At 38.1% G+C, this 64,427-nt stretch overlaps 2 protein-coding genes across 2 annotated transcripts; both read right to left on the bottom strand.

Moving 5' to 3' along the window:
* Nucleotides 1-21,323: 21,323 nt before the first annotated feature.
* LOC109406040 (alpha-N-acetylgalactosamine-specific lectin) lies at nucleotides 21,324-21,989 on the bottom strand. Its single transcript, XM_019679108.3, has one exon. The coding sequence runs from the start codon at nucleotides 21,962-21,964 to the stop codon at nucleotides 21,512-21,514; it is 453 nt and encodes a 150-aa protein (XP_019534653.2). The 5' UTR covers nucleotides 21,965-21,989; the 3' UTR covers nucleotides 21,324-21,511.
* A 15,550-nt stretch (nucleotides 21,990-37,539) lies between these two features.
* LOC109406055 (E3 ubiquitin-protein ligase Topors) lies at nucleotides 37,540-60,373 on the bottom strand. Its single transcript, XM_019679130.3, has 4 exons — nucleotides 59,641-60,373; nucleotides 58,957-59,411; nucleotides 46,200-48,490; nucleotides 37,540-38,142 (listed from the first exon to the last, which is right to left on the bottom strand). Exons 1-3 carry the CDS (start codon nucleotides 59,920-59,922, stop codon nucleotides 46,267-46,269), a joined length of 2,961 nt encoding a protein of 986 aa, XP_019534675.2. The 5' UTR covers nucleotides 59,923-60,373; the 3' UTR covers nucleotides 37,540-38,142; nucleotides 46,200-46,266.
* Between the last annotated feature and the right edge of the window lie 4,054 nt (nucleotides 60,374-64,427).

Below are 64,427 nucleotides of genomic sequence, written 5' to 3' on the forward strand. Positions count from 1 at the left end.
GTAGGGTGAACCCGATCAAAAAAAATATTTTTTCAAAATATTTTTTTAGAGGGTAGATGTCTTCAGCAAAGTTGTAGAACAAGTAATTTCAAGTATCTTTGCTGAAGACACCATATAGCTTGGACTTCATTTTTTGGGAGAAAATATGAAAGTTTTAAAAAGCAACCTCAAAATCAGTTTTTTTGAACTTTTCCATGATTATATTGTAAAATTCAACGTGATATGTTCTACAAGTTTGTAGATACTACTGGAATACACTATCTTGCCGAAGACACTAACTCTGTAAAATGAAAAACTGCTCCAGTAAACTAATTTTTTTGAAAATTTTTCACTATTTTCACTATTGAATATTTTTTGAATAGGCACTTTTTGGCAGCCGTGCTATCAAAACTTCAATGCTTTATCATGTCCAGAATAGACCAAAAATGACTTAACAATCGGGTCTGATAAGGCACTTTGATTTCTGATGCTATTTTAATAGACATTTTTCAAAGGAAATATTTACTAATTTCATACAAATAATTTAATACAAACTGAAAACTCACGAAAACTTTTCGTCATTAATATTTGTTAATCCAAATAGTATTCTTGTTGAAATAGTCTACATTTCTAACACTGTGGTTGACTTTACATTGAATACACGACAAAAAATATCGCTTTTTAAATTTTTAGATGAATTTTTAACACTATTTAAAAACTGTGTTTTTTATCTATTTTTTTATTGTAATTCCCAATGCATTTGTTTATGTTAAAATACAAACATTAATCAATTAACTAAAACAATGATAACATTTCTGTTCATTTGCTATGTTAACATTATAACTTCGGTTAAAAAACTAAAAAGGCGAAAATATAATGAATGCCTCTACAAGTTTTGCGTTGAAAATAGAAAAATAATAATAAAACGAGTGAAACATTATATCACATTGAAACAGCCAGTATCTGTTAGAGATATTCTAGGTTGTAAATCTTACGCCATGATGAAAATTCTTCACAGATATTTTATTGAAATTGGTTATGCTGTTTGATACTCTTTAAAATTTATTTTTTGCGGTATTCAAAAACTGCGTCCGTTAGGTCGATTCCTGTCCATGATTTTCAAAATTCTTTCGTCGTAGACATATTACCTAGGTTCATCCCTTGACAAATCCGCATCACGATCACGGCTCGATTATGGATACTTTTCCGGAGGAGCCTTTAGTTTTAACTTTATATTATAACGATTTTTTGAAAAGATAAAAAGGTTTTGTGCCTTTTTGAGAAAGATTTCATAGATGAGGAAATCACTCAAAGAGGCTTTTCCTTCTTTCAAAATTTGTAGTTCAAAATAAATGACAGTTGAAATAGTTTACATTTATTTAACTTGTTTTTTTTTTTATTCAGAATTACTACTCGGATGAGCTAAAAATAATATCGAAAGATTGTATGAGATTTGTGAATATTTTCTTTGAAAATTACTATTAAAATAGCTTCAGATATCAAAGTGCCTTAACAGACCCGATTGTTAAGCCAATTTTGGTCTATTCTGGACATAATGAACCATAGAAATTTTGACAGCACGGCTGCCAAAAAGTGCCCACTCAAAAAATATTCAATAGTGAGTTTTTAACTCATCTAAACATTTAAAAAGCGATATTTTTTGTCGGGTATTCAATGCAAAGTCAACCACAGTGTTAGAAATGTGGACTATTTCAACAAGAATACTATTTTGATTAACTAATATTAATGTCGAAAAGTTTTCGTGAATTTTCAGTTTGTATTAAATGATTTGTATGAAATTAGTGAATATTTCCTTTGAAAAATGACTAAAAAAATAGCATCAGAAATCAAAGTGCCTTATCAGACCCGATTGTTAAGTAGCTTTTGGTCTATTCTGGACATGTTGAGCCAGTGAAATTTTGATAGCCCGGCTGCCAAAAAGTGCCTATTCAAAAAATATTCAATAGTGAAAATAGTGAAATTTTTTCAAAAAAATTGGTTTACTGGAGCAATTTTCAATTTTACAGAGTTGGTGTCTTCGGCAAGATAATGTATTCCAGTAGTACCTACAAACTTGTAGAACATATCACGTTGAAATTTTACGATACAATCATGAAAAAGTTCAAAAAAACTGATTTTGAGGTTGTTTTTTAAAACTTTCATATTTTCTCCCAAAAAATTAAGTCCAAGCTATATGGTGTCTTCAGCAAAGTTACTTGAAATTACTTGTTCTACAACTTTGCTGAAGACATCTACCCTCTAAAAAAATATTTTGAAAAAATATTTTTTTGCTCGGGTTCACCCTACAGTTTTACCATACAGTGAATATGCATAAAAATAGAGAAGATTTTTCTGAACATATCTTCCAAAGACACCTATATGCTAAAATGTCATCTAACGGCTCTTAGAGGTTTTGATCGTCTTTTTTTAGAATGATCCCACTGTGCGCCGTCTGCCTCACTACCCACTGCCTACTGCGTGGTGTGGTGACAAAGACGTTAATGATTATGACTGGATGGAAAGCTTAGATATGACTCGAGGGTACTTAGTCTGCAGTTTTGAAACCGGTGGCCTTCACCGGAGGTCACGCTTCCACGCGATGTTTTTTTTTATATTTCGAGGTTCCCAAACTTAAAACTACGGTACAAGTCTTGTTGGAACAATGACAATTTGCTAAATAAATGGTATGACAGATCGGATGGATCATAGGCAAAGTACATGATTAAGGACAAACGTCATGAAATCCCGTTTCAACAGTGCATCAGCACTTCAAGCGCACAAATCTCTCGAACCAAGTTTCAAACATGCAATGCAACCGTAAAAATTGTAGGAGGAATTTCTGAAAAAGGCTTGGAGCCATTGCTGAAGCATGTTTTTAACAAAGAAAATATGAAATCAATTTTAAAAACATCTGTTAAGACAGTTTCCAAAGGAATTTCTAGGGAAATTTAAAAATAATGCTGAAAGTATCGAGAAATAAATTGCCTAAGGAATTCCCAAACCACTTTTCAGAGTAATTGGCGAATTGATTCTCACATTTTTTAAGATATTCCCAAAGGAATTGGTGTTCGGATTTCTAAAATAAATACTAAAAAAACTCCAAAATAAATTGGCAAAGTAGCTACAGAGAAGATATATGACGTTAAGATCAAACTGATATCTATAAAGAACACAAGCGCCTCGTTGTGACCAAATGGAGATTTGAATTCGGCACCAACATTTCAAAACGGCGTAACTGCATTTTGAAACAAATCCCTCTTTCACAGTTTGTTGTTTTTTATTTCGTTGCTCCCATGCAATCCACCGCCACCAGTATAGGAAAGCGAAATTATATGAGAAATATAAAATACAATCCACAACTGATCCTGGATCCTGATCGTAGAGCTTCTCCAGGAAGTACGCTTGAAGTTTTTTCAGAGATTTCATCAGCAATTTTTCCAATGATTTCTACATAAATTTCTACAATGGGAACCGGAAGTCCTCCAAGGATTTGTTTTGGAAGTCCTCCTATTACGCCTTCAGGAAAGCCACCGATGAAAAATGCTCCATAGATTTCTTCGGTAATTACACAGCTAATCGCGTTCGGTAATTTTTACCGAAATCTCAACCGCTGAGCGTTCGGTAATGGATTTTAAACGAAATGCTGTAAAAAATTAACAAATTTCGGTAAAATTTTATCGTTTATCTGTCAAACTCTAACGAACTTCGGTAAAAGTTGCTACCTTTACCGATTTTTTTCTGTAAAACAAACTTAACGGTTGAGATATCGGTAAAACATTACCGAAGTCGGTGATTTTTTCTAACTGTGTAGGCCTAGGATTTTTTTTTTACAAATTTTTGCGAGGATTCTTTGAGAAATTTCTAGGTTTATTTCTGGAATTTTCGCTAAAAATCCTTCAGAAATTAATCCACCTCAAAAGAATTCTTCAGTAATTCTCCTAAGAATTGGTTTACGAATTTCTCCCAGTACTCCTCCAGATACTCATCCGTGATTTTTTTTAGAAATAATGAACCTAAAATTTTCTTTGTATTCCACTACTGTGTTTTGCTTCGGACAGATAGGCTTGTTTCATCTGCAACTTACAGACTCCTTCATTGTCGAGTGCTCGACTGCAGAATTCTGTAGGTGGCTGACAGAGCAGGCCAATCTGTCTATAGATAAGCACAGTAGTAGAGTAGACTTAAACGGAATTTACTTGTTCTTCCTAGCTTTTCCTTTGAAAGTTTTTTTTAACTAACTGTCCCGGCAAACGTCGTACTACTTGCCTACTATGTTTTTGACATGCAGTTTTTCTGTTTTTCTTGCTTTCCCGGTCGATTTTCTCAATTATTTTTCCAAACACGTTGGGCCCTGCACAAATACAATAATGACAAAAAAAGTAAATATGATACATAGCCCGTTCTCACGGAAAATCGTGACATACAAACACCATTTTATGTTTATTAATATCGATATTTCTTCTGCAAAAGTGAAGTATTAGTAGAGAGTTTTTAAATCCTAACTAGTGTTTCAAATGAAAAAGCTCCACTTAAAGCTCAAAAGTGATAGTGAAGCCCCATGTTCAAAATGTAAGGTACCCCGGGGCAAGTGGGACCATAAAAATGCTAGTTTGGTTTTGCCATGCCAAAACATTCTAAACAAAAATAATTTCAAAATTCCAGTGGTTCTAAAAGACAATGTTGGTATATTTCTTGATATTAACGGGCATTAAAATTGTTTTAAAATGTTAACATTCTATATATTATGCATATAATGAAAAGTGGAACAGATCTTCTTTTCCATATCACGGGGCAAGTGGGACCTATTCGGAATTTTTGCACAACTGGCTTAATATAGTTGCTGCATACAGGGTGTTAGCAAAGAATAAGAATATCAAGAATGCCCACTCCGCTGATGCTCGGGGGGACACTACCGCAGCGCTATCTGCGGATGAAAGTTCAACCTTCATGCGGTAGTGTGCGTTACGGATTGTATGCGGATACCAAAACATACGCACACCACCTTCTCTTATGACAAATCACGAACACTGATACGGAGAGCTTCTACCTTGATACGCTTAGAGAGCGCTACTTGTCTTGTCGCTTGACGTTTACATAGAAAAAGGCAAGAGGGGGCATTCTTTCTATTTTTATTCTTTGGTGTTAGGTTCCTGAGTGCAAACTTTTTGAAGGGTGGTAGAGAACCATTAATAGTAAAAAAAATGTTCTACGCATATGGTCAAATCTCAACCGTTACGTAGTTTTTGAACTTCCCATGTTTTTGACTGTTATGGCCTTAACTGGCTATAACTTGAAATTGGTCAAACTTATCACAGTTTTTTAACCCTTATTCGATAGATTATTGAGTTTTCTATCAAATGACATCTTTGAATCGATTGGTTTAGTTAATTAACTAGGTTTTCTAGAGCAAATAGCTCAAAAATAGTGTGTTCTAATTTGTATTTGTCAATTATCTTTAAAAAATTCGTAATTAATAAACATTTCTTCTTAGGCAAAGTTGTGGCCCCTGTTTCACTCTACAATTCGTTCTTTGACATCAAACTTCTATCTCTTATCGTTTTCTTGCAATTTCGATTTAAACATCGCATTTCAAATAATAAATTTGCAACTATCAAGGAAAAGCTCTTTTTTGCGCACTGTGCCGCACAGGGGCCTCAACTTTGCCGAAGAAAGAATTATAATTTATTACGCATTTTTCAAAGATAATTGACAAAAACAAATTAAAACATACTACTTTTGAGCTATTTGCTCTAGAAAACTCAGTTATTTAACTCAACCAATCGATTCAAAGAAGTCATTTGATAGAAAATTCCATAATCTTTCGAATAAGGGTAAAAAAACTGCGATAAGTTTGACCATTTCAAAGTTATAACCAGTTAAGGCAATAATCAAAACATGGAAAGTTCAATAACTACGTAACGGTTGAGGTTTGACCATATGCGTAGAACTTTTTTTTTCACCATTTCTGGTCCTCTATCACCCTTTAAAAAGTTTGCACTCACGAAGCTAACACCCTGTATATGTAAGGTAGCATCTATATATATATATATATATATATATATATATATATATATATATATATATATATATATATATATATATATATATATATATATATATATATATATATATATATATATATATATATATATATATATATATATATATATATATATATACATATATATATATATATATATATATATAAATGCAGTGGCATACGTGGGACCGTGCATAACTTGCAAACGGAAGATCCGATTCTGGTCGTCTTAGTTTTGTTCTGTTAGTTTTCACCCAAGGAAGGTTTATGAGGCAAAAAAGTGGAGAAATTGAGAGTTTTTGAAAATTTCCGGGTACAGCTAGTAAATTATAAATATCTTATACGAATAACTATGTTTAGCGATTAATGCTGAAAGAGTTTTGTGGTATCGTGTATAAATTACGTAACACATATAATAACTAATCACTGAGAAAAAACTGATTTACCTCTAGCAGCTCTTGTTAAACTAATTGATTTGTTTTGTACAAAAAGTGCCATAAAGATAAATGCCGGAAGATTTCCAAACTTGCTTTTCATATTACGTAGTTAATGAATTTCACCAAAGATTTTTCAAGATTTACAGATGTTATGTTTTCCCTTACATAATTCTTCTTCATACTTAATGGCTGGTTCCTTAACACTCAGAAAAAACTCATTATGCAGCGAAAAATGAAAAAATAATAGTATTTGCTTAGACAAAAATATGAAAAATAGGACGAATTTCGCACCAACTCGTCTTCGGGGTTGGCAGCACCCCCTCAGAATGTTATGAAATTTTGTAGGTTTCAAGACTTTACCTTTTCAAGCAACTTTGCAGTGGAGCGGACCTGGTGTGATGGTTAGAACACTTGACTATCACGCCGAGGACCTGGGATCGAATCCCACTCCCAACAAACTCGCAAAATGTGAGTTCTTCCTTCGGAAGGGAAGTAAAGCGTGGGTCCCGAGATGAACTAGCCAAGGGCTAAAAATCTCGTTAATACAGATGTTTTTTTAAAATTAACCTGGACTAACATTTAAAAAGAGTCAAAGTTCTTTAACCGTTTTTTTTTCACAAAAAATAACTCGAATATGATAAGATGTACAAAAAAGTGATGTATGGGTGACATTTAGAGAATTGTCCAAGCTTTTATGAAAAAATATTTTAAAAATTCTAAATACATTTTTACACGCTAAAAATATATTTTTAAAATTAAAAGTCAATTTACAGAAAATGCCCACTTTTTTATGTTTTGAAATTTTTTTCCAAGAAAGTCAATATTGTTGCCTAACTTTCCTCCATACATCACAAGATGGGCACTTTTAAGGAAAAAAAGTTTTTCTAACAAAAACTTTTTCATGTTAGTTTTTTTAGCGTGTTGCGCATTAGCCGTTTTTTTCACAAAAAATATAACTCGAATATGATAAGTTGTACAAAAAAGTGATGTATGGGGGACTTTTAGGGAATTGTCCAAGCTTTCAAGAAAACATATTTAATATTGAAAAAATATAAAAAAATGTTTTACACGCTAAAAAATATCTTTTCAAAATTAAAAGTCAATTTACAGAAAAAGCCCACTTTTTTATGTTTTGAATTTTTTTCCCAAGAAAGACAATATAGTTGCCTAACTTTCCTCCAAACATCACAAGATGGGCACTTTTAAGGAAAAAAAATTTTTCTAAAAAAACTTTTTCATTTTATTATTTTTTTTGCGTGTTGTGCATTAACTCGTACAGTAATGTATCCAGAATCCTAATGACAATCCATTAAAACTTAATGGGCTCAACTACTTTTTTAATATCTTAACGTGCTTGACATTGAAAACGTGCTTGATATTGGAAAGGGCTCAAGACAAATTTGCTTTTAGAGTTTTATATCAATGAAAACGCTTGTGTATTGATGAAATATGTACATATGTATATGTGTATTCAATTATTTTCTTTTCTACAATATATACATCCTTCTTTTATACATTCTATTGTAACGTTTTTTGAATATTAGATCTTTAGTCTATCTGAAACAAAGTAAACTTTTTTGGATTATCTTTTGAATTCGAAAACTTCTTCGCTTCAATTTGATTTTCAGAAATTGGCACAAATGAATGACATTTTTGTGTACCAGGTATTGTTTTTACGTGACTGTATGTGTATAGTTCTTCAAGTTCATCCGTCATTTTTGCATATTGTTCATTTGAAATAAAGCAGAAATTCAATTTTGTTATATGTATATCTGACTGTTTAACTGCCCAGTCATACAGTTCTCGAGGAGTTGTGATTGTGTTTCCATAATCTCGAGCAAGACTTGCTCGTTTTGCCATTCGCTTGAGAGTACCTCCAACAGCGTCACATGGACCTTTGCCATGTGAAGTTGCGAAGAAGTGCCATTCTGCTTCCAATCCATAATTGGACCGAAAACTGCACAAACTGGCAATTTTTTTTTGTTCTTATAATGAGCTGCTGCTCCATCTGACATGAAAGTAATTTTTGAGAAATCAATCGATTGTTTAATGAAATCCAGCAGTTTTGATATAAATAACTGAACTGCTGTTGTGTCGTGTGTAAGTACTTCAGATATTATTATAAAGCTCAAGTTTTCCAACTTATTTTCTTTTCTGTAGTACACTTCAAAGGGATGAATGGTAGCTTGAGAATTATTCTAATGGTAACCTTGAGCTGAATTTTGAATGATAAATGAATAATTTTCTGAAAAGTCACAAATTGTTAATACTTCACCCTGTTTAAGAGATTCTATTTTATCCCGCAAAAATGAGGATTGTTCTTTATAAATGAAATCATGAGTTATAAGCTTATCAACTTTTTGTACAAAATACGGAACAAACTCGTCTATAGTCTTAGTAATAGTTTCCAAATTGCATCGATCAGTGGTTAGCCATTGTTGAAATAAAACCGATTCTTTATCATTCGCTTCTAATAATGATGTTAGTTCACTGGTTCTAGGCACACAATAATACAATTTCAGCAAACAGAATGCTGTTTTAAGCATTCAGATATCAAAACAAGCTGAGAAACAGGTTCTATTCCAGTTGGGATGTAACGCCAAGAAAAAGAAGGCACCCAATCAAACAAAGTTGTAATGCCCATTGAGTGTTATTAAATGGGTATAAGGATTCTTGATACATCCTGTACGAGTTAATGCGCAACACGCTAAAAAATAACATGAAAAAGTTTTTGTTAGAAAAACTTTTTTTCCTTAAAAGTGCCCATCTTGTGATGTATGGAGGAAAGTTAGGCAACAATATTGACTTTCTTGGAAAAAAAAATTCAAAACATAAAAAAGTTGGCATTTACTGTAAATTGACTTTTAATTTTAAAAATATATTTTTAGCGTGTAAAAATGTATTTAGAGTTTTTGAAATATTTTTTCATGAAAGCTTGGACAATTCTCTAAAAGTCCCCCATACAACACTTTTCTATAGGTCTTGTCATTTTTGAGTTACATCGATTTTAAAAAAATCTTCGAAAAAAAAGTTAGGCCCTCTTCAAATGTTACTCTTGAAAATTTTCGAAAATTTAAGTATGCAAAGTTGCTTATAAAAACCTAGTCTTTATGCCCACCAAGTTTCATTCGATTCTGAGAGGGTGTTCCCAACCACTGGTCGAGTTGGCGCGAAATTCGTCAATTCCTGAAGGTATCCGTATCACAATCCCTGGACCAATCATCGATGGAATTATTGGGGACCATTTTGTAGAACTCCTGATGCAATTACTGGAACATTATGAAGGCATCCTGCGAGAATCTCTGAGAAATACCCGGATCCCTAAAGGAATTTATAGAAAAATACCTGAAGAAATCTTCGGAGGAATCAAGTGAGGTGTTTTCGAACATTGTATGTTTTCACTGGGTCAAAATTATCAGTAAAATATACCCCATTGCCACCCGGTAGAAGTATTAATCACTAACAACTACATCAACGGGTAACGCTTAGTCAGTCGAACATCCTTACATAAAATACCAAAATTATATCTTTTTGTTGGACTGAGATATCGGCGAAATAAATTGACTGTGCAAGAGAGCCATCTAGTCAGATGATTTCAAATCAGAGATTATTGAATTTTAAAAATTACATTCATATCAATAAATCTGCCGAAGTCATCAACTTAGAATATTTTCTCTCGATCGAGATATCATGTACCTAACAAATGTATATTACATTTTTGAAATGTTGTTTGTGGTTATCCATATGTAATCTTTGAAGCTATGCTTTCGCCACTTGGTGAGTCAATTCTGAAGTACATTATCCATCAAATAAGAAGCACTGGTATTGTTTGTCATTATATTACATTCACCTCAAAAGAAGTTTACTTTTTGAGGACGTTTGTCGGGTGTCCAGGATGATGAGCGAATATGTATCTATTAGCGCCAGCTTCCAGAAAAAACATAAGCATAATTTTTATTATCAAATAGATTTTGATGTATTAAACAATTTTGCCGAAGACACGAAAATTCTATTTATATAGAATATCAAGATATTCAAGCTTACAATCCCTAATTAGAATACACACTAGCGCCATCTACTGGGCTAATTTTGATTCAATTCATTTATCATAAGATTGCCCTTGGTTTGCAGAACAATTTTGTCGAAGACAGCATTATTCTAGGAAGTCATGATCAAAAGATACAATCATTTGTTCCGTGGGATCCAATGGACCCCAGGGGTACAAAATCGCCCGCTTCAACTTTGATATCGAAAATAATCCATAGTGCGCCATGAAACTATTGGTATTTTTGCACAAATAACTCATCGCGGTGTAGTTTAAAGGTACTGTAAAAATGGGGCTGATATGTCAATCCAAACTTGTTTGCGATAACTTCAAAGTGTCTCTGGGGTCCAATGGACCCCAGGTATCCATTTGAGGGTTAAGTAAAACTATCTGGAATTACAAGAAAACTCAGCTGAGCAGTCAATCAAAATTTAACCTGTATTTGTTACGACAATCCACCCAATGCGACATAAGTTTGTCCCAACTTAAAAATATTAGGAAAAACATCGTACACCACGAGTTTAGAGATTTTTAAGCCTTGCATTGCGATTTTCGAACGGTAACTTCGAGTCGGTAAACACTGCAACTCTGCTGAAGATCTGTCATCAAACAGTTTCGACTTTGGGTTAGTAATAATTGGTTATTCACGAGTTGAAAAGTACGCAAACATATTCAGCTTCCGTGTTGTATGCAACAAAAATTTTCGAGATCATTTGAGCAAAATTAACTATTTTCCCTTCACGTTATCTAGTTCTTCAATATGGCGACGACCATAATTAGCGAAAATAAAACGAAAGTAAGTTTACTTTTATGATGACCGTAATAAACCTAGAAACTATGACACTGTTTGTGCTTTTCCACCAACAGATGTCGTTACTAATCGAACGGATCGCCATCTGTTGAGAGTTTGAACAGTTTTATTGTGGTAGTAATGAATGCCAGAAGGATTACATATCGGGGAGTTTTGTTTACTCTTAAAATCTGGCTTTATGGATATCTTCAAGTATACTATGAAATATTTACGAATCCTACTGTAAGTAAAATTGAATCCGATTTGTTCCTAAAAATGTAAACCTATTTTTTTACAGCTAATAGTACGGAAACCAGAATTGTAGTACGGCATAGACAATTTTCATTTGCATTTGAAGCACTTATACGAATTTGTAAGGTAGCTGATGATATCGCAAAATGCAATTAGTAAATAATAGGACGCAATCAGTGAAGTACTAGACTCAAAGTAGTGAACTGGATTTTTGTATGCTGTTTGAGCAAAAGTTTGAGTAATTGTGTTGTCGAGATGCAAGAAATAAATTATACAACAATACAGTTACCCAAAGTTTTACTCAAACAGTATCAAATTAGTCTATAAATTATAATACCCACGCTGTTTGCACCTTTTTTTGCAGACTCGCTTTGATCATCTCACAATACAAAAATCCAGCTCGGTACTTCCAATCTAATACTTCACTGATTTCACTTTTCAAAAAATGTTCAATAAGCTGTAACTTTTCGAAAAGGTCATCAAATATTCTCTAGTTTTCAAAGTAACTAGTTTTGTATCAGTGGTCCAAATTTGGAAAAGATCGAGCTATTCTACACGAAGTTCCTAGAAAAAGGTATATATATCCGATAGCCAACTTTGAGATGTTATATTTAAAGAAATTTTGATCATTTATGACTAATATAATGAACTTTGAAAAACGTTTGACTTAATTTGAAATTACACAGCATAACAAAAATTAACTTTTGGTCTGTCTCAAGAGCAAACTTATGTGTCTCTGACAGATTTTGAGCCGCTGAATCCGAATCCTCAGATTTGCTCTAGCACGTCACAATTTTGTGCTATACCTCAATTTATAGGACAAAATATGCGATTTTGGGCTTTTTTGGCTGCAAGCGTTTAAGCATGGAAATATATTTTTTAAGTAATCAAAGGATAAATTGGTCAAATAACATCTAAATTAACGACTAATACAAAATATTTCATTTTACCAAATCGAATTTCATAGTTTTAAGCGATTTATGTTAGGTACGATATTTCCCATACAAGTAACCCTAGAAAAGTTGCATGCAAGTTTTCATACTAACATAAAATGCTTAAATCTATCAAATTTGATTAGGTAAAACGAAATATTTTGCATGAGTCGTTAACTTAGATGTTAATTGACAAATTAACCTTGTGATTGCTTAAAAATATATTTTCATGCTTAATGGCTTGCAGTCAAAAAAGCCCAAAATCGCATATTTTGCCCTATAAATTGAGGTATAGCTCGAAATTGTGACGTGTTAGAGCAAATTCGGATTCGGATTCAGCGACCCAAAATCTGTCAAAGACACATAAGTTTGCTCTTGAGACAAAAAAAATGTTGCGCTGTGTTATCAATAAGAAAAAAAGGTATAGCGATTTCATTTATTCTAAGGTTTTTTAGTAATTTTTCCAATTTTTCATATGCATCGCATTTCTTTTTCAATTTAATGCCGGCGATTTGATTGTTTTCCTTTGGCACTATGCTGAGAGGCAGGCTTTGTCTCAGTGAGGACGTTACGCCAAGAAGAGAAGAGGAGGAGAGGGAATTAAAATGAACTATAAATACAATCTCGAATTTTAAAACGATGATGAAGTTTTGAATAAATTGGTGTTATATTAGGAAAATAATCTAAAAGTCATAAATTTCTTTCGTGTTAAGAATTTTCAATTTAGTCAAAAGTTTTCAATAGCTCATAATATTAGTCATTAATGATCAAAATTTCATTGCATTCAATTCATTGAATCTGGAGATATAGCATCTCAAATTTGGCTCTCGGATAATTATACCTTTTTCCAGAATCTTTCTAACTTCGTGTAGAATAGCCCGATCTTTTTATGTGATGCCTTTTTCGAAAAGCTACAGCCAGTTGAACATTTTTTGAAAAGTGGAAGTTTTACCTGTCCCAACTTTTTTGACTATCCCCTGTAGTTTATATAATAATAATAATTTTGACGCTTGAGCAGCCAACAACTGAGGAAATCTTAAGGAAACTTCATTTGACATGAAAAACTCACAGAAACTCTAAAAAAAGGAATTTTGCTATTGAAAAATCAGAAGAAGAAGAAGAAGAAACACGAAGATGCTGTATGCCTAGGGAAATCAATTCAAAACCAAAACTTTATATACACTTTTTTACCCTCTACGTCCTATGGTTGCTTTAGAGTACTATCGATTTTCGATGAACTCCAGACAAATGGGATTAGATGAATATGATGCAATAGTTTTTTATTGGTTCGCGCGAGAATAAGGAACCACCCTACCAACTTCGATCGAAAGCGATCCAATTATATTAAACCTGTAAGTTCTTTTTCTTTCTCCTTATATTCAACCCATGTAAATTTGTTATAAAATCCTTTCCTATGAACTATGAATACAGTCAGGGAATGTTGAATTAGCAACAAGCGCGTGTTACATAAATCGTAATCCGAAATTCCTCGCTCGCTTATTCCTGTGTTTACCACTACGGCATCGAAGTTTTTCCGGACCTCGCTATCAATATTATTGTAATCGCATTAGGTAAACCCAACTGCCAACTACAAACAGTAAAAAAACTTTTGATTTACAACTAAAACTTTTTTCGTTGATTTCGAAATTTGTAATTTGCCAATTTTTCCAATTTGAAATAATCTTTGTTCAAGCAGTTTTTTGGAAACGCTTCTTGGCATAGAAATAATCATTCAAAGTCGTGGGAAGAATAGGGTTTAAACCTTTCAAGATGATACAAAAGACCATGATATTTCAGATATCTTCCACCTTTTTCATCATCAGTCGTCTCGAAACTTTGGAGAAACAAGTCTCAACTTCACCTGAAAAAGGGAAAAGTTGGTTAATTGATAGGTTCACGCAGGCATACAAAAGATAAATATTCCAATACATTTCATGCAGTAGAACCTGAAATTTCCGCCTTCAAAGTTTGAAGACAATGATGATGTCCGGCTATATGGCCAAATTAAAATCAATAGAATTTAGAAGAACTTTTAGACATGCTAGCTGCCAATATAATCATAAGAAATTTTCCCTTCTTTTGTTCATATTCCTTATAGTTTCACCATTCAGAGTTTAGTTGGCGCTGTAATTGACATTATTTTATCAGAGATGTACCACTTTGAAACATAGGCTGTTCTTCGAGCTTCGAGCTATACTGATGTAATGATTACGCAAAATTTGGCCCTTTAAACCGCTTTATGTCTATATACAATAAACATTGTCAAACCATAGACTTTACAATGACAAAAACAGAACTGAAAAAACAATTTATGTTAAATCGTAATATAAATTAGTTTAAGTAAAAACAATATTTAATAAGCTTAGGTTTAAAATGTAACAAAACGGTCTACTTCTGATTGACGTCAATAAATAAATAAATAAATAAATAAATAATAGGTAGCAGATCTACTCCGATCACATAAGCAAATACATGAGCATGAGCATAGATGACCGCACAATTCGTAGTTGCTACTCCGTGATTGACCAGAGCAATCGAAATTGCACAAGGAACCAATGAATAGGGCTTGGGACTAGCTTACTATTCTCAATGTACGCAGTTCGAGAACTCTCAACTTAAACAAGGTCAATAACGGCGCCGGCCACGTCCTTACGGTCATCGAGGATGGGAGGGAATGTTAGTAAGACAAACGTTGTTATAAAGACCGCGACTCGCTGCATCTCCACGTTTGTCTCAGGAAGGAATTTTTTGTTAGTAGGGTAAGGTACATTGTCAGTCCGGGAGTCACCTATGGTTGGTGATATGATTTGACAATGGATCAATATACACAAACCGCCGTTAACAACCGACCACTTTTCGACGCAAAAACTAGCCAAAAAGAAAATTCTATCGCGCGTCTCCACCCCACTAGGGAGCAGAAACCTTTAGTCTATTCCACACAGAAATACACTGAACGCGACTCACTTGTCGGCGCCCGGATTTTTTTCTCGACCGGCGAACCCGAACTAACATTTTTCACTCTTTTGTGTAAATGCAAAAAATGAAAGAAAATATTTATTATCAACTAAAAATGTATTGGGAACTAGCGCCGACGGGAAGCGAAAAATTCGGAACCGACTCGAGCCACGACGCGTCCACCGCACATTGAATTCCGAAAATGCGGCCTGTACACTTTGCCTCCAAAAACTCACTAAATCGCCCCGTACGAAGATGAGCAGTCAAAAAGACGACGACGACGACGACGCGCACGCGGATGATCCGAATGAAAAAGCGGGCCTGTACACTTTCTACTCCGATCACATAAGCAAATACAGACGAAAAAGTTGGATTTGAGGAGATGCGGGACATCATCATAATCGACTAAAATATTAACGCGCACTGAAACGGCAAAAACTAGCAATAACCAATTAGGTACAACTAAACATATTTAAAAAAAAATCTCCCGTAACGTGGGTAGATCACCTTAGAATGGTGCGTTGCGGTGTAAGATCTACCAAATCAAATTTTGATCTTGATATTTACCGTATTTTTAAATATTCCAAGATCAAAGTTTGATGCTCTTTTCCTGGTGTTTTGTAGTATTTGTGTTTCAATGTACTGCTAATTAACATTTTATTTCAGCAGGATTCAGGTAAATGTATCGTACGATATAAATAATATTTTAAAAATATGGCGAGCGTATCATTAATATGTAGCTTATTTGACGTACGATGTTAATATTATTTTATATTTCAGATTATCAACCGCAGAATCTAGTAATTCAACCAAATGCCAACAAGATGACTAGGAAACTTGGATGAATTGGGCAGACAACTGATTCGAAGCAGTCTAACAATGGTGTGCCTGAACGTTAACCAAGCGTATCCTTTGGAGTTTACCCTTCCACTAACAATACCCAAATTCCCGTGACACCTAGGCCTGAGGGATCGTAGAGTTGTCTACATTTTTCATAGGTGTCCAAAACTAACCATCCTTTCCCATTCCTCAGCAGTCGCAAGGACGTGGCCAGGACAGTGCTCGACCATTGGAGGATTGCGTCAGTCCAGAGCGTTCATGATTAACGGAAAATTTAATCATGATTAATCATTGATGATTAAAATTTCAATTTCTGTGATTAATGATTAAGATTAATGATTAATTTTATTTCAAGGGTGATTATTGATTAGGATTAATGATTAAATTTGCCTTAACCTGTGATTAGTGATTATGATTAATGATTAAATATGGCTAATTGATTAAAAATCATGATTAGTCATGATTAATCAATCACAAAAATCTGTAAATGATTAATGATATATTAAATCTGGGTTATCTATATCTATCTATCTATATATCTATCTATCTATCTATCTATCTATATATATAAAAATGAGTTTGAAGTTCCTTTGAGGCAACAAAACTCAAGAACGGATGAACCGATCGACATGACTCTTGCACGGTTCGGTCCGTATTCGTGGTGGCTGTGTTTATATGTACAAAAAGCTACGAAAATCATTTAAAAAAGCATGAAAATAGTGAGAATACTGATTTTTTTTGAGCTGGGAAGAAAATCAGCGTGATCGAAATTAAATCAATCTAGAGTGCGTTGCTACAATGACCTCAACAGTTGTCAAACCGCCACAGCTTGGCAAGACAACGTTTGCCGGGACAGCTAGTCTATATATATAAAAATAAGTTTCAAATCCCTTTTGAGGCAACAAAACTCACGAACGGATGAACCGATCAGCTTGACTCTTGCTCGGTTCGGTTCGTATTCGTGTTGGCTGTGTTTATATGTACAAAAAAGTTACGACAATCACCTTAAAAAGTAAGAAAAATTAGAAAATACTGATTTTTTATGACCGGGGAAGAAAATCAACATGATCAAAATGAAACCAATCTAGAGTGCGGTGCTGTTATGAGCTCAACAATTGTCAAACCACCTCAGCTTGGCAAGACAACGTTTACCGGGACAGCTAGTTTAAAATATATGTGAAATATCAAATATATAGTTTCCTGTTCTCAAGTAGAGCGCTCAAGTAAAATTCCTCCTTTTCCGCAAGTATTTTTGACAACTGAAGCATTACTTTTCCTTACGGAATAATGGACTATTTTCCGCAAAGAAAAGTGACAGCTCCAGTTGAATTGCATGGGAGATATTACCGATATTACACTTTGCTTGCCACCTGGGAACTGCTCAAGTAATTTTGAATGTAATTTTGATGTAATGATTCCAACATACTTGACCATTACTTGTTCTATCTTTTTGTTCAGTACGTACAAAGTGGAAACTAGCCTTAGAAATGTATCTCTGTATTGGCTGGGGGTGGTCAAATTAAAACGGGCATAAAAAAGAGGTTATTTATGCATAACTTAAGTCAGGGCTTTAATGAGCGAATGAAGTTCGCCATAACAGATTTTGCTCCTGAAAATTTGAGATGGGGCCAAGGGGATTTCCAGGAAGTTCCAAGGGTCTTCAGGGGTGTTTCATTGGGTTGTTTTAGGCGATTTCAGGAGTATTTTAAGGGCGAGTATGGGCATTTCAATAGTATAAAGAACATTTGAGAGTTTCATATGCGTTCAAAGGGGTTTAAGGGTTTATTCAAATTGCTTATGATCATTTCAAGGGCGTTTCAATGGGATTACAGAGGTTTCAAGGGCGCTTCGAAGCATTTCAGATAGGGTCATTGGCGGAGCCAGCATTTTCTTTTCTCTTACTCACTCTTCTAAACATGCACGAGAAAGAGAAAGATAGAAGAGGGGGCAGCTTGCCTCCTCTTTCATCCCGCTCTTTCTCATATATGTTTAGAAGAGTGAGTGAGAAATAAGAAAAAGCTGGCTCCGCCAATGGATAGGGTCATATCAGGGGAGTTTCAGGAACATTTTGGGGTTTCAGGGGCACTTGAAACTTAATTAAGGGAATTTCAAGGGCTTTTCAATGAGATTATGTAAGTTATAGGGGTGTTTCAAGGGTTTTCGTTAAGAGGAAAATCCTCTGAAATTTTATGAAACGCCTCTCAAAACCGCTTGAAACCCCCACGGACCCCACGTAATTCACCTGAGACCGTCCGGAAGCACCGAAAACGCCTACGTAACTACTCTAAAACCTGTCAAAAATAATCAGAAATACCATGAAATCCCCTCGGGCTCCATGTAATGCATCAGAGACACCCCCTGAAAGCCCCTAGAACCTCCTGAAATGACCTTTACCTCAAGGTACTCCCAAAAACCCCTGAGTCCTTCGAAACACCCATGAGACACCTTGAGTCCCCCTTAAAATGCCCCTAAGACCTACTGGTGCGCCCTGGTTCCCCATGGAATGCCCCAGAAACGGCCCTGAGATCCAATAGAACTCCCCTAGATCCCTCTAAGGTCACTTGAAGCACTCTTGAGACCTTCTAGAATTCCTGAAGCCCCCTGAGGGGACTCTCAAACCTCCTTAAACGCTCCTGAGATCTCCTGGTACCTCTTTGAAACACTCCTGCTATCTCCTGTTACCCCGCTGAAACCCCTTTTTAACCCCCTACAATCAACCTTCGCTCGTCCCTATAAACGCCCCCTAGCCGCCTTTGCCATAGTTACCGTCATTATTACATTTTTTATTCACAACTAGCAGTCGCGGCAAACGTCGTACTGCCTGCCTACTCTTTTTTTTTTGACATCCGCTTCCATGAAGAAATGCCCCTCAAAATGGAATATCTGATTTTCCCGTTTTTCTTGCCTTCCCGGTCACTTTTCCTAATTATTTTTTTTCGTACGAACACGTCGGAGCATTGGCGGAATGCAACAGTGAAAGAATCATGTCGATCTGTTGACCCGTTCCCGAGCCTATTCGTGACATACAAACACCATTCCATTTTTATTTATATAGATATTGCAGGGCATAAAAAAGATGCATAATTTGCATAGAAATAACCTGCATGACGTTGTAGTATTTAGAACAGCATTTAAAATAATTCAAATTGGGTGATATATATTGTATGATGAATCATTTTTTATGATGAATGATTAATGATTGATTAATAAAATTTCTTATGATTATGATTACTGATTAATGATTAAATTGCGAAAGCAACGTGATTAAGATTAATGATTAATGATTAAACGATATTTTTCTGTGATTATGATTGATGATTTTTGATTAATCTTATTCATTAATCATTAATCATGATTAAATTTATGATTAATCATTAACGCTCTGCGTCAGTCTTGTCTAAGAGTCAGAGATTAGTCCCAAACAGGGTCGTGCAATTTCGAAAGGAAAACATGACGTACGACGACTGTAGCAAATCGTTTCCCATGCGAACGGACTGCTGTGATGCTTCATCTCTCACCCAGCAACACACTCGTTCGTTGCTGCTACAGAAACAAGTGTGTATGAAACATGGGATGATACACTTGGATTTTCGTTTCATTTATGAGTCATTGAAATACTTCAACATGCTAAAAACACTATTTAAACCACATTTTTAAATAGTGGTGCACGCCAATAGAATGATAATTATGTTTTATGAAAGAGGATAACAAATTCGACCACTTAAATCCAATTAAGCGGCGCCCGTAACCATTGAGAGACTAGCGCGCACCAGTGAGACACTAATGCTCTAACGGGTGAAGCACAAGCAATGCGACCGGGTGGGAGACTACCGAGTGCTACGATGAGAGGAAAAGTTTTTTTTTAACGACCGAGTCATTAGAAAAATTTATGAAACACTTGAAGTGACTCATTCAAATGTTGCATGAAAGTGTATCATTGAAACGAAATTCTACGCCCCTGGTCCCAAATCTTTGTGCCTTGGGTCGGTCGGGAAGGAGGCAACCCTCATAACAGCGGTCTAGGACTGTACCACCTACGAATTTGTGCGACTCGCTTAATGCTAATGCTAATGCTAATGCTAACTAAACATATTTAAAAAAAATGCATAAATAATGAGGAAAATAGGGGATCTTAAGTATTTTGACCGTTTTGTTCTCTTCGTCATGAAGGGAACTCAAGGTTGGCCTCAAATCTTTCCCAACCAAGCTGAATTATATGACTAAGTTTCAGGCGATTGGGCCGAAAAAAGCTTCTCATAAGGAAAAGAACAAACCTGCCGATAATACCCAAAGTCATTCTATTCAACATAATTAACCAATTTTACGATTAGGTGATCGCAATAAGCCGAAACCATAAGTTCCCCCAAAATCAGTCATCCAATAAACTAAACCGTTTTGTTTAGTTCAATTAGTGTATAAAAACCGGTAATACTTTTATTCTTACTGCTTCACATAGAAGTTGTTGGTGTTGAACTGAACCAGCATCATACTAAAAATATTTCAATTGAAGAGACGAACCAGCCAAACATCGCAACAAAAAGTTTTATTCAATTAAATGAGTGAATGAACAACCAATAATACTTACAGAACTCTACAATTGGTACCCCAACCCTATGCGAATGGGAAGAATGAGGAAGACCATCGCATCGATATGGTGGTGTGGCACTTAAGAACTCTTAAGAAGTCGCAAATCTCATCGCCCGTCGGTTTTTTTCCCTGCTGTCACAGAACAGTGCGCCTTATGAATAAACATGCGGAGAAAGAACTGCATCTCACTGTTTATGGAACTTACCGGTCGCGGTGGACTCTACGGGTCGAGGTACAAACGCACGGCGACAACGCGCACCGCAGATAGGTAGCGTTCGTCATCTTCGCAAACAACAAGAACTACCGGCACTGACAGACAGACGATGACGATAGGGATGTGGGATTTCTTGGGAAGAACAAACTTGTCCCTATTCTTTGTCACAAGCTGTTAACGTTAAACTTTTCGTCATTGAAATCATCGTCATCATCAAACATTTGAAAGCAGTTTTTTCGTTCAAAACAAAAGTTTTTGCTATGAAAATATATTTACTGTACTTACTGCTTTTTATTTTCCGAAAAATAATGACGGATGCTTGAGCCTTAACCCATGAGCAAACAATAATTGATGGCGATAGACATAGAGAAAACGAGTTTTCAAACACCTCTTAAGCCAAATTTATGTCTCAAAGCATTACCTATTTAATTGCAACGGTTTCAAACTTTTTGACAAACGTACTTGTGAGCCTCGCTGCAAGGAATGTCATCCCACAACGTTCTGTCTTCCGTGAACGATCCGATCGCCATGCAGTCATTCACCTCGGCAAACAGTGGACTAATACTGCCCCAGTTACTGAAATGTAGCACCAGTTTGTTCGTGGTAATCCAGACCCATTTGCCTTCCCGGCCGACATCGGTCCCTGCCAGCCAGAAGGTGTCATTGCCACGGGCAGACCTGTTCATCAACTTGCTCAGCTGCTGATTGTCCTCCGAGGATGTTACAGAAGCCAGTTGAAGTCCGTAGTACTGACAGGAGCGCCACGCTTCAAAAAACGTCACTTTGTCATCCATGATGACGTACTTGTTGAACGGCAGCTTGGCGGAGTCCACCACCAACGATGCTAGCAGGAGCTGAGCGATGACTGCACTTACTATAGCCTGGGACTGCATGTTGAGAGTACGGTTCGGGCTTGTTCGCGTACAGTCCGTTTTATAAGATAGCTACGGTTGGTTATCGTTGGATATGGAAGCCTGACAAATGCATTTTACAGCCGTTTACGAGAGCAGAACGAAAACCGGACCTTTAATGTACCGAATCTCCAACCAATCGAGAGGTTTTGTACAGAAAAACCGAGATATAAACTACACAACAATGCCTAAACGATGCTGCGGTAATTACTTAAATAAGAACCTTTTCTTGCATAGAACTAGAATAACTATTCTTGTCTTGAGAACCCATTGTGGTGCAGAAGGTCGAATGGAATGATCTCCATCCTGGGTGATTGCCCGCCATCGCCTTGACCTTGCCTTGAGGTCAAATTTTTGTCGACTTTATTTCTTTGTTAACCCGTATCGTCCTAAGTCAGCGAAAACGAACTAAAATATCTCCTCGTTCAGCGAATATGTACTTAAATAACGGATTTCAATATTTTTAGACAGAATACGATTTCGCACGCAAGCTCCGAGCGACAAACATGTGCTGCATGCAACAACTAAGAGTAACCGTACTTTCGTTGGCTTAACCCAAGCAGAGGGGAATATCAAACTAATAACTATCAAATCACATAATCTGTTTTTATATCTTATTTTGTTATTATTATTGCAGACTACATCCCAAATTGGACTATCACACTTTTTTTAGTACGCCTAAAAAGTGTGATAAAAGTGCACATTTGCCTCGACGTCTTCGGTGCACTTATTCCTCCATTTATAAGGAATAAGTGCACCGAAGACCTCAACACGATCCGACGTGTCCCTGCGCTGCAATCACACTTTGAAGGTGTGTGCACACTATTGTGACGGTCCAATTTGGGGTGCAGTCAGCAATAACTTATCAAGGTATTAGTTTTCCATAACATGCTTTGTTTGACAATCTTATTTTGTTATGATGAAGCTATTGATATACACCCATAAAATAATATTTTAATCATATGTTTTGTTATGGAACAAAATTTGTTATTATACTATTGAGATGATGATGATGATTGTGTACCCACCATCAGCGCAAGGATTACCTATGGCTGCAGAGTCATACCGGAAGGGAATGATCTACCTGATGGTTTGTTGTAGCAGAGTAAGCTAAATTTACTGGAAACCTTCGGAAGACAACACGATAGGGTGCGGGCACCGGTTTTGGCCAGTCTAAGGGAAATCATTTTTAAAAAAATAACCAATAATCCAATGAAAACTACCAATGTGTTAAATGAAAGGTGCATATCTATACTTTATAGGAAAAATGCAGAAATCAAGCTAATACTTGATTTTTGTATTAAAAGTGGCACTGGCCAAAATAGAAGTCTTGCCGCAGTTTTGGCCATATTCTCAGCATTGGTTTCTATTTTGGCCAATCACGTGTATTTCTTATGGGAGTGGCCAAATTAGAAGCACCCTGGCCAAAATAGATATATGGGAGCTGATTTTTCAAGGAAATTAATTTTTTTGTTCCAGTTTTTAATCAAAATGTATGGTTTTAACAGCTGCAATCATATAATTATATTAGAATCTACTAGTAAAAAATAAATTTATGCCAATTTAGATCGTTACAGGCTGAATACCGCACTATGGCCAAAACTCCGGGCTGGCCAAAACTGAAGCTTCTACCCTAGTTGTTATTATACTATTGAGAATGTACAAATATGTAATATACAATAGCACAACAATAGCAAGTTTTGAAATTGAAACTACATAATTTGAGATTTTGTTTACAGCATACCGTGTGTATGATCTAATTAGTTCCTCTAATTGGGACTGAATGAGCTTTTCAGTACAATATTTTATAAACACTTCTATAATTATGACCTGTTTTATGTTCCTTTTTTAGTATTTAGTTACGTATATTCGTAGCTATTCCTTAGAAATTCGAAATAGTGGACCTCGGAATGTTGTTTTACTTGATGAGTTTGTAGTTCACAACGAATGCGTGGACTCATATTTATTTTTTAATTCACACAATGCATACATAGAGTGTGGAACAAAATTGGCAAGTTTTTAAGGTGTGTAATAATTGGCGATAGTGGAGCGGACCTGGTGTGATGGTTAAATTGGAACACTTGACTATCACGCCGAGGACCTGGGATCGAATCCCACTCCCGATGCGCTTTTTAGGATTTTTCCTTGTGTAATTTTTAATTGATTTTTATATAATAACTAGCAATGATTATTGATATGCTCTAAACGCGTGTTTTGTTATTCATATAGGGCCTTGTATCATTTGGGCAGGTGTACCTATTTTGGGCACTTGATGCTATATAGTCAATTTCAAACCAATTGATTTGAATTTTTGTATGTATAGGGTTAGATACTGCACGTTACTCATCGTGTGCCAATTAGCATAGCATAGCATAGCATAGCCGACCGTACACATCCTGGGGTGGCTGTCGATAGAGACGTTTAATGCGCCAGAAAAGTTGCCTGGGACTTGACAAACCTTTCATTTAACGAACTCTCGACACCTGGCCAGGTCCTTACGATCAGCGAGGATGGGAAGGAAATGTTGATTAGATATCTACTCAGAATATGTCCAAGAACTTGGCCCACTTCATAGATATCTGGAGTTGGAAATTGGATAGGGTTTAATGGGGTGCTTTCCTTGGCGAAAAAGCAGAAATTTGGCATAATTACAAATATAGTAAGATATTGAAATGGGCATTCCCGGGTAGAGGCTAATGGCAAACAAAGGATAAAATAATAACTGGTTTTGCCATCATATCTCGTTTTGCCATTCTTCTGTTATTATGAAAAATTTAAAATGGCAAATCAATTGCAAAATATACAATCATAGCAAATCTTGTCATTGATATGTTATTCATGAATAATGCTAAATAACACATCAATAACAAACATTACTGTCATGGTAAAACTTGCAATTTAGCACCTTTTATAATGAATTGTATAAAATATCAAAACAATAACATAATTTACATTCCTAGCTAAGTTTGCCATTATTTTGATATTGTGAGAAATTATTTATAAACATTAGGCCCCATAACATATTTTACTCTTAATATACCATTAACTATTATATTGTATATGTCAAGCATAAATGTTTAATTCGATGTATCTCGCAAAAGTAAACAAATCCGGATTCTCAGCTGTGTGTTTGATTCGCAATGGATTCTATTTGATGCACATCAATTTATGTTAATATAGAACTCCTACCCTAACAACCCTACGCTGCGCAAACGTTCCTAAATAGGAGAAGCCAGAGTAGATCGTGGGGCAACGGTGGCTACGCTCATCAAAGTGGATTTGATTTTTAAGTTCGTTTCGTTTCGAGTTTTTAATTTCCACAAAATAAAACTGTTTTTACATTGATTGATGAACTTAAATTTTATTGAAGAAAAAAAAAGAAATAGCTCATTTTACCTTTCTTCTGCTACTTTGAAATAATAACTGAATCTACCATTATTTTAAAATTGAATTTGAACAACTAAACCTATCATTATTCTGATCGCCACATAAACAGCTAAATTTGTTCTTATTCTGTTATCAATAACTCAAGAATGTCATATTTTGTTATTCACCGATAACAGTTAATTTGGTTCTTATTTTGTTATCAATATCTCAATAATAACTTATTTTGTTCTTCAATTTTATCCGCATGCTTTACCATTACTTTGTTATTACAATGGCAAAATAAGTTATTTTGAGGTTTTTCTGCTACCAAAATTTTGTTATTATTTTTGTTATTTTAACTCTTATTTCAAACAAACAAATAACACATTTTGCCATTCAAACATTCTGTTTTAATGGTAAAATTTGCCATTCTTTTGCCATTAAGCTCTACCCGGGTTTACCTACATTGACCTGAAAACAATAATTATTAAATCAAAATGGTTAGGTCTTACCAAACTGGAATATTTTCTTATGACTTGGAGAGATCTTCTGCTGTCGATCTTGCACAAGAATAGATTTTAAGTCCTCAACTGGCCATGTCGTCTCAGCAGGGTATTCCGGTCTCAATCAGAAAATTTCCTCCTGGAAATCGGGCAGCTTGCTGTTGACGTCGATCCACAGCAGAACGTGTGGAAGGAAATCCATCCAACTTCTTCAAACGCATATGCTTCTGCGGGCTCCTCTTCTTACTGACGTCGAATCGCTTCCTTTGTGTTAAAACTTTGGCTAGATGCTGTTTGTTGTGACGAATTTTTCAGACGTCTTTCGATAGGCTTATGTTAAAAAATTTAAAACTTTTATTATACGAATCAAAATAAAATCTACTTTCGCGACTACTTTTACCCGCAGTCAGAGATACACGCGAGACAGTCGCCTAAGAAAACAGACCTGTTTTCAAATTTCCCATCATAGCGCTTTTTGATAATTCTTGAAAAAAGGTCGCCACATGGCTGGGTGATGTGATGACTGCTGCGACTGCACGTGGCATTTGCACTGCGATTAAATTTTGTCCATCATTGAAGGCCTTGGAAAGTAGTCACCATAATTGTGTTTTGCTTGCAACGCACAATATATAAATCGAGTTGAAAATCACGAACGCGAAAATACTGACCACGTTACTCATCGTGTGCCAATTAGGTATAAAATTGATTTAGTTACAGCGGCAAGTGCCAAAGAAAGGTACAACTGCCCAAATGGTACAAGACCCTAGCATTATTACTTACTTTGTTATTAGTTTGATATCATAACTAATTTTGCTTTCGGATTGTTATCAATAACTTTGAAATAACAACATTTGTTATTGAAATATTTCCCAAATTCATTGTTATTATGTTGTTATCGAACTAACAAAACATGTTATTAAATTGGTCCTCCAGGGACATTTTTTTGTTATGAATTTCGTTATTTTGCCGCTTATGACAGCCAAGTTTATAACATAATTTGTTATGTTAATAACATGAAAATAACTTATTTCATTACTCAGTTATTTTGTCAAAATAACACATTTTCTTATGCTGTTGTTATTCCCTTCTGCTCGGGTAACCATTTGGAGCCAGAGGGGTCATATATGACCCCAACTTAGAAACGGCTGTATAATTTCATACATTCAATAAAACAGAATACTGCTTTCGGCAAAGTTGATGCAAATTGAGTCCTCTATTGAGAGGGAAATGGGAATATTTGTATTTGAGACTTCACTGACAACCTAGAACATCCTGAACACCATAAAGTTTGGAGAAACAAACTAATTGACATACCAGTTGTTCTAAAAACTGAACTTGGACATGGATAACGTTCATTTGTATTCATTTAACCTTCGGCAAGGATTTCAAAAGGTGTTTCATATTCTGGGATGATCTAGGTGTTCCAAGCTGTCCTATAATGAAGTCCTTCAAATCTACAAGAATAACTTTATGAGTTTTCACCATAAATAATAGCATTGCACAATCTGCTGGGATCCGTAAAGCTCTAGAAATCTCAGATGTCATTTAGAGACACTATAAGGATTTTCCAGGTCAGCCAGACAACCTTGGAGTTCAGAACTTCAGGTCTACACCTGCCATATCTGCTATACTGAGTAAAGTTTCATAATTAATCGCCTGAAGTCTTTGGGCATCAAGAGAAGTGCAAACACTGCAAACAGTATTGAAGTTTAGCTCTTGACAGCAACAGTAGTAATTCTCACAATGAACTGTAACATTACAGATCCAACTGTCATCTGTAATTCCCCTGGCATTGTATGAGTCATTTCAAGATAATTTTGATATATTCCAGATCAACCAAACTACACTTCAGAGACCATAGCTTCAGGTCTACACTTGTGATTATAGCTTTTGCCAGTACGTTAAGTAGTGTTACATCCACTGTATTTACCAAAGTAGTTTACGGAACAATAGGCGTTGTTATATATTTTTGGAATATAATGGGCCATCGTTACTGTTATGGAGCTGAGTTGATAAAAAAAAACAATGTAACATGAGGTGATTTCGTTTTGAATAGTAACGTTACACTACCAAATAGGATCCATGAACCTCTTAACTCTCGAAGGGTCACTTCATGATAGATTTGTGATAATTAAGGTCATCCAATCTTCCATGAAGCACACAGCTTTATATCTACACTTGCAATGCTAGCCTGCTACACTAAATAATGATACTTAACGAACCATATTTCTTAAGATTCTACAAAGACTAATAGGCATTGTTCTGTGCCTTTGAAAAGTTTATGGTTGTTCAAACTATTATGAACCTCATTTTTTGACATATGCATTCGTTAAACGCTAAATAAATAAAATAGTGATTCTATCTATTTCAACATAAACTTCAATTGCTGGAGATGCTAGATTTTTAACAACATAATAGTTTGGATGACCCAAGCCGATCTGATGTCCATTTACCATTCAGAAGATATACTGGACATGATGGATTACTTATCGTAGCTTTGTATAATGAAAGAAGTAACCCTTACACTGTAGACTTTTGGGATCTAAACTCAAGATTAATTTGGATGACCTAGGATATCCAGACGGATCTGATGCTTGCTGTCTATTGAACATTCAGAAGACATACTGGACATGGTAGAATACAAATCGTAGCTTTGTATAATGAGAGAAGTTACCTTACACCCGTAGACTTCAGGATCTGAACTAAAGAACAGTTTGGATGACCTATTCAGGTATCAGGTATCAGAAGGCCGGCTCCAGAGGCACGTTATCCTCCATTTGGGACATTTGTGCTATCGCCAAAATAACAGCCTATTTCATCATCTACCTGAGGGAAAAGGAAGGAAAAAGGATTTGGATGGGGATAGGGACAGGTAGGGAAATAGGAAAAATACCCTGGAAGAGGGTACTAACGCACAAGCGTACCACAATGGGTTCAAACAGCGCCCTGAAAAGGGCACTGTAATAACGCATAAAGCGAAAGAGAGCCTATAGCTCTTTACCACAGCGGGTTAAGAACAACAGAATATCCTGAAGATTCAGGTTTCTGAAGTCAGTTTCACTTAATAAGTGTTTACCGAATACTCGGAAACGCAGTTGCGCGAAAACTGGACAGTTACATATCAAATGATACGAAGTTCCATAATCGGATTCACAGCTATCACAGGCAAATGAATCAGCTTGCTGAATATTCGCCATGTGATAGCTGAGTCGGCAGTGGCCAGTCAATGCTTTGACCAGCATGCTGCAATTCTGCTTAGACAGATTAGTTAGATACTTCGCCACCCGTAGAGATGGCTCAGCACTATACAATTTGGTTTGACGACATGACTCCAAACTATTCCAATATTGTCTGTGTTGAGTGACAGCCCAGGTGTGAATCTGAAGCTTAATCCAACACTTCGATATCGGAATAGCTGGCTCAGGGCCAATGAAGTCATGTGATACTCCAGAGCGAGCTAACTCATCAGCCAATTCATTTCCAGCGATGGAAGAATGACCAGGTACCCATAGAAGGTGAACAGCGTTTGCTGAATTCAGCTCCTCGATTTGAGTTCGACAAGCGATAACTATCTTCGACCTGGAGTTGGCCGAAGCAAGTGCTTTAATAGCAGCCTGGCTATCTGAACAGAAGTATATTACTTTGCCCATTACGTGCTGCTGAAGTGCTGATTGCACTCCGCACATAAGAGCAAAGATTTCGGCCTGAAAAACGGTACAGTGTCTACCAAGTGAATAAGACTGATACAGCCTTAGCTCACGAAAATAAACACCAGCACCTGCTCGACCTTCGAGAAGGGAGCCATCAGTGTAACATACGATGCCGTCTGAAATACTTCTTTCCAGATAACCAGATGTCCACTCTTCCCGGGAAGGGAATTTCGTGGAAAATGTCCTATATGGAAAATTACAAGCAATTGTAAGATCACTTGGAGCAAGGACAATTTTGTCCCAATTCACCAAAAGTGGAAACAACGAGGTGTGTGTTGAACTGCGGTTCACAGGAGTTTCCTCTAGTAGACCGAGTACCCGTAACCGGTAAGTGCAAGAAAGGGCTTCTTGTTTGAGATGAATGTGTAGTGGGGCAACGTCAAAGAGAACTTCTAGCGCTGCCGTAGGAGTTGAAGAGAACGCTCCAGACATCGCCATTAAGCACATCCTTTGGAGATGGCCTAATTTTGATTGGACCGTTCTCACTTCACCCTTTTGCCACCACACAAGACATCCATAAGCCAATATTGGCCGAACCACAGTTGTGTAAATCCATTTGATATACTTGGGTTTTAGACCCCAAGTTGTACCAAAAGTACGCCGGCATTGCCCGAAGGCCATACAAGCTTTCTTGATTCTGAACTCAATGTGAGGTGGAAAGCTTGGAATCAAGAATGACTCCAACGTACTTTACCTGTTCAGTCACATCGATTTCAGAATCAAAGAGACGCAAAGGTCGAACGCCATTACGGTTTCGCCTTTCCGTGAAAAGAACAATAGATGTTTTACTCGGATTAACCGAAAGGCCATATTGGCGACACCAACCCTCAACTACCTGAAGGGCGTTTTGCATCAGGTCGAAAAGGGTGCTGATGCACATACCAACTAACAATGTTAGGTAGTCGTCGGCAAAACCATAAGTAGGAAAACCGCTATTATTGAGTTGCCTCAATAGCGTATCTGCTACGAGATTCCACAAAAGCGGTGATAAGACTCCCCCTGGGGGGCATCCACAAACACTCAATTTCCTAATCCCTGCTAGACGCAATGTCGAGAAGAGATATCGGTTTTTGAGCATTTGGTGAATCCAATTGGAAATCATTGGAGATATACCATGACTCCGTGCGGCTTCCAATATGGCATCGAAAGGCACGTTGTCAAAGGCACCCTCGATATCTAAGAAAACACCCAAACAAGATTGCTTTTGAGCGAATGCTTTCTCGATATCGTAAACAACCTTGTGTAAAAGAGTCACAGTGGACTTACCAGACTGGTAGGCATGTTGGTTCACATGAAGAGGCACGTTGGCCAGATGAACATCACGGATATGATGATCCACAATGCGTTCTAAGCATTTCAGAAGAAAAGAGGTCAAACTGATAGGTCTGAAACTCTTTGCTTCTTCATACGACGCACGACCCACTTTCGGAATAAACTTTACAGTAATATCCCTCCAGGATTTGGGAATATACCCTGTAGCAAAACTGCAAACAAGTAGTTTTTTCAAAACATGTTTGAAATAATCAAATCCCTTCTGAAGCAAAATAGGATAAATCCCATCTGCCCCAGGAGATTTGAAAGGAGCAAAGCTATTAAGAGCCCACTCAATCGATTCTATAGTTACAATACTCCGAGCCGAAGCTAAAGAATCATAACTACAAGAAAAGACATCAGGATCATCCGAAGATGTAATATCCACACATCCAGGGAAGTGTGTGCTGAATAAGCATTCCAGAACTTCCTCATCAGAGGAAGTCAGATCGCCATTTGGCAAACGAAGTTCGTTCACCCGGAAATCCTTAGATTTCGCAAGGATTTTGTTTAACCGACTGACTTCACTCAAGCTGGAAACATTTGTACAAAGGTTTTTCCAGCCGGATCGTTCAGCAGACCGGAGAGCTTTCCTGTAGGCCTTGCGAGCCGACCTGAAAGCCTCCGAACCAGCCGAACGTCGTCTGTTCCAACTCTTTCTACATTGTTTCCTGAGTTTCGCCAGATCAGACTTCCACCAAGGGGTTCCTCTTGTGATCTTCACAGACCGTAGAGGGCATGCTTCTTCAAAAGCTTCCATGATGAAGGTCATTGTAGTATCAACGGCATCATCTAAATCACTTGGAGTGTCAATGGATGGTGAATATCCATGAAATTTGGCTGCAACCAAATCAGTATAAAGATCCCAGTTTGTTGACCGAGGATTCCTGAAACGCAATGTTTGCGAAGTAACATTTAAATGTTCAAAAAAGATATAGCGATGGTCAGATAAAGATTCTTCATCTGACACATGCCAATTGGTCAGCTCGTGACTAATTCTGCTAGAGCAAAGCGTTATATCTAACACTTCCACTCTAGCAGATACCATGAAGGTTGGGCGGTTGCCTATGTTAAGTAATGCAAGATCTGTACTACTTAAGTACTCCATCAAACTGGAGCCTCTCAAGTTAATGTCTGAGCTGCCCCAGATGATATGGTGAGCATTAGCATCACTGCCAACAATTAGCGGAAGGCCTTTTGAAGTGCAGTATGCGATGACTTGTTTGAAAGCATCCGTAGGGGATGGTTCATCATGTGGTAAATACACAGAACAATAGACGTATATCCTGTTGAGGTTTCCAACAGATACATCAATTGTGATAGCACATACATCTCTGGTGGTTAGTTCAGAGATGAGTGTAGCAACTATTGCGTTGTTGACAAGCACACAGGCTCGAGGCATGACACGCGAGTTTGCCATTTCATGTTTACTGAAAGTGGCAAACACCGGGTTCACAAGGTTTCCTAGATAGAAATTTCCCTTACGAAAGTAAGGTTCTTGTACCAAGGCCACTTGGGCTGTACCATTTTGCATAAGTCTGCAAAGATTGATCGTTGCTGTTCTTTTATGCTGAAGATTGATCTGAGCTATCCTAACCGTAGTCACTACCCAAACTAGGTAAGATTAAACTCTTCGCAACAGCAGCACAACAAAGAACAGCAACAATAAAACCAAATCGGTATCGATTGGAAAACGCCAAAGGCGAGGATACACAGAATACACTGTGTAAATCGCATAATGCGAAACCATATAGGTGAAAATTTAAACTAATTAACAACATCTTCATAATCCCGCCCTTATTTAGCCTCAAGTGAGACTAAAGAAGGGCAGCTAAAGAACAGTTTGGATGACCTAGGATACCCCGACTGATTTGACACTGTGTGACATGTGCTTCACACATGTCATCGAACGATGTCCAATTTCAATTCCTTCTTGGCGTCATGCTGAGTCAACGCTAGACATCGGCAGTCATCAACCCATAAGGCTGATGGCTGTTACATTGCGTTTCCCAAGTAAGTGTCAACTTACGGGGTTATTGTTTTATGGCTGTTCCCAGGCAGGGCTGTTGCCAAGGCGCCATGCTGGGCGACTGCGCTGACTCGATGGTCTCTCTTTCAATATATTCTCTCTCTACCGATCAGTGCATCGATCAATGATTGGTTAACTCGTAAATAAGGACTTCAGATACCTCCAGTACATTGGAGTTAGCTTAAGTTAAGATTTTGAATAAAGATTCATTCGGGTGACAACCTTCAACAAAGTGTGTCTTCTAAAGTGAGATATTACGACCTGCTCTACAACTGTCTATTGAACATTCAGTAGACTTACTGGACATGATAGATTACAAGTCGTAGCTTTGTATAATGAAAGAAGTTACCGTAACACGCGTAGAATTTAGGATCTAAACTCAAGAACAATTTGGATGAAAAAATATTCTGCATCATATTCAACCCTTTATATGCTCATGAGCACCAAAACCATAGAAATACGTAGAAAAAACTTTATAATAAGGCTTGGAAAAATTCCGGCTTAAAAGGGTTAAGGCGAAACTGGAAGCATTTTCTCATTTTTTTGGTTTTTGATTTTTTATTAAATAACGAAGCAATGGGCCTTATTATGAGTGTCACTTCACGGTGAAAATCTATCACGGTGACACATTGCGAATCCACGGTGAAAAAGTTGTGGGTTAATCAAATGGGAATCACTTTCACCGTCCTAATTACCGGTGTCACTTTTTTGTTTTCACCGTGAAGTGACACTCGTAATCAGGCCCAATATTTTCAAAATAGGTTTTCGTACACATGTAGAGCATGGATCAAGGTATCTTCTGGATTTTTTCCTGGTGGAAAATGTTTTTCGTTTTTGCAGAAACCATTTTTTTGTGAAATTTTGTTTAAAAATGGTTTCTGCAAAAACGAAAAACATTTTCCACCAGGAAAAAAAATTAGGAGATACCTTGATGCATACTCTACATGTGTACGTAAACCGATTATGAAAATATTGCTTCGCTATTTTATTAAAAATCAAAAACCAAAAAGTGAGGAAATGAATCCAGTTTCGCCTTAAGCCGCAATTGAATTAGGCTGAAACTTAAACTACAAACTTAAACTTATTTGCGCCAGCTCAGTTTTTCCGATTGAGTTGAACCTTTCACAGGGTGGAATTTCTACATGGATTGCTAGGGGACTTCTATCTAGTACGTCACTCTGAAGCAATCGCAACAAGTTTTTTTAGAGGAATCCAATCAGGCATTTGTGGAGGAATTTCGAAAGAGTTTCTCCAAAGATTTCTCCAGGAATGTCTGATGGGATTTAATAGAAATTCCTACTGGAAATGTTGACTTCAAGGATTCCTCCACGAATTTCTCCTGGTATTCCTCCAGGGAATTCCTTGAAGTTCCTCCAGGAATTCCTCCTGTGATTTGTCCAGAGATTTTTCCAAGAATTTCTTCATGGATCACTACAGGATTTTTTTTTTCCAAAAAAAATCGTCATAATTCCTTTAATGATTTAAGGATTCCCGGTCCAAGGATACCTGGTGGAAATCCTCCAGGAATACCCGCTGTCCCTTTATTTATGGATTTTCAAAATATTGGGTATTCCTACTGGTAATCCATTTGAGATTATCTTAGGAGCTACTGCTGTTTTTTTTTCAGGACTGCTAATGAGATTCCTCTCAACATTTCTGATAAGAATCCTCCAGGGTTGTTCCTGGGTTTCCCTTGTAGTACCTGCAGGGAATCCACTAGGAATACCTGGAAGACTCACAAGAGTAATAAGTGGAGATATTCCTGCTGAATATGCTTGGGAAAACCCAGCAAGAATTCCAGAAGAAATGCAAGTAAGAATTCCTGAAGGCTGTATTCCAAGGGAAATTCCTAGAGAAACCCTTGCAGAAACCTCCGAAAGGATCATAGTAGGAACTTGTTGAAGAACTTCAAGAGGACTTCCTTGAGGAATACCAGGAGAAAATCCTGGAAGAATCCTAGGAGGAATTTCCAAAGGAATCCCAGAAGGCATACCTAGAGGAATTCGAAGAGAAATTTTTTTGAGAAGTTCTCTTGAATTTCCTCCAGGAATGCCTGATGAGTTTCTGCTACAAATTGTTCCGCTACAATTGTTTCTCCACAAATTTTTCCAATGATTTCGATGGATTACTGCAAGGATCGCTCTTGGAATTCCTCTAGGAATACCTACAGAAATTCTTGACGGGATTCCTTCAGGATCTCATACCAGTGTTTCTGCAAACATTCTTGCTGGGATTTCTCAAGCATTCACAGATGGTGTTTTTGCAGTAATTGCTCTCAGTAATCGCAGAAATATTTCCGGCAGGAATTGCTTGAGTAATCTCTGCAAGACTTTTTGGAGGATTCCAACCACAAATTCCTGGAGAAATTCCATCAGCACTCAAGGAGCATCTTCAATATAAAGGAAACTCAAAGAAATCTGAAGAGGATTTCCAGTAAGACTATGAAGAGGAGGAATTCCGAATGAATCCTTGGGGAAATCTTTGAAGGAACCACATGTGGAATTCCTGGACCACCCATGTTCGCATAGTCTATAAGGGCTACCGTATGCTGGATCTAGCGACGAACAAGCTTGTCGTGTTACGTGATGAAATTTGCGAAACCGAAAATCGCGAAGATACTGTCGTGTATTATCCGTTCAAAACCGTTAGTCAGTAGTCTGTAGTAGTCAACGATGATCCAATTGAGGCGCCAAAGGAGGAGAAGTTCGCACCGAAGGGCGATGGTGAATCTTTTGAGGAAAGCGATTTCAAAGGGTTAGACGAGACACCGGGTTGTGGTGAGGACAACTACGGTACTGCGTTTGAAGACGAAGTCGAGGATGTACGAGAAGCCCGCGAATTTGAAGTCAATCGGAAACAAATGGACTACGGCGTCGAATACGACGAGGTTTTTGTGCCTGTTGCAAAACATACTACGCTTCGCACCCTATTATTCATTGGTGCTCGTCGAACCATGCACATCGATGTTAAGTAGACCCCATGGAGACCAACTATTCTATATGAAGCAACCGAAGAAAACAGTAGTGCGTCAACGGAAGCGTAGTACGTGGCATTATCCGAGGCTAGCCAGGAACTTCTCTGGTTGACGAAGGTGATGTCGGCGAGGATATCGCCAAACCCGCGATGGAAGTTCCCCATACAACCAGCAGTCGCAAAAGGATGTAAGCAGTACATCGTATGAAGTACTATTTTAAGTTACTATCGCATAAATGTACGACTGAGGGACAAGTTCCATCACATATGGTGTTTTTTTAAACTTATTGTGATATGTTTGGTGAAGTCATATAAGAATACAAACCAACGGGTATCACTACATAGCAGTAAACGATATTCTGATGTTTTATATCGATGAACTATACTTATTCGCAAAAGCGTGCGAACAAACTCGCAAAATTGCGTACTGCGATGATTATACGACTTCGGTACTTGGTACTTTTCTAATTATGACAGTTTAACTCGCATTGGTGTACGAATGAAATCGCGTAAAGGTAAAAATAAACTCGCTAAAGTGTGCATACAAACTCACGTAAGCTAGAATCGTTTCTGTTGACATGATGCGATTTGATATGTGATTACAGTGAAAGAGGTGCTCTGTTGGACCACGAATGCAGTGCCAAAAGATACAAGAAAATGAACAGCCAACAACATTTTGATTACAAAGCCAGTTACAGTCATAATTTTTGTTTTGTAATCGTGCTAATCAACAATAGCCAGCAAGTTTGTTTCGTAAGTAGTGTTTGGTATTAAGTGTTAAGTGTGGCTCGATAATCCGCAGGCCATAAGCTCAACACTGTGGCAAGAATTGTTTTTTTGTGTATTTTAAGTCGCATAAGATGCTATATTACACCACAATATTGCTCATCGTACATCGCATAAGGTATTGCTTCTAATCATATAGAGTTATTATTGTCCCGAAAATGCACCTATAGCACCTCCAGTGGGAAGAAGCTTTTTTGAAAATTTGACAGGGCTCTAGTTTTGCACTAAGGATTGTAATGCACATATGGGAGCTTTGAATTTTCAACATGTTTGAAATCTGAACTGCCCTAACCTCCACTTTTGTACGCAAAAGGCACCTTTGCTGCATCTTGTGCGATGTAACTTTACCGCATAAATGAACGATGAAATTTAATACCGTAGTATATTTTAGAGGTTTGATCCTATTGCTCTGAATAGCTTCTAATTAATTCGGATTTTTTTTACTATTGTAAGTTATCATGCATTAGTGAAGCCCTATTAATAAACCTAATTGATAACGAAGGTTGAATAAACAAAATTTTCATGCACCGTCAACCACAAATAGAAGGCGTCTGTACCTTCAACACCGGTGCCACCCACTTCCTCATCTTGGTATCGTGATCAAAAATTCATCATCTACAAAAAAAAACGAAAAAGCCTAAAAGCTTCGATTTGAAATCTGCACACCCTCTTGGATACGCATCAAGGTTTGATGGTAAATAGCGAACCTTCCGCATCCGGCATGGATGGTGCGTCCGAAATGGCCTCTACCTTGACCGACGTCTTCGCCCAGCACGGTTCACTGCCGAAATCAGAAGCATGACGAACGATGTCGATCCAGTAGTAGATCGACGAACTATGGACATTTTCGGACATGACTAACAAATTAAAACAGGCATCCAATTTTCACTTCCTCAAATTTACGGATGGTTTTTATTTAAAAGTATTTAACTGCAGAAGACTATATTACGCCGTCACAGTAGTGTTGCGACGACAGGGGAATTTGCTTACAAATGTAAATGAGTTTTCTATGTGTTGTAGGTAGGCAGCGACTGCTGTCCTTAGTTTGCCTACGATATTTACAATAGACGGAGATGACAGAGTACTCTTAAGATTGATCACTTTCTGTGTTTTTATGTCTTATGCTGAGTTTGTAGTATTTTTTGCTATTTTTTGTTCTGCGTACAACTCGGATTAGTAATTCTATTGCAGAATTTTCCATGCTAATCAAATAAAAAAAAACAAGTGAAGGTTGTTTTATTTTTAATGTGTTTGATGGGAGTTGTACGAGTTTTTTGTTTGCAATAAATTTAGTCCTAATTAACAGATAGGAGAAGCTTACATTCTAGATCGAAATGGGTCTATAAATTATGAACGAAGTAGTTTATATTGTGATTCTGTTGCGTATTTACACAGCTTAGTGACCATGAGACCGTCATCCCTAGAGTGATGCGATTCCTGAACAGCCAAGAGAACACGTTGTTTGTTTGGCGGTAAGGGTAGCTAGAAAACATGGGAAAAGAAGTATGAGCAACCATATTTATAAAAGAACAAAAAGTTTCAATAAAACACTAGGGTATCGCGCCACTTGGGCGGTGGCTTCTATATTCGTCTGTTTTTCACTATACCTCAGTCAGTTTTGAACCAGTTGACTTGAAATGTTGTACACGGGTAGATACTATACCTATCTCACCGCATTCCAAAAATTGTGTCAATTGGTTCAAATTTGACTGAGTTATAGCGGAAAACAGACGAAAATGGAAGCCACCGCCCAAGTGGCGCGATTTCGGAACGGGAATCGAACCCGCCATCTCCGGATTGGCGATCCATAGCCTCAACCACTAGGCTAACTGGAGACCCCTGGATCGCCTAGCATTAGAAAGGAAATATAAATGACGCGACGCACCGCAAAATACCATGGGCGTAGCCAAAGGGGGAGCAAGGGATGGGGGCATTCAGGTATTTCTTTAGAAACTTCTCTTGGATTTTTTTCAAGAATTCATCAAGGGACTTCTCCTTCGTGAATTCTTCCATGGGTGTCTTGCAGGGTTCCGATAATGATTGTTTCCCACGATTCCTTCAGAAATTTTTAAAGATACTTCTACAAGGATGCATCGTCGAATTCCTTCAGGAATTTTCCCATATCTTCCTTCAGTGAGTCAAATATAAATTGCTTCAGAGCTTTTTTCAAGAACTCCTCTAGGGGTTTTACCAGACATTCCCCCGGGAATTTCTCATGGGATATCTTTAGAGATTCCTCTAGTGATTGTTCCAGTGCTTTTCGAGGAATTTCTCTAGGGATTCCTAAAGAAATGTCAACAAAGATCCTTTTAGGTATTTCTACAAGTGTTTCTTCAGAGTTTTTTTTTTAGGAATTTCGCCATATATTCCTTCAAGAATTCCACTAGAGATTTCTCCAATAATACAATCTGGAATAATTCGAAGTATTTCAGCAGGAATATCTTCCAGGAATCCTTTCAAAAAATGTTTCCAGATTATCTAAAAACTAATCCGAGAAACCCTTAAAAATGAACACAAAAAATGTTTTGGGAGCCATTCCTACAATAATCCGTCCAGAATTTATTGGATTCTTTCAATTTTTTTCTAGATAGTCCTACAGAATAATGATTTTATTGCCCTTTTCCGTCTATACCAATCGGCCAGTATGGCGAAGTACGTTTAATTGTCAAATTGAGAGATAAATTTGTGAAAAAATTATCACTTGTTTTGGTAAGATTCGAGCTCACGACTCGATATCGCTAGTCCGACGCTTTAACCAACTACGCCACAGAACCGATTACGATTCTGCGGAATAGGAAGTCAAACTGGATTCGAACCACGACCCTATAGATAAGAAGGAACCCGCTTGTCTCTCAATTTGCCAATTAAACATACAGACATTGCTCATGGAATTCTTCTAGAGATTCCTCCGGGAATCCCTACAGGCATTCCTCTAGGATATCCTTCAGTGATTCATCCAGGGATTCCTCCAGTGATTCCTTCAGTCCTCTCTAGGACTGCACTCGGGAACTCCTTCTGTGATTCTTACAGGAACAACTTAGGCTGATACAAATTTTATTTTGACTTTTTGTCTTTTGAACTCTTCTTAGAATTCCTTCAGGAATACCTACTTGTATTGTTTAAGGAACTTCTCCAGGAATTACTTCTTCCAGAGGGTTCCTTTACGAATTCCTCTTAAAATTGCTTCCGGAGTTTCTTTGAGATCTTGAGATTTCTTCAGGAACTGCTACAAGAATTCAATCTGCGATTTCTTCAGAAAATTTCTGCAGGAACTCCTTTAAAAATTCCTCCAGGAATTCATATAGTGATTCCTCTAGAAATTCTGTCTGAAATTTCTCATGCAATTCCTCTAAAGATTTCTCCAGGAGTTCCTGTGGAGATTTCTTAAGGAATTTTTACAGGCCTCTAGAGAACATCCTCCGGGGATTCCACCAAGAATTCCTCCATGCATTCCTTCAGTAATACCTCTGGGATTCATTTGGGATTTCCTCCAAAGATTTCTTCAGGAATTACTTCAGAGATTCGCCATTTAGGTTTCGCTTTTTCGTGAAAAGAAAAATAGATGTTTAACTCGGATTAACCGAATGGCCATGATCTTGTACCGACTTTTCGAACCCTCTAAGCAGAATACCCTCTTCGAATGAGTGTAATCAGTTTCGTACCTTTCAATTTTGCCCTAATTGCTTATCCTTTGACAGATACGTTATCCACTGGATAACTGACACTGAGGAAGATTACAAGTGGTAGTCGAAATACGCGTATCTGTCAAAGGATAAGCAATTAGGGCGGAATAAAAAGGTACGAACTGATTACACTCATTCGAAAGGTCATATTGGCGACACCAACCCCGAACTACTTCAAGAGCGATTTGCATCAGATCGAAAAGGGTGCTTATGCATGGTTCACATGAAGAGGCACGTTGGCCAGATGAACATCACGGAAGTGATGATCCACAATGCGTTCTAAGCATTTTAGAAGAGAAGAGGTCAAACTGATAGGCCTGGAACTTTTTGCTCTTTCATACGACGCACGACTCACTTTCGGAATATACTTTACAGTAATATCTCGCCAGGATTTGGGAATATATCCTGTAGCAAAGCCGCAAACAAATATTTTTTTTTCAAAACATGTTTGAAATAAACAAATCCCATCTGAAGCAAAATAGGATAAATCCCATCTGTCCCAGGAGATTTTAAAGGAGCAAAGCTATTTAGTGTCCATTCAATCGATTCTAATGTTATGATATTCCGAACCGAAGCCAGAGAGTCATAACTACAAGCAAAGCCATTGGGTTCATCCGAAGATGTAATATCCACACATCCGGGGAAGTGTGTTCTGAATAAACATTCCAAAACTTCCTCATCAGAGGAAGTGAAACCACCATTTGGCAAACGAAGTTCGTTTTTCCAACCGGATCGTTCAGCAGACCGAAAAGCTTTCTGGTAGGCCTTGCGAGCCGACCTGAAACCCTCCGATCCAGCCGAATGTCGCCTGTTCCAATTCTGTCTACATTGTTTCCTGAGCTTCGCCAGATCAGAGTTCCACCAAGGTTCCTCTTGTGGTCTTCACAGACCATAGAGGGCATGCTTCTTCAAAAGCTTCCATGATGAAGGCCATATCATCAATAACATAATCTAAATGACATGGAGTGTCTATGGATGGTGAGTATTCATGAAATTTGGCTGCAACCAAATGACCAGCTGACACATGCCAATTGATCAGCTCGTGACTAATTCTACTAGAGCAAAGCGTTATGTCTAACACTTCCTCTCCAGCAGATACCATGAAGGTTGTGCGGTTGCCGATGTTAAGTAATCCAAGATCTGCACTACTTAAGTATTCCATCAAACTAGAGCCTCTCAAATTAATGTCTGAGCTGCCCCAGATGATATGGTGAGCATTGGCATCACTGCTAACAATTAACGGAAGGCCTTTTGAAGTGCAGTATGCGAAGACTTGCTTGAAAGCATCCGTAGGGGATGGTTCATCATGCGGTAAACAAAACGGAACAATAAACGTTTCAGGAATGTTTGCAACAGATACATAGATTCTGATGGCACATACATCTCTAGTGGTTAGTTGAGAGATGAGTGTAGCAACTATTGCATTGTTGACAAGTACACACGCTCGAAGCATGACACGTGAGTTTGCCATTTCATGTTTACTGAAAGTAGCAAAAACCGGATTCACAAGGTTTCCTAGATAGAAATTCTCCTTACGAAAGTAAGGTTCTTGGACTAACGCCACATGGGCTGTACCATTTTGCATAAGTCTGTAAAGATTGATCGTTGCTGTTCTTTTGTGCTGAAGATTAATCTGAGCTATTCTAACCGTAGCCAGCAAAGAACAACAGCAATAAAACTAGATCGGTATCCATTAGAAAACGTCAAAAGCGAGAATACACAGAATACACTGTGTAAATCGCATAATGCGAAACCATATAGATGTAAATTCAAACTAATTAACAACATCTTCATAATCCCGTCCTTATTCAGCCTTAAGTATGAGATTAAAGAAGGGCAGCTGATTGTATCGGAGAAACACAAGGCCAGCTTCGGTTAGAGCAGTAAGGACAAAATACTGTAGAGGTTGCCGTGGTACTCCACAGGCTCCGTTTGCGATTAAGTATTTATAAGACCCCCCTAATCATTCATTCCTAGGCACGGTAAGCATATAGCCGCATTACACCTTGAATTAGAGGTCATCTAATGAGTGGACTCCTACCAGGCGGTCCGTAGAGCAATTACACTAGTTAACAAAATAAAACGAAAGTCGTGAACTTCTGTCAACGACCAAAATTTTTGAAGCATAATTTAGCGCTGATTTCGAAACCGTGCTCCAAAAAATTTAATGTAGAACAGTTCAATATCGAGTTTTACAACTTTTTAAAATATGGAATTTAATAAAATTCAAATATCTTGCGTTTTGTTCAACCAATTTTAAATCTTTTTCCATAAATTAAGAGCTGAATATAATACCATTCGATCATCTGAATGCAAATTTTGCGTCAGATTGATGAAAAAAAAGACACTACACCGTCTTCAGCCGGAGGCTGCACAGACTGAACATTACACATACACGAGACAACACACATAACACCCAATAGCCCAATGGAGAATTTTCCGTTTGACGAAAAGTTTTCCCCGACTGGAGCGGGAATCGAACCCGCACGCCGAGGCTTACGAAACGCCTTGACGACTGACGCCGCTAACCGCACGGCCACGGAGCCCACCACCAAAATCAAGATATTTGCGAGTTTTGGGGACGATCTCTTTAAATTTTAGCAAAATTTCCAAAAAAATATGAAGAAATGTATTTTTTTCAATAAGAAAAAAAAACAATTTAAAAATTCTTTCTCGACGATTATTTGACATATCATATGTAGGCAAGTTACAGTAAAAATTTCAGCTCAATCGGAGTATTGATTACGGAGAATGAGATGTTTGATGTGAGCGACTTTGCTTAAAAATAAAACAAAAATCGATTTCAAATCATCAACCTTCTATGGAAAGTCGAAAAAATTTCCGCTCTGCTGTAATTTTTTTCCTCCGCGTTTTCGAACTCAGGGCATGATTCTACACCAAAAATGATCATCAGCCTACCGAGTTCAAAAATGCAGTAAACTAGTGTTATTGATTTTTACAGGGCTCTTTGAAGTGAAGAGCAACCTTAAGGTCACGGTATTAGCACAGACAAACAGACGTAACACTTTGATAATTCTCATCGTACACCGATTTAACGGTCTTTTTCAAAATTTGATAGTTGGCCAACTGCCCAACCGTGGTGCTCGCATAGCTTTTGTTCGAGTTTGACGTTTGCTCACTACCGCCACCTAGTTGGTGGTCGGCCAAACTTAGTCCTTTTAGCATTGATATTCGTTTCCGTGACTATGATTTGAACCGAAAAATGTTCGAAGTGTTACGTCTGTTTGTCTGTGGTATTAGGGCATGGCACGGTATTCCTTCGAAATTTTTTTTCAGAAACTTATTCGAAGGTTACTCTTGGAATTCCTTAGGGCAATCTTCCTAGATTTTCTTTCGATTTTTCCTCCTAGACTTCCTTCGAGGATTCCTCCTAGAATTTCTTCGGAGATTCCTCCAGAATTTTCTTCGGAGTTAGAATGGACTTAGAATTCCTTTGATGATTCCTCTTCGAATTTCTTTGGAGATTCCTCATTCAATTCTTCCGGTAATTCCTCCGGGGATTTCTCCTAGAATTTCTTCGGGGTTTTCTTCTGGAATTCCTTCAGTAATTGCTCCTAAAATTCCTTCGGGTATTTCTTCTGAAAATCTTTCGGGGATTCCTCTAGGAATTCCTTTGGCGTTTCCTCTGGATATGTTTTGTTGATTCCTCCTTCCTTTGGGGATCCTTTCTCGAATTGCGTTGGAAATTCTTACTGGAATTCTTTTGGGATTCCCGCTGGAATTCTATTGGGGATTTCCTCTTTGAATTCCTACGGAGATTCCTCCTAGATTTTTTTTTAACTGTATTAACGAGATTTTTAGCCCTAGGCTAGTTCATCTCGGGACCCACATTTTACTTCCCTTCCGAAGGAAGAACTCACATTTTGCGAGTATGTCGGGAGTGAGATTCGATCCCAGGTCCTCGGCGTGATAGTCAAGTGTTTTAAGCATCACACCAGGTCCGCTCCACACCTCCTAGAATCATTTCAGGGGTTCCTCATGGAATTCCGACGAGGATTCCTTATGGAACTCCTTCGGGGATTCCTTCTAAAATTCTTTCGGGGTTCCACTTGAAATTCACCAAGGCGTTCCTCCTAGACTTCCTTCACGGATTCCTCTTGAAATTCTTTGATTTCTCTTAGAATTTCTTTGGAGATTCCACCTGAAATTCCTTTAGAAATTTCTCAAGGAATCCCTCCAGGATTCCTGCTGGAATTCCTTCGGTATTTCCTTCTTGAATTTCTTCGATTATTTCTCCTGGAGATTCCTTCTGGAATTCGTTGATTGTTCCTAGAGTTTCTTAGGGGATCCCTTCTTTAATTTCTTCGGGGATTCCTTCTAAACTTCCTATGAGGATTTCTCTTGGAATTCCTTCGGAGTTTCCTCTTAAAAAACCTTTGAGGATTTCCTCACGGGAATTCCTTATCGAATTCATCTGGGGATTCCATCTAGATTTTTTTCGGGGGTTCCTCCTGGAATTCCTTTGGTTATTTTTCCTTGACTTCCTTCCAGAGTTTCTCCCGGAATTCTATCGGGAATTCCTCTTGGAATTCTTCTAGAGATTCCTTCTAGAGTTTTCTCGGGAATTCCTTCTAGAATTCTTTTGGGGGTTTAGAGGTTTTTGCGGATTCTTCCTTTGGGAAGAATCTCCCAAAATTCCTTTGGGTATATCTCCTGATATTCCGTCGGAGATTCCTCCTCTAATTCCTTTGGAGACTCTTTCTAGAATTCCTTCGGGGATTCCAGCTGAAACTCTTTTCAGGATGGTATTTTGTCGGGAATTCCTCTTAAAATTCTCTCAGGGATTATTCCTGGAATTTCTTCAGAGATTCTTCCTGAATATTTCTCGTTGATTTCCCCTAGAGATCCTTAGGGGATTCCTTCTCGAATTCCTTTGGGGATTCCTGCTTGAATTCGTTTGGGGAATCCTCCTGGAATTCCTTCAAGGGATTCTTCCTGGATTTCCTTCTGAAATTCCTCGAAAATTCCGAAACAAAAGACTTCTTCTGAAGTTTCTGCAGGGTTCTCTCTAAAAGATTTTTTTTAATCAACAGAGATTTCCGTAGAAGTTTCTTCAGGGTTTCATACAGCACTTCTTGATAATATTAGTGCAGAAGTTTCTTCATGAATTCTTCCAGGAGTTTCTTTAAGGCTCGTCCTGAAATTCCTTCTAAGATTCCCCCTTGAAATCATTCTGGGATTCCTTAGTATAAATAGTGCGACTTACTTTATTATCTGATTCGATAGCTTTTAAAAGTTCTAAGAAAACAAAACAAAAACTGTAGCAAAGTAAATATTATATTGCCCTTCATTAGCAATGATCGTAGTGACGGAACAGAACAAAAATAAAAAAAAAAGTATTCATTCAAGCATAATAGTGTATGTCATCAATGGTCATGAAAAAGCTCAGACAACAAATTCTAGAGCGTAATGACAACTTCTTTGGCCAAAATATATTCGGCGCACAGATCACCAAACACAGTATGACCAAATTTGCTGAAAATCGTAGACGAAAATCAGCTATGTAGTATCCTTCCAATACCGCCTAGCATTAGAGATAGGAAATATAAATGATGCAACGTGACGCAAAATACATCAGCGTTTTTAAAAAACTTCAAATTTGTTCCTTTGTTTAATTTGTTTTAGTGCACAAAATAAGAGGCCAGAATACCTCTTTATATTGTACGCACACCTCCCTCCCCCAAATTTGAAATAATCATAACAAACAAAAGATAGTAAACAAAAAGAGCCGCTTATTTAAACATTTACGTTGGTTTGATAATGCAATCGAGAATTGATAACGAATCAAGGTGCTTTACCTTATCAGCTGATTAATATTTACCTAATAACACTCACCTTTTTCTCGCGATCCACTTCTGTCCTATCACCACTCGTCGAACTCCATCGACCGCAGCAGTAAATCTCAAAGTTCCACCTCAGCTCCAACGGCGATCACCTGTGCCACTTCCTCACCGGCCCTCGAAACCGACGGCGACGGCGATTGGTTATGTTCATCCACTTCCTCTTCTTCATCGTCGTCGTCGTCATCGTCTTCTTCCTCTTCCTCTTCCGCCTCGTCATCATCGTCGTTCTCTACCGGGGCCCCGCCACCCATCTGACTTGATTGTTCCGTAAGGGAAGAATTAACACTACTGCTACTACAGCTGCTACTGCTGGAGGTGTTCTGCTGTTGCTTCATCTCCGTCGTCACCGGATCGTCCGCCTTGGCCGCCCGTATCAGCGAGGCAATCGTGCAACGGCCCTCCTCGCTGTCGGACGTATCCGTATCACTGGAACTGGAATCGCTGGATTCCCTTTGCTGAGCCGCTGGCGGAGGCGGCTCGTTTAGCTCCGGTTTGTTCTCTTCGCTGGAAAAGTCCGTGCTGGTGATAAGCTCCGACGAGCATACTGGGGTCTTCCGGCGCCTCTTGGATACGGCCAGATGCAGTTGCCGTGCCACTGGATTCAGTTTGATGATGGCGCTTTTCAATTTGCGCTTCCGATCGTTGGAACTGCAGGCGGCAGGGTTGGCAACCATCATAGTGGGAATGGTTTCCGTCGAGGGACCGGAAGTGCACGAAGCCGACGTTCCCTTGCCACTCTCCGACGAACTTTTCGCGGGTTGTTTAGGGGTTTGGAGTTTCTGTCGTTTCCGGCTGGAGGAGCGCTTCTTGGAGGATGAGGTCTTTCGCTTTTTCGCTTTGGAACGCTTGGGTTTGGACTCTTTCTGGCGTCGCTTTGCGGAAGTTTTGCGAGATGAGCGAACAGTCGACCGGCGAGATCGCTTTTTAAGGGTAACTTTCTCTGAGGAGCAGTCGCTATCACTGTCGGAGTTGGAACTGGAACTAGAACTACATCCACTAGATGATCGACTGCTGCTTTCCGAATCAGAAGTGGAGCTCTCCTCACTGCTATCCGAACTGCTAGTTCCGGTGGAAGAGGCTTGCCTTCGTTTGACTGCTTTCCGCTTCCGACTGACCACCGGAGCTTGACCTCGGATATTGAATTTAACTTCGTCATGACTGGAGGAATCAGAGTCGCTTTTCACGCTCGGTTCCCCCTGACTTTTGTCCGACTCACTAGCTTCGTAGATACTCTTGAATCCGATTCCCTCGGCGTACCGATTTAATCGAGGCCTGGCGTAATATTTCTTCATTCCGCCGCCACTGGCACTTCCGCCACCGGAAGAAGTGGACGCTCCGTTGTTGTACTCGGAAGCAAACGCGTGATCCTCCTCCAGTTTAGCCAACTCATCATTGAGAAGAGTTTCCGGAAACAATTGTTCCAGAAGAACGTTACTGCTTTCCATAGCTTGATTCCGGGCGGTATTGGCATCGTCGTTGACAAACACGACATCGCTGTCGCTCTCCGACTCTAAACTAACCATTTCCGGAGTCCTAAGATGAGGTGGTTTAAGTGCTCCGACTATCCGGCAGTCATCGCTATCACTGGACGAAAGGGAAATGTTATCGCCGTCTTCTAGTAGTCTATTCACTGGAGGAGGTGGTTGAGGTTGAGGTACCATCGATGTAAGCGGTTGCATCCGTGACATATCCGGGTATCCGCTGGTACTCGTCCCGGCTCCATTGTTATGCTGAGAGCCGGAAGTGGACACCGATACGATCCCACTGACTCCGGCGCCTCCAAACGAACCCGTCATAATCACAGTCTGGTCCGAGGACCGAGTTTCGATTGTAAATTGCGTCCGTCCTCGTCTGGTACTTCCACCGGGGCCCCCAACGGAGTTTACCGTTCCGGAAGTTCCCGGAGTTGGTTCCAATATGGGTACCACGTCATCCTCCCCCTCAGATCCCGAGAGACCCGATCCGGAAGATGACGACGATGACGATGAAAGCACGACCACATTGTTGTTATAGTACGGATCGTACTGGACGGAACGGTCATATCCGATGATGTCGTACGGCGAGCGGGCAAAGTTGAGCAGTTCGTGGATGAAGTGAGCGGTTCGGACACGGCCCCAGTAGGACACTCGCTCTCGGAATGCCGGCGAAGTGATATCGTGGCTCATCAGCAGGTTTGGAAAGTCCTCCATTATGAGTGATACCTGAGCGGGATTGTTCCGGCATAGAGCCACCAGCTCTCGGTTGATCCACGGCATCAAACGGTGAATTTGCGCTGGGTTTTCTCTGTAAAGGAAAAAAAAATGTTATTCAAATGAATTATCCACTGCAATATTCGATATTGCCGTAGTTCCCAGCGGGATTTCTTTTAAAGGTTTTCAAAGTTCGTCCTTGGATTTCCCTAATATTTCCTCCCAGAATTATTTTGAGAACTATTTTTTTAGACGTCCCAGTTTTTCTCAGAATTTCTGCCCCAACTTCCTCACGAGATTTCTCGAACAAGTCTTTGCGGAATAACTCGCAAGCTTTTACCTGCGTTGTTTCTGTTATTTTTTCAGAAATTTTGTACAAGGAATTTCGTAAGAGCCTGTCCAACAACATTCAGAAGATTGAATTTCACCTTAATATCTTATTCGAGTGATATTTGCTCGGGCAGTGCCCAGTCATCAGACCGGTTACTACCCTGAGATCTTTAATGTTTATATTTAATATGGCCTTGGCTATTGCTGCATCGGGTCTTCTAAATCTATTATCTTGTCTAGATGTATCTGTGGCATTCCAAATAGATTCTACAATAGACATTTCCCAGGTTTTCATATTTCATTCTAAGAGCACACTCCGGCACTCCACAGAACGGCCAACGAAACACTATACTGCATATCTGTAGTCTTTTTTCAGGCTGTTCCTTGTATGCCACAATGACCCAATACAATATAACCTCGTTCCCAATGGTCAATTGCTTCAGAAGAAGAATGCATTCCCACACCAGTCTAGATTGGCCAGTGAATGCCTTTCGCGTATTTAGAGCAGCTTGGGAGCAGTTGTCTGGCAAAACACAGATTTGGGCAAACCTGTAGTTTCTCTTGAGGCATGTTTAAGCATACTCCAAAATTGCTTGAATTTCCGCTTGAAACACAGTGGGACTGTATCCCATTAGTATTTATTATTTATTTACTTTAATTAACGACACTTTACACCGAAGGTGCATTCGTGTCGTGTAATAATAAACTCTTATCAAAATTTTATTATTTACAATGTCACTTTTTCTTTGATCTGGATTGCATGGTCGTTTTGCCGTATTTTCTTCCATTGTTCCATTTGACTCGGTTGACAACCGCCGCTTCGCTGAATCATAATCGGTACTTTCTGTCGTTCCACCGTTCTCGTTCTTCCATTCTTGGTCGTTGTTGTTGATAGTCTCGTCGTCGCTGTGGTCATCGTCGCTTTCAATTTGAGTCGCCGCGACCGGTAGCTCGTCGTCTTCGATGTCGTTGTTGGTCTGGTCGGTATCGTGTTCATGAGCCAAGTTGGATGGTGTTGTTTGTGGCTGCTTCTTGGTGCCGCGAGCCGTCGTTTGATTGATTTTGTTCGCACAACTAACGTATGTGCTGTGGCTGTTTACCACAATATGCGATGGTATTGGTTTATCCAACCGCATACGAACAATTCTCACGCCGTTCGGTATCCTGGAAAAAATAGTTTCTTCCACACTTCATTTTGTATGGAAATCACTTTCCCGTATTGCTGCAAATGGTCGGAGATGACGTCGTTGTCCATTTGAGGTGGAAGATCGTGAACTCGGACAGTAGTAGTGGGACCATCCACGTATACTGGAATATAATATCTCATTCCTTCGATCGTGAAATAGTGCTGGAGGTGGTGCTGCCTTTGTAGCCGTGGGGCAACGCCTGCATCGTTCATCTCAATGAACAAACAGTTCTTGATGTTGTGAAGCTGGATGTTCCTCACATCAGCCAGATCGACTTTGATGAAATCCTTGAGGAATTTTTCCACTTGTTGCAATCCGGGTCGCTTTGGTAATACGCCGAAGTCCACGACTAGGGTATTTTTTCTGTGCGAAGACATCTTGCAGCGATGCAAAATTTAATCGCAACAGAAAGAGAAACTGACGCACGAGAGCGTTGAAAAGGAATGACTGTCGCGAACGAAGGGCGCTTGTCAACTGTATCCCATTAGTATGGCTTTATTGATGTCAGGGCCTACAATTACATTTTCACCGATTTTGGAATCGGCAGTATAAAATACAATAGAACCTGGACGTAAACTTGGCCCATCATGATCCCAAAAAAGCGGCTTGGCTTCAACACTTTAAGGCGAAACTGGAAGCTTTTTCTCATTTTTTTGGTTTTTGATTTTTATTGAATATCGAAACAATATTTTCAAAATCGGTTTTCGTGCACATGTAGAGCATGGGTCAAGGTATCTTCTGATTTTTTTTTGTGGTTGAAAAAGTTTTCCATTTTTGCAGAAACCATTTTTTTGGTTTCTGCAAAAACGTAAAAATTTTCCACCACGCAAAAAAAATCAGGAGATACCTTGATCCATGCGCTACATGTGCACGAAAACCGATTTTGAAAATATTGCTTCGTTATTTTAGAAAAAATCAAAAACCAAAATGTGAGCAAATGGATCCAGTTTCGCCTTAAGGACAGACTTGTTAGAATCCCAAAATGGACGCCACAATGGCCGACTTTGGCACCTATTCACGATTTCGAAAGCACAAATCTCGTCGTTAACAAAACCAGCGCACCTGAGCTTCTTTTTTTAAGCTTATTACAAGTGAGCAAGAACAGAATAATAAAATGCATAGTTGTTTGCAGCTTGCTTTTTGAGAAATCCTGATGAACCATTTAAGCGGGATTTCAAGTCGTTTGTCCTTAAAGGGAACATCATAACTGGTCTTCGTAAACATCCAATCTTTCACTGTTTTTGTACTGAATAAGACTTAATTTCTTCCTTCTAGTAAAAGGAACCAGGGTTCCTGATTTCCACTTTTCATCTTCTTCCCCATTCGAAGACAGTCAGCAGCGAACGGTTGTCGCTTGAGTTCGTGTGTGCGCTTGTCAGCGACGACAGCAAACTCCGGCGAACGGTGGGAAGCCACACTTGGAAATTATTCATTCGTCCACATTCGCATCGCAAGCGAATGCGATTCGTGAGAGATGCGATTGATAATGTGCATACGAATTATTGATGTTTTCGAATTATTTTCTTTGCTAATCTAGCATTTCAGCAACAATACAGTAAAAATGTATGCATTACATGCAGAAATTCTCTTCTATTTATGATAATAGCCGCTTCGATCGCTCACCAGTATTCTTCACCATTCGCCATTCATTAATTCGCTTGCGATCCAAACTGCGACGAATGGCAACGAATATTCATGTCAAGCAGATGGCTCGTCGCTTCCCACTGGTGTTGGGGTTGCGTGTTTGATCACGACGATCCGTTTGCTGCATCTTTCTCGATTCGCTTCAGCAAAGAGGAGTGAGGCGAATATACCGATCCTTGAAAGGAACTATAATAGTTTTTGAGGGTTTACGTTTCACCTCTCTTATCAATATTGAGTGCAAATTGTAGTCGATTAGAGACCGTGTCATCGTATTTCCCACGCATAATAATGGCCACATCTCACATCTGCATATCCAATGATCTCAAAACCTTGATCAGCTAGCTTTTTAAGGAGTTCGTCTACTACCAAAGACCATAGTAAGGGTAATATTATTCCGCCTTGAGGGCATACCTTCATAGATCTAACAAATAGTTTCGAACCTCCAAGATCAGCAGAACTCTCCCGATCTTTCAGCATGGCCATTATCCATTCTATTATGCCTCTATCCAAGCCTCTCGCTCCCAATGCTGAACGCATTGAGCTGTAGAACGCAATATCGAATGCTCCTTAGATATCGTGAAAGGCAACCACGGCAATTTCCTTGGCTTGAAGTGATTTCTCAATTTCATTTACTAGCGACTGGAGCGCTGTTATTGTAGATGTACCAGCTTGATACACAAATTGAAATTTGTCAAGAGGTATCTCTACTAAGCTGGTTGACCTGATAAAGTCACCCAATATTTTTTCCATTGTTTTCAATAGAACTGAGGAAAGGCTTATAAGTTTGAAGGCTTTGGGTCTTGTTGTATTTCTTTGCCAGCTTTCGGAATATAAACACACTTCGAACCTTCCTCCATGTTTTAGGTATGCAATCCAGAGTCACGCTAGCCTTGAACATTTCAGTTGAAAGCAAACAAAGCATTTCTTAACCTCGTTGAAATAGCGCTGAATAGATTTAATATTTCCCAGCTGGTTTGAAAGGTTGAACTCAATACCTATTCGACCCCAGATGGAGTGAAAATTAAAAAAAAATTGAAAAGGCATTTGAGGCGTTCCACGGAGTCATGTCAGTCGATCCTGAGCGACCATTTCAAAAATATCTGAAACTTTGCACAGTTTTTCAATTTCATCTAAATCGCCATTTTTCGATATCAAATTTTTATTTTGAATCACGACTAACTTTTCAAAAGGGTGTATGCGAAAATAGTTCAAAAATATTCTAAAAGCTGCACAGCAAAAACGGATTGTTCGATTGTTATGAATTTTTCAGCAAAGTTAGATAACTAAATGATGAATCCTAAGAAAATATACACTGTAAAAAATTTCTTTTTTTACTTTAAAAAAATATGATCTTTGTCACAAAAACTCAAATATCTCAAAACCCTATCTTTTTACCAACGTCAATTTTTTAGGAAAAATGGCCCATTATATCAGCTATCTACCATAAAATTTTGGTGATGGCAAACTGATAAACAAAAAAGTTATAACATTTCAAACATTTCACAATTTTTACATTTAGTAACAAAAAATTTTTTTTTCTGTGTAAATTATTCCGAGAATTATATGTTGATGCTGATTTTATTGTAAAGGCTACCGCCTGAATTAAACAAGTTGTTTTCATGATATTTTTGTTTGATTATTCATAATTACTATAGTATCTATTTGAAACTTAGATGCGATCCAGTGTTGTGATCAAAAATATTGAGAGTGTCATACTTTTTATTGTACGTGACTGTTGAAAAGTTCCCTTGATAGCGTTGAAAAGCTGTTGATCATAAGAAAAATGAAATTAAACTTATTTTTAAGACGAAAGCTGCATAATAAAAGTTTTATATATTCGCGTATACGTCTAGTTGATCTGCAAAAAAATTACCTCTTAGAGAACAGACTTTATGATCGGAAGAATGCGAGTAACTTCAACAACAACAAATGCATGAGAGGTACATACCACAGACAAACAGACGAAACGCCTAGAACAATTTTCGTGAAAATCCATCGCCCAGTTCCCACTACCACCACCTGGTGGAAATGTTTCACGAAACACTGCGTTGTGCAATATCGTCATCAGAAGGCGCTAGTGTGAAACGTCAAACGCAAAGAAAAACGATGGGCACTCTTCTGGTCATAAAAGCCACAACCAAGATTCAAAATGATCGTTAAAGGCGTGGTCAATGAAAATTTCGTCAGTGTTACGTTTGTTTGTCTGTATACATACCATGACAATGCTCACGAAAAAGCAAAAAAAAATACTACCGCTATGGATATTAAAAATTTTATAGTAAATTTTTTCTTGAGCCAAGTAAACAACACCAAACTGGTCAGTTAAAACTAATAAGTGATTTTGTTTATTATAATCTAACGAACAACATGAACAATCGCTTTCTCAAAGGTCTTCAACTCAACGCTCTCTTGTAGACCGTTTGATGAAAAAAAATGTTCAAAAGAGTTACGAAATCTCACCGAAAGCACCATAGATAAACTAAAAGAGACTGGTTATGCCCAAATTGAATACAAATTTACGCATTTGCACGTCCTGCCGTCTAGACTTTGACAGACGAGCCATCTGAGAAATTGCCAGAAGTGCTAAGTGCAGAGAGTCATGCCACCATACCATCAGCGACATCTGTTTAAACAATATAATCACGCCCCTTTTCAAAAATGCTTTGAAATATACTTCAACATCTATACCCATTTCAATATTTTTAACGTTGCAAAACACGCTTTCACCATTCATCTTGAAGAAGAGGGAAAACACTTGTCCTCAAATGTAACAGCAAATTAGGGAGCATCCATTAAGTACGTCACGCTAAATTTAAGAATTTTCGACCCCCCCTCCCCCCTTCGTACGGGTTTTTTCTATACCTAATACATTGCCTGTCACACTTTCATAAACCCCCCCTCCCCCCTAGGACCGTGACGTACTTAATGGATGCCCCCTTAATGAATAAACGATCAATGCGCGGAGGGCGTGATAAAATCGGAACATTACTGTACATATAATATACATAATACATAATAAAAACAGCTTGTTCTACTCACGCAAGGCCATTAACAATAAAATCAGCATCAAACTGCGATTTCCGGCCGAAATAATTTACACTAAAAAAAATTATTACTAAATGTGAAAATTGTGAAATGTTTGAATTGTCAAAACTTTTTTGTTTATTAGTTTATTATCACCAAATTTTTATGGTAGATTGCTAATCTGCCGTAATTCTGCAAAGTGACGTAAGCGACATTGATAGTTTTGGCCCATTTTTTGGTTATTATGCATAAAACTCTTGCTCATCCTTTAAGTTTCTTTCCAAATATGATAGATTACGATTAGATCTTGCATTCTAATACAGCAGGAATACCACAGTGTTATTCTCACCCCAGATATTATAAATAATATACCAAAAAATATCGAAATTTTGAATGGCGCTTACGTCACTTTTCAGAATTACTGCAGTAGTACAATGGACCGGTTTCCTTAAAAAATTACGTTGGTAAAAAGATAGGGTTTTGAGATATTTGAGTTTTTGTGACAAAAATGATATTTTTTAATGTTAAAAAAATATTTTTTTTCACAGTGTATATTTTCGTAGAAATCACCATTTAGTTATCTAACTTTGCTGAACAATAAAATCAGCATCAAACTGCGATTTCTGACCGAAATAATTTACACAGAAAAAAATATTTACCAAATGTGAAAATAGTGAAATGTTTGAAATGTTATAACTTTTTTGTTTATTAGTTTACCATCACCAAATTTTTATGGTAGATTGCTAATACAATGGACCGTCTTTCCCAAAAAAATTACGATGGTAAAAAGATAGGGTTTTGAGATATTTGAGTTTTTGTGACAAAAATGATATTTTTTAATATTAAAAAAGATGTTTTTTCACAGTGTATATTTTCTTAGGAAATACCATTTAGTTATCTAACTTTGCTGAAAAATTCATAGCAATCGAACGAACCATTTTGGCTGTGCAGATTTTTGAATATTTTTGAACCATTTTCACATACACCCTTTTAAAAAGTTAGTCGTGATTCAAAATAAAAATTTGATATCGAAAAATGGCGATTGAAATGGAACTGAAAAACTGTGCAAAGTTTCAGTTCAATAGAAAATCATGAATTAAAAAATTTCCTCAATTTTGATGCTGTTGCTTGGAATCGCTCATTTGCCGACCATACATACATGTCTTGCCATGTCTGAGTTCTGTTAAAGCCTGTATCCGCAATATTCGGGACACAGAAATACAGCTGCAACTCTGCAATAGATACATTAAAATGGCTCAAATTTGGCCTAATAACATGTTAAGATGTGTTCATTCCACCTATGAAACCTCATGTGCATCGGTGCAATTCTTTTTGTTGCAGCAATGAAAGAGTAGAATGTGCGTCATTGAATATTGTACAGCTACTAGTTTTGTTCGTTAGCGCTGTAACAATGGAATTTGGCAAAGGAACTGGTTGAAATTTTGAACACAAACCTCTCAATCTGCATTTGTTGGATTGGCAAAATTTAAAAAAAAAATCGATGCACTATCAACAATTGTATAGTTGAAACTAAAAATCTTCTACATAGAGATGAGCTGAAGTTACATATGTCGATTCGGCAACGCTGTTTGTTTTGTTTACAACAGCTTCCAACAATTGCCACAATGCTAGATGTTCAAACTTTTTGCGTGACTTTGTGTGGTGCAAGTTGTTTTGTTTACGTTTGCTAATTATATTCGTACTTTTTTCCCAAATTTTGAAAAAGATAACAGCGCAATCGAAGAAATCTGTAATGCGTTGCAAATAATAGCGCGAATCAAATCGGCAGAAGTGAATCAAGCAGTAGCAATGAAAGTTTTTTCGAGAAGAGCAACGACAAAAGTTTCTTCATGAGCATAAGCTTTTGAAAGCAGAATTAATTAAATATTATCTTCTTACTAAATTTACATATGCCATCAATTTCTCGATAATAAAAATAAATATTTGTTATATGTTTATTGTCGATTGCAATACCGTTCAAACAACGCCTTCATACAAACGTTAAACATGATCATTTGGCTCACACTTTGACAGTTCTCTCTGCTTAATAGGCTCACAATGGCCGCCTCCGCAAATCTCTATAATGTAGGATTACTAGTCGAAACATGTATTGGGACTAAACGTGATTTTAGCCCCTCAGACAGCAATTAGTCAGCACCCTTTATTGTTTCGATTGTACTATTGAAAGTATAATCATCATCAAATTCAGTAGGCATAATATACACATAATCAACTATCATCTGCGAAAATTTCATGAAAAATGGAAGGGAAAATCAAAAGTTATGGCAAACATTGCACATGAAAAACACGAAAAATTTTCACTAACACTCACAAACACCAGTAGCTTTCAAACCAATTGATCAAAGTTGAGGAAATTTTGCAAGAAAGTGTCTCTGTAAGTATCATAACTGCTAACGAAATTTCATAATTATCTTCACAGAACTTTGAACTGTAGCGTAAAAGAACCATCTATTTGGTGAATGAAAATTGGCCATGATTGCACAAAATTGCTTAAAAGTACGTCTGTTTGTTTTTAATCCACAGTTAAAAGTAATGCATCGATTTTTATGAAATTTGGCACAATTAATTAACATACACCAAAGAGTTCTCAGTCGATTTTTTGACCAGTTTTACAGATTCATTACAGAGCTACAGCCGTACTTCTGTGTCCCGTTTATTGCGGATACAGGCTTTAATCTTGTATTTAATATTTATTCAGTTTAACGTTAGCCTATAGTTAAAAACTTTTTATTAGGAAATTCAAATAAGTAATCGACCTTGGAAAATGAGTTCGTATCATTACTTTCAACGTTTCCGAAGAATCGACGGTATCACTAGTTAAACGCTTTTTCCATAGAAATTTACGACATATAAACATTGAAATGCGCGTACCTTTCGTTTGACATAATTCTTAATTAAAACCAAGGTTGCAACCATTCATTTGCAAAGATTTACATTCATTTGCTATTATCTCAGTTCAGAAGCATGCTATCGAAAAACAATGTATGGATGAATTTAACCTTGTAGTTTTATCTGAAAGTTTGCCGAATAACATTGGGATCGCACACGCATACCAAAGTCGTGAGAGAGCTGTGAAGGTAACTCTCTACAGCGTGAATGTAATTTACATTCACCGCGTGGAGAGTTGCCTTCACAGCTCGCTCACGACTTTGGTATACGTTTGCGATCCCAATGTTATTCGGCAAACTTTCAGATAAAACTACAAGGTTAAATTCATCCATACATTGTTTTTCGATAGCATGCTTCTGAACTGAGATAATAGCAAATGAATGTAAATCTTTGCAAATGAATGGTCGCAACCTTGATTAAAACGTGTCGAACCAACAGGGTAAGACGGTAGTTGTAAGATACCAAATCAAGTCAGAACATCACATTACCATATTTTTATGAATGAAAGACAAAAGATGTTTATTTCGACACTCTTAAAAGAAAATTTGTCCGTTTAAGCATCAGTCACGTTGAAATGTCGATTCTGAGATCGCATCTATACATTTCCTATCATAAGCCCAGTTACGTGTTTTAAAGGAATCGCTCAAGCAATTTCTTGACCGGATTCATGGTAGAAACTTGGAAATTTGAACTATCATTTTCTCGCTACTGCGTTCTGCGATTAAAGAAAATTGATTTTTCAAGCGATTCAGGCAAACAATTTCCCATGCATCAAGATAGACAGAGAAATTCCTTCAGATCTGCAAATAGCCCTATACGAGAAACTTTCATTGAAAACTTCAACAAGTTTTTTCGCTTAACGTGTTCAGACACATTTCCTATTTGCGACAATGTATGAAACACTAGTTCGAGTTTTTACGGTAATCAATATCTTAACAACATAGCCGTGGGTCATATCCGGTTTTTTTACTGTTTTGTGCAAAGTTCATAGTTTGCGTACGTGTTCTTGGTTCGGCTTAATGCTGGCTTGCTGGCTTAATTGCTTGGATGCTGGCTTAAATCTAGAAGAATCCTCGGGAGGAATTGAAATAGAAATGCCGAGAAAATCGGAATGAGTCTTGTGAGAAATCCTAGGAGGATTTCTTCCAAGAGATATTTCTAAAGGAGATCTCAAAACATACCCTGAAAGAATTTCTGGAGTAATCTTTGTACAAACTGCGATTCAATGATGTCAAAAAGCCATTCTTAAGATAGATTTAAAGTATAATTTAGGTATTCTTATGTATAAACCTCATGATACATGACGAAATAAACTAAACAATAAACAGGGCGGAATTAAAAGGTACAAAACTGATTACACTCATTTGAAGATATTCTGCTTAGAGGTTTTGATAAGTCAGTATGAAATAAACAGTAAGCTCAACTTTGAATAAACCATATAAATAAATACAACTACAACACGTACCTATAAAACGAGGCGCTGCATTCTCTCATCCGGCCACTGATGTCGGCCAGCGGTCTCGCGTGCAGCCGTCTGTGGTAAATGTAACGCCTCCATTCGGGTCCATTTTGCCGCGATGGAATGGAATCGTCCGGAAACTCTCTGCTGAATCGTTGCACATCGCCAGACTGGTGCAGGAACAGCTGCCGCAACCGTTCACTTTGGCTCGGCTGGACGTGGAGCGTTGCACTGTAAGTGAACCGTGGCGACTGGGATAGAGTGAAATCCAATCGGTGGTACACTTGCGGTACTGTCCGGGCAGCTCCTCCTCCTGCGGATCCGGAACCCTGACCGGGATAGTTTGGCGGTGAAGCCGGTGGAGCAATAGAGATTTTGTGCTCCTGATAGTGGCCGTACGTCTTTCGAGTGTAGATGATCGAACGGAACGCTTGCTTACACAGTGGACATTCAGCTTTAATCTAAAAGAGATGATCATCATAAGTAAATTCACTTCATTCCATCTTATCTTTTATGGCTGCCTCCCACACATCGCCTGCTGAGCATTGTTTTATAACATGAATCATAATTATTGAATTCCACAGCCCTCTTCGACCCAGCCGATTGTCCCACAAACGCACACATACAAAGAGGCACAAACAGCTAAATATAGAGCGCCTGCTACGATAGTAACTAAAAACATTGTCTTACCTTGCTCCACTCGAGCAGACAACGATAGCAGAATTGATGACGACACGAATCCGTGTAGCACTTCTGACGGCACTTGCCCAGACAGATGGCACACTTGGGCGGTGGCGAGCTGCGGCCACTTTCCGCTGCGTCATCTCCGGCATCCCCGGAGCAGTTGTCCAGCTCCTCGGCCGACGAAGAGCTATCCAACATGTCAAGCAGCGCCGACGTCGAGGGGGGAGTTGCCGAGGGCAGCAGAATCTCCGGCGTCGGAGGACAGTCTATCACTTGCACTTCTTCCATTATTCTCCTCCTGAATCCCAACTCAAATCGCGAATCAAGTTAAAAATCTCCTCTTTTTAAAAATTCCACCGAAAAAATATCTTTCACAATTTTTTTCACACAACTCCGTCTCGATTCTACGCCATTAACGCAAGGCGAGAAAAACTTTCCACCACCATCACCAATCCGGGACGGAAAAGAGGCCTCCGAAAACCGTCAATCCTTCGACCCAATGCTACCTAGCAAATTTCCAATCGATCCTCCGACAATAAATGTTTCATTCAACACTCGAACAAACTCAAAAAGAGCACGTCATTGCAGAGAAATTCTCGAATCAAAAGTTGCACCATTTTACTTATGCACTTTTAGCTAGCTGATGGGAGTTCTTTTTTTCCTCTTCTTGTCCGCTGCTCGACTCTCGCTCGGTTGCCTTTCGCATCGCGGTGTTCGCTTGACGGACGGAGACAGAGGCAACTTTTCGTATGCGATGTGATGATGGGCTACGTAGCGAAACTTTTTAAAAGAATCCAAAGAAATGATAAATTTTCAGTTTGGAAAATCCTAGCAAACCGTGATAGAACCGGTTCAAAAGTGTTAAGAACTGTTTTTGTGGCCAATCTATTGTTGATCAATGTGTTACTAACGAAAATCAAACTGAGAAAGCATAAAATCTAACAAATACCCGTTGCCACTGATTTCCAAATAGGACTTTTTTATATTGAAAGCGTGAAAATCATCATCACTGATCCAAATCAAAACACAACCAATCACGCACACACCGCCAAAAGCGCTTGTGTGTGGGTGATTTTGTTTTGACGGGACGAACGGGACTTTTGACATAACCAACACGGACGAGTGTTGCGAAACTGATCATCGTGAGCAAGGCGGCTGAAAATACGAAAAATTCGAGCAGTTAAGGTAGTAATGAACTTGAAAACAGTTCAGAAAAAAAAAATCTCACAAAAAAAAATAAGTCAGAATTTTAACGATTTTTCGACATCACCTAACCCCCCCCCCACCCGGATAAAAAAATAATACCATTCGTTACATGGTAAATATTATTAACATATGACTAGTTTTATTGTTCACAATAAAACACATAGTAGATATATTGTTACTTTTTACAATAGAAATCAAGCCCATATAGTTCGTACAATAAGTGAACATTAGCTTTATTAGTGACTAATTTATTCGATTGTTTTTCAATAGTTCTATAATAATTTAAAGTTACTATCAGTAAAAATTAATTTAAGTTGTTTTTAAATAGTTGCAAAAGTGCCTGCAAAGTTCTCATGGACTTTTTATTGAAAAAGAGTTTATTTCTCAATTACACTTAAAAACAATTCGTAACAAATAAATAATAATAAATATTATTGTTGCTTGGATCATGTTTGTATAATCAAATACAAAATCACTTGACATATTTTTTTATAGTTTTCTCACAGACAAACAGACGTAACACCTTGGACGATTTTCATGGAAATCCATCGCCCAGTTCACACTACCATCATCTGGTTGAAAATTTGCACGAATCACTGTGTTGTGCAATATCGTCAACAGAAGGCGCTAGTGTGAAACGTCAAACGCATAGAAAAGCGATGCGCGCGCCTCTGGTTGTGAAAGCCACAACTATGAAAATTTAAAACGATCGTAAAATGCATGGTCGATGGAAATTTCGCAAGTGTTACGTCTGTTTGTCTGTGGTTTTCTTTTTAAATTTGAGTACAGTAGATGTTTCGGTTGCGAATGTTATTCGCTAAAACTTCAACGACGCAGAGGAAGCTCTCAATGAATAACTGAGGAAGTACTTATAGAAAACTAGCTAAAGCAGGTTTAGCCAAGTGAGGATGTTACGACAAGAAAAAGCTAAACAATGATTTTTCTATACATTTTCTATACATTATAATGTCTTCCAATAAATTAAAGGAATCTAGTAAATAGTAAACTACCATTGATAACAATACAAATACAATTAGTTTAATGAGGTCAATTGAACCGATGTTAAAATAAACATGCAATAATATTGTTGTTATGTAAACAGATTTCGCCTTTGAAAAACCAAAGAATACTGTACAGCGGTGGTGATGCACCGTAAACTGCCGCTCTTTCTACCGCCCGTGTGCTTGGGTGATCAAATTACAAACGCAGCAACTATTTCGATGGCCACATTTCCAAGTAAGCTGTGAATATGCATTTGCCTAGACAAAGCCAACTTACCTTCCTCATCCTGCAGCGGCATTCTATGACTGTTCCTCTCGCAGCTTATCCTTATCAGTTAATTTAACAAAATCGATTTCTTGCCAACCGCGAGCACTACGTCGATGTGGTCTCACGGGCAAGCACTGCACGAGGATACAGGAAACCAGCCAAATACCGATCACCACACAACTGCAGTTCAATTCTCTACGGTGTGAAAAAAAAACTTTAGCACCAAAACAAACAGAACGGATTACGTCACGAACTTTGACAGTTGGTAAAACATAATGATTCCGCAGGGGTGTGCTTTTTGATAATCGGTAATGCAGAATTACGAAATATTTCACGCTTGTTTATATTATTCAGTGTATCATAAAGTTAACGATAAAGTGATTATAATGTGAATGATTTGAGAAGTTTTTTTGTTCGTGGAAAAGGCCATTTTTGAATGGTAACGATACTTAACAACCCATTCGGTCTATCGTTGAAACCCCAAATATGATACATGTTATCACCAATATGATTCACAGTATCATTGATTCATCATCCATATAATGATACCACAAATAATCGGAAAACGATAAACTGTATCAGAATCGTATGATACCGTTTTATTCGGGCATATGTTGTATTTGGTCAGTGTTAGTTGGCCTTTTAATAAATAAATTTACTTTGAAAACCCCAATCTCAGATGAAAAATGAATTCAAATTGATTTTGTAAGAGAACTTATTGGACACTGTGTGACCTTGATGAATGGAGTAAGTCTGGCGTTCGATTTGAATAGGTCGAATCAACATAGGAATCACAGCAAACATACGACCTATTCAAATCGAACGCCAGATGTAATCATACAGCGGTGCTGTCAAACGCAATGACCAACGGCATTTCCCACGCCTTTCTATCAAAGAAACTGCAGTGGACTCACCTCAAAATGCCACTGAAGCAGCTTTTTTTTCCTCCCCTGTGTCGAGTCGCTCCGGATTACGTGCAGTTTCGGATGATGCAGAAATTCCACATACCTCACTCAAGGGTCTGTTCCAATTGGCGAATTAAAATTAATTTTTACTTAAACTTGACAGTTCGACACTTAAACTTGACAGTTCTCCTATAGAAATAATTATCGAACTGTCAAGTTTAAGTGAAAATTAATTTTAATTCTCCAATTGAAACAGACCCCAAGTCACGAACAGCTATTTATTAGTCACTCCGCTTTCCGATGTGGTTACACATTTCCATAGACAAATAGACGACCAAAGCTTGAACCAAAGCGTCACAGACAATAGACATACAAATGACAAATACAATACAAATCTAATTACCACAGGGTACATCAATAGTGTTTATATACTCTACACGCTGTTGGGGAAATTAAGCCACTGCGTCCAATAGGCTGAACTTTTGGGGCATGTCCCGTTTTGATATTCGCATCTAGCCAGCTAATTACTATGTGCCAAGTAATCAGATACTGCACGACGCGTCTGATATTCTCCATAATGTAGCTACTTCCGAGTACCGTATTTCCCCGCTAATATGACACCAACTGTTGTCAAATAACCGGGGAAAACTTTCAATTCGAAAAACTGGTCATCCTACACCACCGTGCTTATTGAAATTTGGCAACTTTATTTTTGTTTTTGTTTTGATTTTCGGGTTTGTTATGAAACATAATTTCAACAGATATTGCGGTGGTGTGAATGAAAAACTTCTGGCGTTCGATTTGAATAGGTCGAATCAACATAGGAATCACAGCAAACATACGACCTATTCAAATCGAACGCCAGACTTGTTCTTTCTACGATTGTTGCCATCAGGGATAGGGTGCGACTCAAAACTCTTTGCGTGCCGCACACTCTGCTACGAGACAGCACAACAAACTAGAAGGAGACGAGTACGCGCAATCGGTTGTGTGTTGCTCGCTTACTTTGCCGCGCGCTGGAGCTCTCACGCTCAGTCGTATGCACTCTCTCGGTGCTTGTCTCCGTGCTTGGCACTTGACTTGATACTACGCACGATTGGAAAAATTTCGAATCAAACGACCCATCACTTGTCAACCCTTGACAAGTTTAACAACTTTGCCGAAAACACAAACTCTTCAATTAATTTATTAATTGATTTTTTTTTCTGTTTGGAGACAAGCGCAGTCCCAAGCACCGTGCATTACTCCCTGCGCCGTAGAGCTAGTGCTGCGATTGTCTCTCGCACAATTACGAAAGCTCTCACTCATACGTCTCTTGTCTCTCGGCAAAACGGGAGACGAGCACTTGCGATTGAGTGAAGCACACGCTTTTTTCGCACCGCACGGTGCATGCCGCCAATCCCTGGTTGCCAT

Source organism: Aedes albopictus, chromosome 2 (genome assembly GCF_035046485.1).
Source record: "Aedes albopictus strain Foshan chromosome 2, AalbF5, whole genome shotgun sequence".
Taxonomy (NCBI): Eukaryota; Metazoa; Arthropoda; class Insecta; order Diptera; family Culicidae; genus Aedes; species Aedes albopictus.

Bases quoted from the DNA above. Each gene is read 5' to 3' on its own strand.
- LOC109406040 (XM_019679108.3), bottom strand. From the start codon at position 21,964: ATGCAGTCCCAGGCTATAGTAAGTGCAGTCATCGCTCAGCTCCTGCTA.
- LOC109406055 (XM_019679130.3), bottom strand. From the start codon at position 59,922: ATGGAAGAAGTGCAAGTGATAGACTGTCCTCCGACGCCGGAGATTCTG. The intron at 59,412-59,640 runs GTAAGACAATGT...CATCTCTTTTAG, and splicing joins GTCTGCTCGAGTGGAGCAAG to ATTAAAGCTGAATGTCCACT. The intron at 48,491-58,956 runs GTACGTGTTGTA...TTTCCTTTACAG, and splicing joins TGCAGCGCCTCGTTTTATAG to AGAAAACCCAGCGCAAATTC.